Source organism: Nesoenas mayeri (assembly GCF_963082525.1).
Source record: "Nesoenas mayeri genome assembly, chromosome: 5".
NCBI lineage: Eukaryota > Metazoa > Chordata > Aves > Columbiformes > Columbidae > Nesoenas > Nesoenas mayeri.
In genome coordinates, this window is record NC_137548.1 from 59,975,222 (window position 1) to 60,047,310 (window position 72,089).

Genomic DNA, 72,089 nt, shown 5'->3' on the forward strand with positions numbered 1-72,089 from the left:
GGGAAAAAAAATAAAGTTTGTTTCCTTGGGAACCTGAAGACCTGGTAGCTCTGCTTTAAGAGTCAAGTCTGTTGGAGATTGCAGCAACATTGTAGCAATATTACAGCTGCAATTAGAACTTAAAGCATGGACCATAATTTCAAGTGTCTTGAAAAGAACTAATTTCATGGCAGCAAGTGCTACAACAGTCCATTTGGTGGAGTTTAATTCTACTGTGTTGCCAAGAATATAATCTTACAGTCTAATATGGCTCATGTTAAGGTGAAGATTAAGCAGCACTCTAGTAACATACTAGAGTCCTAACTGACTGTAAGTTATCTGAACAAAGCATTTTTGCATGTTAAAATTCATACCGTTCATTGCTTGATGAGAAATCCATATTGACAGAGGTGTCTTAGCATCAGCAGCATCTTGCAACTGTGCGTCATAAACTCAGATTACATTGCTCAACAGCTGCAAATCTGCTCAGTTGGTATTGGTGAAGACACTGACTGCCAAACGGAGCCAATATTGTATTTTCTCAATGTTACCATAAGTATGGCTAGTTGCTAACATTTATGGAAACAGAGTGTAAGAAACAAAGGCAGGGTGTTGCTCTGCTTAATGTTCAACTTCTGTCTTCCAGTGCTCCCCATATGTCATAAACAAATCATCAGGAACCTGCATATGACATTGTGGTGATGGCTTTAAAATATTATGTTAAAATCACAGTATCATCTTAAACCATATATGGTCCCTGCTGTGTACAACTGATGGCATAAAGTAAAATTCAGACAAAAAAACATGTCACAAATGAGTTAAAATTTGCTTAATCATGGTGTAGTTTCCTAAGGCAGGATTTGCATTTGTCCATGCTTTCATGTTTGTTACAACCCGGTATCTTCAGCAGTGATCTTGTTTTCATTCATCTGTTGAAGCTGTAATTTGCCATGAGTCTGAGGCTGTTCTCATGGGCTATTTGTATTATGCCAACCTGAAAACCTCGATGAAGAACAACAAAACTTTGCTCAGTAGCATAAGTACATCACAAGTGTACTGACAGTGCAGCTGACAGTCATCTATTTTTCCTCATCCCATTCAAGGATTCATACATGCAAGCTAATTTGTGACAGAGGTGTGGACACAGCTCCGGAGAGGTTCTAATCCCTATAGTTTAAATGAAATACTAATTATAATATTTATTCCCATCTGCAGTTCTGTTGTGTTACAACTATGCAATATTTCATCATCACATTACTGGATAATGTGGCTCAGGTGGGCGTATTAATTACATGAGAGAAGCTGTGAAGGGCGGGAGAAAATGTGTGATTTAAAGCATAGTAAAGAGGGCAAGTGGACTCTTAAGTTTTTTAATTGGCTTATTGAGACATACATAACAGAAGTGCAAGAGAGTAGCTTGTAGTAAAAAAGTATGGAAAAAGATAAATTTTCAGAACAGATCTGTAAACACCTGTATTGTTGGTTGTGCTTTTGTCTGATGGCCTGGTGGCTTTTCTAAACACTTTTCTTTACCTCCACTGTCTGAAAAGTCAACAGCACATCACAAATCCATTCAAGATTCAAGTGTCATGTCAACAACTCAATTTCCTGTTGATAGCCAGACTTCACCTCTTCCTCATCCATCTACACATCTCCATGTTTGAAATCCTTTTCATGCCTTACTTTATGTTGTCATTCTCCCTTGCTGGTGGCCTTCTTTCTTTTATTACTTTTCTTTTTTGCTCTTCAATAGAACTATTCTGCCAGCATGCTCTGGGTATTAGATTCCTAATCCCTCAATCACGAACCTCATCTATATGTTGCATCCCTTCCTTGCTGGCCTGAGGTGTCATGGACTCACGAATCTAGAAATAACTCACCCATATGTTGTCAGTCCAGATCCACCTGGGCCACTTGAATCTCGGCATCCTGACCCTCTTGCTGATTGTTTGGATGTTCGTCAGTGGCCCGACTCTGGGGTACGTGGGCATGTTTGTGACGTACTCTTACAACCAGGTTCTCGACTCAAACAGCAATATCTTGCTGCAATGCGGCAGCTCAGATGTGTTTGCCTCTGCTCTGCCAGTTGCTCTTCTTCCATTGCTGTAACCATCCCCACAGGGCATTTGCCACCATCCATGAGTCAGTAGTACTGGCTACTTCTCTCATTCAGTATCTAAAGCCATCTGGATGGCTTTCACTTCTGAAAATTGGCTCAATTCACCTTCTCCTTCAGCAGTTTCTACAACTTGTCATATTGGACTCCTCCATACATCAGCCTTTCACCTCTGTTGCCTTCTTACAATGCAACAGGACTCATCAGAGGACAGGGCATACCATTTTCTGGTAGTTTTTTATATGGTGGTGCCTCTTCAGCACACATCACCTTCTCCTCTGGCGATATTCCTAAATCTTTGCCTTCTGGCCAGTCCGTAATCACTTCCAAGATTCCTGGGAAATAGAGGTTTCCCATTTGAGCACACTGTCATCACTGTGACCCACTTAGTCCATATAGCATCAGTTGCATGATGTGAAGAGGGGACCCTCCCTTTGGACACCCAGCCCAGCACCAGGAGTCGGGGTGCCAAGAGAAGTTGTGCTTCAGTACCAACCACTTCGGAAGCAGCTCAAACCCCTTCGTGTGCTGCCAATATCTCTTTCACCTGGACCGTAGTGGGCCCTGGAGCCTCTGTATCCCCATCTCCAAAACCCTAAGGGGCAACCTGAAGTCTCCCCTGGTGCTTTCTGCAAGAGACTCCAGGTAGAGCCATTCTTCCTGGTTGTACTGTAGAGCACATTTTTAACATCTTGTTCAGACTGGCCCAAGGGTTACTGCATGAACAATCTCCCATTTAATTTGTCCAAAGGCTTCTTGTTGCTCAGGGCCCCACTTGAAATCCTTCTCCCAGGTGACTTGAGAGATCTTACACTCAAACCGTAATTTGGAATATGCGTTCTCCAAAATCCCACTATGCCTAAGAAAGCTTGTGTTTCCTCTTGATAGCTGATTGAGCCATAGCTGCTATTTTGTTGACCACATCCAGTGTGATCTGACAATATGCACCTTGCCCTTTTATTCTTAAAAACTGGGTCTCTTGTGCAGGTCCTTTGACCTCGCTTTGTTTTATGGCAAAAGCAGCTTTCAAATGGATTTGGGTTATTTTCTTCCCTTTCTCAAAAACTTATTCTGCTATGTCGCCCCATACAATGATGTTGTCAATGTACTGCAGGTGTTCTGGAGCTTTGCCCTGTTCCAGTGCAGCCTGGATCAGTCCATGGCAAATGGTGGAGCTGTGTTTCCACCCCTGGGGCGGTTGATTCCAAGCATGCTGGATGCCTCTCCAAGTGCAAGGAAACTGTGGCCTGCACTCTGCTGCCAAAGGGATTGAGAAAGACCCATTAGTGGTATCAGTTGTGGCATACCACTTGGCTTCCTTTGACTCCAGTTCATATTGAAGTTCTAGCATGTCTGGCATGTCAGCATTAAGTGGCAGCGTAACCATTCAGGCCCCATGATAGCTTATGGTTAGGCTCCGCTCTCCTTACGCCTTCACACTGGCCATAACGGATTCTTAAAGAGTGAGATAGTCTTGCTGATCACTCTTTGGCTCTCCACTTGACGAATCAGCTTATGGATGGGAATCAGGGAGTCTCCATTGGTGCGATATTGCACCCAGTGCACTGTTGGCAGAGCAATTGGTACCTGTTGCTCTTTGGCCCTCAGCAATCTCACAACAGAAGGGTCCTCTGAGAGACCAGGCAAGGTGGACAGCTGTTTAATTTTGTCTGTCTCCAAGGCCGCCATACCAAAAGCCCACCAGTACCCTTTTGGATCCTTGAAATACCTCTCCTGAGGCGGCCTACGCCAAGGATGCACAGAGCCTCTGGGCCAGTCATAACAGGGTGCTTTTGCCACTCATTCCCAGTTAGGTTCACTTCACCCCAGTACAGTTAGCTGTTGGGATCCCCCTGCCACTCCAGGAATACGGATGGGTTCTGCCCCTCTCTAGCTTGATGACATTAGGGTACACTGTGCACTGGTGACCACCGCAGCCTTATACTCACGTGGGTCTAACATGCCAGGCCACCGAATCCACACAATCCAGTGCCGGAGGCAGGGCCTTTCTTGTCCTGGTCATGGTATTCATTACTCACTTCTTTTAAATATGAATCAGAAATCCCTTTTTTAAGATTGCAAGTAAGATTAGCCCTTCTACTCTGCCTGGGGAATTGCCAGCTAGAAACTGGAGCCACAGTTTTCCTGGAAGAACTCCCTTTTGTGATTGTTTTTCCTTGCAACTCATCTACCCGTGCCTCTAGGGTCAAGGTGGATTTTCCATCCCACTTTCCCATGTCCTCTCTGTGGTCATGCACGTAAAACCACAGTGTGGGCTGTGGTATGTACCCACTATATCCTTCCTCTTGAGCAGAGGAATGCCTGCTCCTAATAGCTGAGATACTGTTTTGTACAGATGGGGAGTAGGACACGTCCACTTTGAGATGCTGGAACTCCTGGGACAGTTTCTCCACAGCTGAGATGCAGGTCTGTAGGGAGGCAGATAGAGTTTCTTCATATTGCCAGAGTTGCCCAGCCAATTCCTCCAGTGTTTGTCCCTTTCCATCTTTCCAGGCCTTTACTGCCAATAAGCTGGTACATGACGATGGTGCACTCTGTATAAGCTTCCACCACATGGATCATGTACTCTTGACTTCATGTGGATCTGTGGATAACTGCTTATTGTCCAGGTCATCATAAATGACCTCCATCATCTCTAACTCCCTCAGGTACTGGATACCCCTCTGCAAGGTGGTCCACTTGCCTGGGTAACATATAACATCTTCCTTGAAGGGAAACATTTCCTTCACACCTGACAGAAGCTGCCTCCAGTAGCTGAAGGCCTGTGCCTCTTCTCCAATCACTTTGTCAATGCCCCCTTCCCTAGAAAGGGATCCCAGCTTCCCTACCCTCTAACTGCAGGCTATTGGCCCGATTATGCCAGCATTGGAGCAGCCAGGTGACAACGTGCTCACCTGGGCGATGGCTGAAATCTCTTCACATATCTTGCAGCTCACTCATGGATAGGGATTATGTGGTTACTGCCTCAGTTATGAGTTCTGCCTCTTCCTCCTGCTGTTCTCATTATGACCCTGCTTCTTGCCTCACTAAATGAGGAGACATTCACATCCAGTATGTCTTCTTGTGTATAGGGGTGACTGATACTGGCACAGGTTTGTGCTCTGGTTCATCTGCAGTGCTTGTCACAAGGGCTGGCATAGCTGCAGTGCCTGTTGGAGGGGCTGGAGTGGCCACAGTGCCTGTTGCTGGGGTCAGAGTCGCTGCAGTGCCTGTTGTTTTGTCATCAGACTCGGGCACCTTCTCCTCCCCTTGAGGGTACTGAATAGTGCTGAACAGGGCTCAGTGGGCATGGGACAGGCCTCAGCATGTCGCAGTGATTAGTGTCTCTCTGGAACTGCCGGGGTGACAGCATGACTTTTCCATATCTTTTACTAGTCTTTAAGGATTCTTCACTTGTTCGGGGGTGAAGTTCCAAAACGCTGCTGTACTGTCCTGCATACTTACCCATATTATCCCATACACCCTGCCACTCGTAACTGTCCAGCCTCAGGGCTGATCTCTGGGTGGTATTCTCAAATAGTTGTTCAACATTAAACAAGACCTGAAACGCATTTGGGAGACATAGCAATAGGAACGTACTGGTTTGAACATCCCAGGTGGTTCCCAAAGTACGCAGATGACGGCAATGCTGAGTACAAATACCAGATTAGTCTCACGATCATTTTGTCATGTCATAAGCCAATGTTACACAAAAGTGATAACCATGACCCAGTTCCAAGAGGTGATAAACAGCCCAGCAGGGAACATATACAATAGGTAAGGTGTTACCTAACACAACTCTGACAACAAGCACAACTTTGACAGCAAAGGAATCAACATGGTGACGAGTGACTATTAAAATAATGGAATGCAAGATAATAACATATTTGATTTAACACACTGTAGTCAGACCTGTCGTTATCTCAACCCTTTCAGCCCCACATTGGGCCCCAAAGAGGACTGTTGAGGTTTAACCCAGCAGGCAGCTGAACAGCACGTGGCCGTTCGCTCGCTTCCTGCCAGTGGGATGGGAAAGAGAATTGGAAAAAAGGTAAAGCTCATGAGTTGAGATAATGACAGTTTAATAGGACAGAAAAGGAAGAGAAAATAATGATAATGATAATAATAATAATAAAAATACTCAAAGCAAGTGATACACAATGCAGCTGCTGACCACCTGCTGACCAATGCCCAGCCAGTACCTGAGCAATGGCCGCCACCCCCCAGCCAACTCACCCGTTTTTTGTTCTGTGTGACATCAAATGGTGTGGAACACCCCTTTTGTCATTTTGGGTCAGCTGTCCTGGCTGCATCCCCTCCCAGCTTCTCAGCCCACTCCCTGGCAGGGCAGTATGGGAAGCTGAAATGTCTTTGACCAAGTGTAAGCACTGCTCAGCACCAACTAAAGCATCAGTGTGTTATCTAACATTAGTCTCAGCCTAAATCCCAAACACAGCACTATACCAGCAACTAGGAAGAAAATTAACTCTATACCAGATGAAACCAGGACAGCAGGCTGCAAAAAATAAGAGATCCCAACCCTCTGCTGTCTTTCTCTCCCTTTGCAGATTCCTCCTACCATTCTGCATTGTTCTGCTGCAGACATCCACAGGAGACTTCACAGGAGACACAGTCTCTTAGGTGACCATGCTGGCAGTGACATCGAGGTAACCGATCACTACTAGGTGGATCATCATCTTCAGAACTTGACTTCACCCATCCCTCTCATCAGATAGTCAAGGCAGAAATTGCCCTGTCCCATTTCTTCCAATATTGAAACCTGCTCTTGAGAACCTGGGTGCTGTGGGGACAGAGACCATGGGCAACAGAGCAGTGCCCTGTATTTGACAGGCTGGCTTCTCTCACCTCTGCACGTTCCTTTTGTGAAGAGGGGCCTTGGCACTGATTGCTTTAGTCTTCTGCGCCATCATGCCAAGTTGCAATGAATACAATGCAACATATCCACCAAGGATTAAAGATCCAATAAACACCAACAAACTGCAAACTTCTGAAACATTGATTATATGACTGAGAAAGAGATACTATTTTATTTCACAGCTGAAAGAATGAAATGGCTTATTTTGAACAGAGTGAACATAGGAAATATATTAATTATTTTGAACCTACAAAATCAGAAGCATCATGCTAAAAAGAAATCGCTTTGGAGAAAATACCATTGAGGCAGGATGTTCTGCTTATGTGAAAGGATATTATTAAACTGCTCAATAGAACAACAGCAAAAATCATGATGTAACCATTGTACGCAATAAGACAAGAACTTGTATAGTTTATGTAATTATATGGAGAGACAAATGACTATTCTTGTTTATATGAGCTAGATGTTGGTTGTGTGTAATCAGTCCTTGAGGGTAAATTACGATGCTTATGCAAGAAAAGAGTAACTAAAAACAGAAACAGAAGGAGAACTGACCATGAATTCAAAGGTATCAAATCTCAGGGCATGTTATGCAATTACTAAGCAAAAGAAGTAAGCAGATTTCAATGCTTTGATATGGAAAACTAATAAATAAGATACAGAGGAAAACTAAAGCATGAAATGAGCTGACACAAAAGGAAATACCTACAAGCAATGTTGACATGTGGATACACGCTAATGAAATTCACTGAATAATGACAAAACATCATCAACACAAATAATTAATGATCACCAAATAGAATTAATTCTAAAAGAGCCTATAGCCTAAACTAATAGAAATGAGAGTAAATTTATATTTATATAGAAATGTGTTTATGGAACAAGTGACAGCACTATGTGCTAAAACCTCAACAGTTTTACATGACAGAAGATGAAACCAAAATATATTCACCAAAGTTACACTTTTTATGAACTTCTGACCTGAGGCAGTTATGAGAAATACAAATATAAGCTCAAGCTGCCATCAAGAGCTGTGTTTTCAGTAGAGGGATGAAAATACTTTTGCTGTCTAAGATCTTGGTGAAATTTCATCTGGAGTATTATATCCAATTATGAATTGAATCTGAAAAATATGTGAAGATCGGCTCCTGGAATGATAAAGAAAGAGATTCTGTACACAAGAGAAAGCTTACACAGCCTGGCTATTCTAGCCCAATAAAATGAAAGCTGAAATGGGCTAAGATTGCTCTCTACAAATGTATCATTATGGAAATGGATTATTGGATAAAAAGGCAAGTGCTGGCAGAAAAACAAAGTTGTATACTGGTAAATGCATTTAGACTGCAAATTAAAGGATCATTAAAAGAAGGTTAGAAGAAGCAAAGTACAACTGTGTTAAAGATGGAACACAATCATTTTACAAAGGGACTTCTGTGACCCAGTGCCTGTGACATCTGGCCACCAGAACCATGAGCCCATTAGGCTCCCTTTAATCTTATATTCATAACAGGGCTACCTGTCTTATAACTTTTTTTCAGCCAATCTGCTGTTCATAATTTAGCTACAACTGTCACATCTTTAATACCTGGTTCCTTTCAACAAGTCTATTCTGTAAAAAATGTTTTCTTTACCAAGTTGTTTTATTTTAGTCATATGATCCAGCCAGCCACAGCTCTTAACTGATGCAATGAGCTAAGCCTCACACAATTTAGTTGTAACTAAGCCTTCATCCTTTGTCTTAAAGGATTGCTTCACCCTACAGCAGTCCTCACAGACATCAACCATTCCTAGCAACTGTTCCTACCACCCGCAGGTTTGTCAGTACAAGTAATATACTAAAATGCAGTTAAATGTATTGATATGCCAAAATGCAATTACATTAGAAAATTTCAATAACAAAGAAGAGAGAAAATAGCAAACAGAAATATCACTAATATCGAGCTGACAAGACTCAGCATGGGGGCCAGTAAAGAGGTGTTTTAATTGGTCTTTTCAAAATAAGGAGTATGAAATTAAGTTTCATACTTTCAGTCTCACGATGGGTATTTCTGATGCTGTTAAGTGACGCAGCAAGAATGCAAAAGGAGAAACGATGTTTTTGTGTAGTCATGCAGCAAAAGATAAGAATCAGCTGACAGGAACCTTGTGAAGTTAAACAAAGGGAAATGCAAATCTCTGCACTGGGGAGGAATAACCCAATGTTGAGGGAGCTGATCTTCCCTTCTGCTCAGCACTGCTCAGACAGTCCTGGGGTCCCAGCACAACTGAAGTGAGTCCAGCGAAGGGTCATGAAGGTGGTTGAGTGACTGAAGCATCTGTCATGCAAGGACAGGCTGAGAGAGCTGGGACTGCGCAGCCTGGAGAAGAGAAGGCTCTGGAGGATGTTATCAGTGTATATAAGTACCTGGTTGGGGGAGTGAAAAAGATGGACCAGATACTTCTCAGTGGTGTCCAGTATTAAGACAAGAGGCTACAAAGAGAAATAAAGGAAATTTCATTTAAACAGAAGAAAATATACCTTTTTTTTTCAATTGTGAAGGTGGTCAAACAGTGGCACGGATAGCCCAGAGAGGGTGTGGAGGATATTCAAAACCCAACTGGACACAGCCCAAATGAACCTGACCTAGGTGGTCCCGCTTTGAGCAGAGCGGGTGGGCTAAACAATCTCTAGCGGTCACTTCCATTCTGTGATTTAGTGAACTAGTAAACTTCACTCAATATACATTGCAATCCTAGCAGTTGCTACCAAAACCCAAAGAATTAGCGCATTAGCATGGCAATTGTACAGAAGGTACCAGAATGCATTCAATTGCAAACAATACATTCGGTACCCATCCAGTTTGTACACCAATACATAGTAAGTGTTCAATATATTCAGGATTAAATTTAAACAACACCCAGAATGCTAAATAAGTATGTTCAATTGGTTAATTAATTAGTAAAAGACAAAAGTGGCACTTGACCAAAACCAGTATTACTTCTTTGTTAAAGTTGTATGTTTCTTCTCACGAGGTGTTTGCTCTGTTTCAAATCCAAAGACATCTTTGAATTTTCTGACTCGCTTTAATAAAGAGCTGAAAATAAGTTCTCGGACTTTTCCTAAACTGGTTTAATGCATTTTGATCAGACCCTTCTCTTGAACCACAGTGCCTCAAATTAGAAAACAAATAGTTTTATCTGTATAAGTTGCTGCTCATACAAAGCCCCAGTTTGAAGCTCCTGTAGAACTGCATCTTCCACATCACATCACATACAAAAGTAAGTTTGCAAATACCAGACTGTATTACTGTGACTGGAAGGCACTGTAGCTCGAGGATAAGAGCTATTAATGCTGATAACATCGTAAATACACCCTTTATAAGCCCCTTCTATAGGCATGGCTGTTAACTCCGATCAGGGTGAGCTGAAGTGAAATAGGATGAGAGTGTAAGTTTGCTGAACAGAAACTTCCTGTGCACATACTTGTGCATAGACAGTGGGTTTTTAGTTGACTAATCACGTTTATCAAGAAATAGAAGTGATCATCCATATATGATAACCCTCACCAGCAGCTAGCTTGTGGCAGATACATGCCTTAGTTTATACAAATAACCACGCTCTTCATAATACGTCCACAGCCTCACTGAAATAAAGATATATGATTATTGTTTCCATAAAACCAGTTCTGTTCAAGGTATCCAGTGACAGTTTCTGCATGAATCCTGTGTTCTTGTAGCATGGCTATGATTTCTAGTGATACTTCATGGTTGTGGTTTGGCACTTGTCCTCTCTCACTTTTCCAGTGACACCTTTTTCAGTTTCCAAAGCAGGAAGAGCAGGGAACCTGCTCCAGGCAGTGGATGCAAAATTAAAGATTTCCATGAGATGGCCAATAAAAGGCACAAAGTTCTTATAACTCTTAGCCTTGCTTAAAATTGGAGAGATGCAATGAATCTCTGGATAATTCCTGTGAATGAAATAATGTGCTAGTATTGCTTAGAAACATGAACCAATTTAACTGGATTTTTTTTTTTTTATTATTGTATGTAGGCATTTGTTTCATACTCTCACAGATAACAAACCAAGATTTTGGCCTCGCAGGCACTTGTAGTTATTTACTTACAGATTTCTATAACCTTGTGACACATTACCTCTTTGTGTTGGGTAACACTTTCAAATATTTGATTTGTTTTGTTTTGTTTTATTTTTAATATTAGCTAATACAAGTCTATGTTGGTTTCTTTTTTCATAATTTCTACAGTGTTCCCAGACTACAGCATGTTTGTGTTGATAACTTCTCAGTTTTTCCTGTGATGAAAAATTCACAATGCTACCTTGAATAACCAGTTTGGTAGGTTCTTTGGGAAGCAACCGTATGTTACTACATTAAAATGCAAATGCATCATGATACTATGTCACTGTAATGTTTTCCTGCTGCTAAGTAATTTAGGAGGGATAAATTAATTGAACTTTGAAAGAATAATCTGGAAAAAATCAGATCCTTATGTCTCATAGTATCCCCACAATTTCTGAGGCTCTTGGGATCCTGAAGAAGTTTTCCAGCACTGTGAACTCACGCTGTATCCTTGTGATAATCTGCTTTATCAAGATACTTTGTCCTAGTGCTGTCTAAGACTGATTCAGACAGATAACACTACATTGCAACGTGTTGACATTTTGAGCCCACTGAATAGAACTGTATACTGCACTGACCATCAACACCAAGTGACAACACTGTGCTCTGAATATGCCATTAAGCCAGCTTGTGGTAATGCACATATTTGATGTATGATGATGGCACGGTAATCTCTACATCAGAGGTCAGAGAACCTATAAAAATGAAGAAAATCTGTGACTTTCATGCTGCACTTTGCCACTCTTACAGACCACACTGATGAGCAATTTTCAGCCTACAGAATGCGTGCTTGATAACTTCTACCACTATTTTTCTGGTTTTCCCCCAGTCTGCCAAGATATTTGGTTAAAAATTCTGATACTAAAATGTCTTTATTATTATTATAAACAACAATTTATACTGGCTGCATCTGTTAATGCACTGTCACTGTATTACAACTTATTAAGGAAGTATGACAATCATCAGATGGTATGGTATTTATTATGGACAAGGTTTAAAGCCTCACCATTTTCTAGCTGTTTTCAGAAATGAGACTGGACAAAATACACTGCTGTGCCCACATTGAAATACTATCAGTATCTTCCCTATTACTTCCATTTGGTGTCAGAGACATTTTAAAAAGTGACTTCTGAAAAATGCACCCAAATTTAACTTTTGTAATAATTTGAGAAACTATAATTTGCGTATAAACAGTGGATATTTTTTTTAAAATAAATTTTCTGAGGAGTTTATGTGTAATGACTGCAACCTACACCTGCATCTCTCTACTGCAATGGATTCTTCTGTTCTGGGGAGGCTGAAATGAAAGAGCTGCATTCCTACAGTCAGTAAGTAAAGCTGCCCACCCTGAGTCAGGATTTTGCTAGAAAAAAGGGCACACTGGTGCCATGACAGCGGACAGCAAAGTGGTAAAACCTTTTGGCAGGAATGTGGGAGATCTGGACTCCAATCTTCGCATTGCCCGAGCTGGTTTTCCTCTATGGCAGATGATCAGATAATGCTTCAGCTTCAATGAGCACATATTTTCCCAAGAATAGTGTCTTTGAAAAACTGACCACTAACAATTACAATAACGAGTTTAGAGTAATGCGATTCTAAGTACTCTGTGGAGAAGTACTTAGGTACTGGGTTTAACCAGCATGGACAAGATAAATCCTCAGAGTACACACCTGACACTGAGGATAAAATCATTATTGGACCGCTGCACATTATGTGATCACAGGTCCCATTCTCATCACCTGGATCAGGCAGAGACCACTTTGAAAATTAGCATGTAGTTGCATAAGCGAAGACTGTATTTACAAGAATTCTCATATAATACTTCATGTGCACTGTGATCTGAATTAATGTGGGTTGTGCAAGCTTACGTAGGGTGTCTCTTAACTTTTGAATGCTTGATTTTTTTTAATCTGATGCCTATCTATCTGTGCAATATTTAGTTGTGAAACAAACGGCACATGGAGACAAAGCGTGGCATAATGGCATGTTGCTTTGTCGCCTAGCAGTATTTGGTAACGAACAGTGAGGTAAGATAAGTCCAATAATTTCTGTAGCACAGATACAATGTGTATCAATAATACGTTGATAATGTTGACATTACCCGTGTAAGGTTGCACAAGGCCCTCAGGCATCTCCTCACAGGATCAAGCTGCTAAAACCTCCCCAGTGTGGCTGCTGCGGCAATGGCAGCGCAGCCAGAGCCAGCCGCCTCTGCCCAGAGTTTCCAGCTCCCCAGCACCGGGGTTTGCTCTCGTGGAGGCTGTGGTTGTGTTCCAAAGCCTCCGGTGGTTTTAGACCTTCTGGCTGATTTCAACTGAAATTGACTAAGTATCTCAATATCCAAAGTTTTAGAAATGTAGCAGTCACACACGTCACTGTAACCAGCGATGAGTCGCTGGGTGTCTCAGCTGTCAGTGCACGAAGCAGCCACAAACACACGTGTGCGTGAGTGTCACGAGCCCATGTTTCGCTCACGGCGGATGCAGCGCTGGCAGAGCCCCAGGCAGGCAGGGTGCGCTTCTCCCGCGGGGCACAGCGAGCAGCCACCGCGCTGCCATACGCGCAGGCCTGGGCACAGCAGGGCCACAGTTCCACAGGCTGGAAGCCACCATGAGGCCATTTGCCGCTGACCCCACCACCCCCACAGCAACAAGGCCGCTCTGCCGTGCCAGGGCAGCCGCCATAGCGGACGCAGTGGTCGGCGGGGGCGCAGGGAACATGCTCGGGCTGCCTCGAGGCGGCTGCGCATAACCGCAGGTGCTCCCGCCACCATCCCAACTATAAGTATGTAAAGGGTGAGTGTCAGGAGGATGGAGCCAGGCTCTTCTCGGTGACAACCAATGATAGGACAAGGGGCAACGGATACACACTGGAACACAGGAGGTTCCACTTAAATTTGGGAAGAAACTTCTTCTCAGTGAGGGTGACAGACACTGGAACAGGCTGCCCAGGGGGGTTGTGGAGTCTCCTCTGGACACATTCAAAACCCGCCTGGACACCTTCCTGTGTAACCTCATCTGGGTGTTCCTGCTCCATGGGGGGATTGGGCTGGATGAGCTTTCGAGGTCCCTTCCAACCCCCGACACTCTGATTCTGTGCGGTTCTGCGGGCCCCTCCCGCCCCGCCGCGGCGCAGGGTGGGGCTCCTGGCAGCCGCCAACCCCCGTCGTCCTCGTCCCTCCGAGCGGCGGAGCGAGGAGCCAATCGGCGGGCGGGCAGCGTGTGCGCAGCGGCCAACGGGAGCGGCTCTTTTAGGACCGCTGTCCGAGCCTCTCAGAGCGGAGCGGGCCGGCGCCGGCAGCGGGGCAGTGAGGCGCGGCGGGGGACGCCGCCCGGAGCAGGTAGCGGCCGCCCGGGCTGCGGCGGGGGGTCGGGGTGCGCCGGCGCGGTTGGGGGCCGCAGGCCGAGCCGCTCCATCCTCCCCCGCGGTGTGTGAGGGGGCGCGCAGGGGGCCGGCCGCCGTAGCGCGTTTCCGGGAGGCTGCCGGGGAGCGAGGGGGGGCGAGGGGAGGCATCTGGGGACGGGGAGCTCCGGGGGGCGTCGCGGTGGCGGGCAGGCCTGAGGCGCGCTGCAGGAGGAGCCCCGTCACTGGGATCGATGCTTAGAGAAAAGCGAGAACCCCAAACGCCTCTCCGGGCGGCGGTCTCGGCGTGGGCGAGGCCGAGAGCCCCAGAGCCCGCGGCAGCTCCGCTCCACCTGCCGCCGGGCCCGCGGGTACCACCCGTCTCCGCCCGGGGGCCTGTTCCGAGCGGCGGCGTGTCGGCTGTTTCCTCCGGCTTCCCCCGGCCCTTCGCCACAGCAGTTCCCCTTTCGCACAGCACGGGTGGTTGCGGCCAGCGCAAAGAATAAAGGGCACAAGTGAGTCCCAGTTCCATGGGTCCTGCATCAGAAAACAGCAGCTGGAGAGCTGTGGTAGCTCTCGGTGTGTGCAGCAGCCCCTGGCTCTGGGTAGCGCCTTGGAGTCCTGATGGGGGTGCCGCCTGGGTCTGCAAAATGACTTTTGGAGTGAAGTTTGAAATGTGGCTAATTGCAGAGAGATACTGATTGGTAGCAAATTTGTAATTGAAACCAGCTTGAGTCCCATGGAAATAGAAAACCTTAATTTCATTTAACCTAATTCACAACTTTAGCAGTTGAAAATTTTTGGTATTTTAATAACTGTTTCAATAATAATTAAACCAGAAGTGGAGCATGGAGGAGTTTTACTATCTGTGACATCTATCTGTACTGTAGCAGGCTAGAATTTCCTGAGCTGCAGCTTCCCCAATTTGTGTATTATGTCTGTGCTTCGTAACTGAGGTACCATTATTTTGGCAATTTGGAGATTATGTATTAGGTATATATTTCTAGGATCTCTTCAGCTTTTCTACCCTGTTTTTGTACCATCCCCTCAAATACAGATTATTTTCTAATCAGCACTTTCCACACTCAAAACCTCCCACAACTGGATATGAAAGACTGACTTCGCATTTTTTTTTTGCTCTTAGCTGGTTCAGAACTATAAAGTAATATGCAAATCTAGATCTGTGACTTTCTACTGCACGTACGTAATCGTTATTAATTTACCTTATGCTGGAGTGCAGGTCTAATGAAGCTTTATTAGAGACAATAATTTTAACAGTAAAAGCACATTGGGGAAGTTGTTTTCCATTACGTGTGACTGTCTAATGTAGAGTTATGTTTTACATGTAAATATATTTATTTCCTATATTTACAAAAAACCTCAACCTATTGACATCTTAATCATCCTAAGCAGCTGATACTTGTCAGTAAAAATTTAGCATTGAAGTAAAATTGTAACTTTTACAAGAACAAAGGATTTCTCCTTATTTGTTATTTGGTATTCTTAAGACTTTGAAAACTTGTACAGGATATCTACTACCTGGATGTGAGCAGAGAGCATCACGTCAGTTTTATAGTGAAACTCCTAACAGTATTGCCCTGAATCTGCTTAAAAGAGTCATCCTTGCAGGCTGGAGTACGGGATGTCTTGAAATACCTGTACTAACATTTCTTGTGCAAATGGAGAATCAGGCCATCCATAGAACCTCTTGGTTTCTGAGAGGCCAAACTGAAGCTCATCCAGACCACTATAAAGCAAAGGGTCCTTTGTCAAGTTCCTGAGTTATAGCTCTTAGAGAAGCTCACAGTTCCTCACAAACACTGTGCTTCTAGTGCTTAGAAGGGATGTATAGTAAACTGAAATACAGCAATTTTGAAAGTTTAAGCCAGTGCTAGAAAACATACCAGATGTTGCTGAAGATATGGCAGTATGACTGCGGTGACTTCAGGTTAGTTTTTCCAGCTGGAAATTCTGTGTTGTTTGGTTTGTTTTATTTTTGTATCACAAAATATTCAGTGGCTGGGGAGGGTCTCTCTTCTGTACAGTGTGCCTGTTACTTGTCTGCAGGAAGCAGAGCTGCTGAGTAACAAGAGCAAAACAACTAACCACCTCTGAAAAGGAACCAATATAATCAAAACTGGCACTTGGTTAGTTTGGTACTCTCACTGTAGGTGAAGGACTTACCTTATGTAGTGCTTTAATGGCTGGGCATGATTTGTGCCTTCACCTACTTCCATAGTGTTTCTCCCCGTTGCTAATTCTGAGCCTTGCAGTAATGCAGTGCTCCAGCTAGGCTTTATTTAGCCTCAGCATTTTTAAAGTCTGTGAGCTGCAAACAGTCCTAAAAAATACCGTCTCTCTGAATAGAGTAGGTATTCCTATTTGCTTTTTCTTCAGAGTGGCTTGAGCCAAGGTTTTCTAGTGAGGCCCTTCTTATAAAACGGTTCTTCTTTGTATTTGTTAATCTTTTTTGCAAACTTTCTTAAGAATGTGTGACTCCATTGATGTACACTATTACTTCCTTCCTTTGGGTGTGGTTAGAAAAACTACGTGTAGTAGATCTTGCTAAACTGCCGTTTGGTGTTGATAGCTATGTGTTTACTACATCATACCAACCTTTCTGTACCATTGTTCAGCTTGTTGTTTTTAAATTTGTAAGGCTCCTTGTGCAATAGACATAATTGGTAGATCCATTGGAGTCCTTAGCATGTATATGATCAGTATTGGAGTGAAATAAATACCTCTGTTCTTCTGAGAAGGAAAAGAGGCATCATGCATCCTGTTTAATTGACATTCATTTTTATTTGTTCTGTTTGTAGGACAGGTTGGCAATCTGTTAGTAGAACTCGCTTTAACTATGTATTTAAGCTGTTTTAAAATACAAGTAGTGAAAATGGGCTTTTAACTTTTTGATGGAGCTTTGTTCTATGTGTATTGGAAAAAAGGAAAGGGAAACTTGTGTGGTGTGTGTTTTTTTTTTTATTTTAAGAAGCTGATTAGGCTTCAAATACAACTTTAATAGAGCAGTTGTCAGATAAAGGAGTTATTTTTAGGTTTCAAAAGAATTATTGGGAATTTCTGCAAGATCGTAATGGGGGACAAAGTATCTTTATTGGTAAGCCATTGAATTTTGCACCCTTTTAAGATGTTCTATCATTTGGCTATGGTTTTGCATGAAGAATTTTGAAATGGCTCACCTGAACTTTAAAGAATTAAGTTATTGGTTACAGTGAACCGTTAACACCCCCCACAGCCCCTCCCAGCAAAATTATAGTTTCACAGTAACAAGTGGAGCAATAATCCTGCTGCTGCTGCTGAGGCTTTTCCCAGAGATAACGTGGACTAGATATCAACAGACTGATATGAAGGCTAAACTGATGCTTTTGGCTTGTTTTCTTAGTGCAGTGAATAAGAATTCAATGATCTTGTAGCTTCAGCATTTTCTATAGTAGTCAGCTCTGCGTGTTACTCTGTTCTTTTTGTTGTAGGGTCTTCAGAAAAGTTTTGTTTTCTACTTTCAAGGTTAAGTCGAGTTGTGATTTATGCAAAGTAAAAGCCATGATTTATGCAACCACCTTGATAAACAGTGAGGCTTTATCTTGTAAACCCTTTGTAACCAAACACACAAATGAGATTTCTGATTAACTTGGATAAAATGACCTGGAACTATGATTCTGTTCAGGGAATCATCGGTCTCTTATCCTAAAACTTGTTTGAAAGCTCTCTGGATATAAGAGTTAAACATGTTTCCACGTGAACTGGAGATGGAGTATAGTAAGTGTTCTTATGTGGTAGGTGCTTTACTGTAATAGCTTAATTTCTGGACTCATCTGTGCCTTCTGTGGAACTTGGAGAAATGAGGTTAATTATACTAATTATACCAAGTTGTGTTTTGTTTTTTTTTTTATGTACAGGGTACACTTAAAGACTAAGCTCAAACAGTAAAACATCAACTTATAACGTTATTCTAGAGGGATAGTAAAGGAGAAGAATTGGTTTTTAAAGCATGTCTACTTTATTTGTGGACATAAGACTATACACTTAGTTATGTAAACTTTGACCTAACTATTAGTTACTCTAACTGGTGTTGTATTTCAATAGAGAAATGATTTGAAGTAGACAAATCTCCTCATAGGTAGTAGGTTCAAATCTCTCTTAACATATTGGAGATTGAAGAGTATAACTAGTTTGAAGTGTCTGTTTTTCAGACATTCTCTAATATACTGAGTGTCAGCCACAGGTTTCGTATTTCACATACAGCTTTGGTTTTCCTGGTAGCATTTGTACTGCAATTGTGATGTTTTAGGTATAATTGTTCAGATTGATTTAGTTTTGTTGTGTTTCACTTGTTTGTGGAGATCATCAATAAAATAATGCTTGCTATATGTGGGAGAAGTTACTATTACCTTGAATCCACTCCAAGTACTTGTTTGGAAAGTGTGTAGTGAGGCAGTTACTGTCTGACACACTACCAGGTGTGAGGCAAAGACCGTCTTGCTAATATTAAATTAGGGGAACAATTTTGATAATTCTTGAAAGCATAGTTGTTCTAATTAGCTTCCAAACACGGTGATGTGATTTCCAGCTCCAGGAGATGTGTTAAATTTTCTTGGCAGGTTTATCCTGCAGGGGACTGTGGGTTACAGCCAGTAAAGAAAATGACCTTGCAGAGAATAGATAAGAATGTTGATGAAGTCCAAAATGTGGATAAGCTTGTCTTTTCTGGTAGCTGTGGGAAGAGCCCCAGATCTTCCACGTGGTTGTGAAGTTTGGAATAGGTGCTTTAAGGTTGACTTGCACCAATAGCAGCTTACAACAGGAAATACTCAGTTACATCACTTCAGGCTCTACTCATCTTCTAAAACAGTATCTTTCAGAGATAAGGTTTCTCAATGGATATAACCTTGGATTGTAAAGGCAAACAAACTGGCGTCCTTTGGTGATATGCTGGGTAACTATTGTCCAGATAGGTCAGATCATTGACCCTTGTGCTTGTGAAAATGTGGACATTCTGCTGATAGCATTCATTGATTTACTTTTGTGGAAACAAGGCACCAAATGAAATGAGACATGATATCATGATATGACCCATATGACCCAGCCTTGTCTTTCTAGCAGTAACCTTGTTTAGATGAGTTAAATATTACTACTTTTGCCTGAAACTCTCCAGTTCTAGATTGTTTTCCCACTTGCTATATTGTCTTTGCAATGTAACAATTGAAGCTCTTTATGAGAGACTTCTGTAATGATTTTTGTCTGTTGTGGATGCTTGTGTGTATGGTACTTTCAGATTTGATGTCTAGATGGACTTCATATCATGAATACATGTAAATAAAATGTTTCTCCCACCTTTTAGACCTTTTTCTGTTGTACTGCTGCTAATACTAGGTTCAAGCTGTTAGGGGGGAAGAGGGAAGTGAGTTTGTCAGGCTGTATTTTTTGCAGAACTTTGTGGCTTGTTGCTGATGCTTGAGAGGTGGGGAAATGCGTGTTTCCTGTGAGTGATAATCTAAATATGATTGAATCTGGAGGGAGCATGTTGTTGACCTAATGTTTGTCTGTGATAACAGAAATAACTAGAAAACAGTCCATTTAATCTCTAACAAGGACATCCATGCACACTCGTTCTAGTTGCTGGATTTAGCCCTTTAAAGCGTTCAGTGGAACTGCAGCAGGCCTTCCTGGTGCTTGGAAAGCAAATCTTTAAGCATCTTGATTTGTGTTTGAACAAATCTGCGAATTGATCTTTTTTGCTGTGCAGAACAGGATTGTCCTTGTTTGGAGAGTCATGGAGACCTCTGTTTGAAGCAGCGAGTTAAATATTGCTGCAGTAGCTCTGAAGGCAAACAGAGCTGCTGTTGTTTACTCCTTAATAGCACTTGCTCAGCCTTGGACACTAGAATTTTTTACAAGACGGGGAATGTTGGCTAGGATCCTAGAGTGTGGTTTTTTTTTGTTTTTCTGAAGTGCATAGGAGCTTTTGATATCTCAAAGGACAGTACCCTTCAAATAAGCAGTGTTTTCAAAGTGTCACTGTTGGCTTAGCCCTGAACCTGGGAATTCAGAAGCATCCTAGCATCAGTTTCTCTGTAGCAGTTTAACAGAAGCTTCTTCTACTAAGGGCTATTTATCCCTACAAGTCTTCTGGTAATTTTGATCATCCCTGTTCTAGAACAAGAATCCTTTACAGAACTTTTACTACTAATCCTTTCAACTGTCATATTTCTTTTTTTCTTTTTATTAGTATTATTACTTACTAGCTAAAAAAAAAGTGGCTATGATACAGGAATTCAGATACTCCAAAGTGCATTGGACAGTTCTGTGTTTGACAGGAGTTACCAATCTGTGTGCTTGAAGAGGTCGCTGCTAAGAAGTCATTGGATAATGGGTAAAAAAAAATATGTATTGCTAGTTAATAGCTACAATTCAGCTGTTGCAAACATGCAACAAGTTGCACTCTAAAGCTGCATAAAACGATTGCTGATGCTTAAATGTCAACCTTAAAATGCAAAATTTGATGTTGCTGTGTTGTGCGAGGTAGATACATTTTTCTGGACCTCCTCTAGCCTGTTATGTGTTGGAGGTCAAACTAAATTTTCACTGAGAACTACATCTATTTCTTAACTGGTTTTGGTTTTTTGGTTTGGATTTTTTGTTTGTTTGCTCGTTTTTTAACCCCACAATGATGTAGTTCTTCAGTAATTTGCTGCCATAAAGAACCTTAAAAGGTAACACAGGAAATATATTCTACTTGTGAGCTACGTCCCCTCTGAGCTTGAGTTGAGGAGTTATGGCAGTGCTATGCTACCTGGCACATGGAGGTGCATTCTTGGAGGAGGCAGGGAAAGGCAGATGGAGAAGGGGAACATTCTTTCCCTTCCCTGCGGTTGAGAACCTTTCTTTCTAGTAGGGCCAAACAAGGGCTGCTTATTTCAGGTTTTCTTTGTTCACACCTAGATTCCGTGCATGGTTTTTAACCTTAGCTCAGATTTGGTGCTTCTAGGCAGTTCCCTCACAACTCCAGTATTTATTGCTGTAACTTTGGCAGCAGTTGTACTTCTGAAAAGGTCACAAATTTTGTGTTTTAGCTGGAATCTTCTAGAGGAATGGAAGTAGAAAACAAACTTGATGTGGAAAATTGCTGTGAATAAAGTCTACCAAAGGCCAGGTGTCAAAGAGCACAGTACAGGAAATGTATTGAGAGTTTTGCAAGGGAAACAATTCTGTCAGTCCTTAAAAAAAAGTGTTGCTGCCTCTCAAGTGTGAATGTGTTTGTATATGTTTGTGGGGTTCTTCTGCGTGAACCTGTGTCATCATTATAGATAATCAGAGTTTTGGACCTGGGCGTTTTGTAGGTCTAGTATTCTTTAAGGGTTTCAGAAGAAAAATAATGTTATCTACTATCAGCCTCATACTCCTTTGGGTATGGTCAGAAATAACTGAGGCATGAAACTTTCTGTTCTATTCTAGTTTCTGTTGTATGATCCTAAATGTTGTCAAATTTTTTCAGTTAGCTAAAAAGCTGGACCATAGCAACACTGGCAGCATAACTTTCTTCCTTGTTTTAGCTTTTAGAAAGAGATGTTGGACTGTAGCCCATATACTGGCTGTTGTAGTGAGGTTCCTGTGTTAACGTAACCGAAAACTATCTCTGCCCATGTGAACAGGTTTGCAGAGTGAAGATAAGGCTTTATGTCAGAAATAGTATTAAGCCTTCTGTTGAGGAAGGGCAAACTGAACTGATGGTATTAAAGTACTGCCATGGAGTCTTAAGGGGTGAAAGATATGAATTATGGCTAGGCAAGTAAATTAGTAAGATGATTATGGAGGAACATAACAAAACTGAATCTTAGTGACAAAATGGGTATAGTAATGGTTGCATGAGTTCTCTCTTCCCTCTTTGAGGGAGCAGATGTCTTATCCTATACGTGGGAGCAAGCATGTGGATTTTTAGGAGGAAATGGAGTTGAATGGTGTATGCAAAGACCAGGAAAATGAAAGTTATGGGGAGGACCTACTTGAATAGCAGAGAGAAGACAGTATCTTACGTTGAGCAGGAAAAAATTACTCATAAGCATGCTGTATCTTGCTGCCCATGCCTTATTGAGGGAAGTGTGCTTTGAAATTTGCATTAAAATTTCTTAAGTATGTGGCAAACATGGTTTAATGTAAATAGCTTTTTCCCCTCTGTCTCTTTCAGTCTCACCAACCTTCAAAGAAACAATTTTGGCTGATGTACTGTGGCCAAAGGAAATAGTAGTGTTTGTTCTGTTCTAAACTTGCTACTGTATCCCATCAGGTTTTTTACATGCTTCACTGATAAATGCAGGAGCTAACCTTGGCAAATAAGGGAGTAAAATTAACATTTTGAGTGTTGGACAATGAAACGTAAGACTTTGTACCCAGACTGCTGAAACTAGGGCTTGTGCAGGTGATAACTCATTTCTAGCAAGTAACCATGCAGAGTTTGTTCAGAGGCTTTATTGTGACACGAACACAAGAAAATTAGAGCAGTGTTGCTTTAATGTGACAGGTACCTGAGATGTTGACAAGTTTTCCAAAACAATTACTTACTTTCCAGGCAAAAGGTGCAAATTAAGACTGTAGTTGTTCACTCTGAATCTACAACATCTCGTGGATTCCCTGATAAGTTCCTGCTTGCAGTAGCCTGCTGTTTCAAAAGAACTAAGCATATTTGGAAGTTGCATTCCTTTACTCTTGGGTGGTAGGTGACAAGAGGCTCTCATCTCTGTTGGTATTTGATGTTGTAACTCTTACTTAAGGAATGCTTTTTTTTTAAGGAGACTCATTTTTCTTGGGTTTTTAGTACCATGGTTTTATGGAATTTGTCCCATTTGGTGGTGTTTTGGTTGTAATGGTTTCTGTGTGGGTCTGCTATAGGAGACTACAACTAGACTTTTACTACATTGGCTTGTTATTTTAAGTCGTCCTAGAAAGATAGGTACAACATGGTGGATGTGCATCCATATGTTACAGTCTTCTACAATAAAAATAAGCCGTTTAAGGGTTACAGTAAAGATGTTGGTATATCAGACTTAACAGAATGTGTGCCTGAGGTGTAGGTTGAGTGCTAAAGGTCACAAAGGTTGTGGTCTGAAGACTACATTAATGCAAAAAAAAAAAATAGCCCTATGAGTGTCTGAGTTTCCAGTATCATAATTGGACATAATATCCATGTAGTTGATAAAGAGATGGGAAAGTAATAAAATTCTCATCGTTAACTTCCTAACCAAAACAAAACATACAACACTTTTGAGCTTTATGCTAGGTTTGAGTAATCATCTCTTGCCTTTCTTTTCATTAGGAGGCATATTTGTGGTTAATTCAAATCTGTAGTTTGTGTGGGAATTCTAGTAACTTTTTTTTTGGGGAAAAAAAACTTAATTATGAAAAGGTTAGAAAGCTGTATCACCTGTCAAACAGTGTATTTTATAACTGATGTAAAACCAGCAGGTCTCATACCAAGAAACTAACTATACCTTCTCCCTGGCCTAGCAATGTTTGTAGGAAGGCTCAACCTAAAACTGACAGGGGACTTTGCTGACACAGGCAAAATACCAGGGCCGACAATTGGCAGATGCCTGGCTCCCTGTCTTCTGTCAACATATTTGAAGTATCTACTTGTGATTATATTTTAATGATATGACCTTTAATATATATGGAACAGACACTTAAAGTGGTAAAGGACCATGCACATAGAGATAAAAATAGACTAAAGTTGAACCGTTTTCCTAGACTGAGTGGGTGTCTAATTCCTTAAGACACTGTTAACAGGGGCAGTTTTAAGAAGATATTAAATGACTATAGTGATGCTGTGGGTCTCTTGGAATGTGGTGGAAAAAATGAATCTTTAAGTACTGGGGGCGGGGAAAAAGGCTGATATGCATTTATTTCAGGTATGAGGTTGTATGTTTGCATCTGTACTGTTAATTTATATCTTCTGCAAATCTGAACTCCTAGAAGTTCTTTAATATACTCTTGTGTTTAACTTTTGTTAAGGTCATAATGGTTTCCATCCCTGAATACTATGAAGGAAAGAACGTCCTCCTGACAGGAGCTACGGGCTTCATGGGGAAAGTGCTTCTGGAAAAACTGCTCAGATCTTGTCCTAAAGTGAAAGCAGTGTATGCATTGGTAAGATGCAAAGCAGGACAGACACCTGAAGAACGAATAGAAGAAATTACCAGCTGTAAGGTATGTGTCATGTTTACAAAATACATTTTTGTTCTTCTTTATAATGTTCCCATTTCATTGGAGAACAGCTTTGGTTTGTCTAATGCAAAATATTGCTGTGAAGTGTTTTTCATTCTAACAGAAATATGAAATCCATGATCTGGCAGTGCTTTTATGATTGGTTTTCAAGCTGTGAGTCTGTAGCAAAGCCAGTAGTGAAAGATTATCCTGTAGTTAATTCAGGAAGAATGTTCAGCTGTATTGCAGAATTGAGGACTAAAACACCCAAGTTAAAACTTGTTAAGAGAATGTATAGTCAAGTGCAGGAGGTGGTGTGGACTGGAAGTAGTAAGATAGGATTGAGTCCCTTTAGATCTCAAACAAGTCACTTTCTCTCCTTGTGCCGCCTTTTCTTTTCCATAAGATGAAGCTTAGTACTTCCTTTTTCTTAATGTGCTATTGGATCTACCAGTGAGAATATGTGATCTGACAGGTTGTTTAAATAGCTTAGGTTTGTAAACAGAACAGGAAAGTTTGTCTTAATAGATTCTGTTATGGATTTCTGTTAGTCATACAGATGAGTATAAACCTGTGTCAACAAAGGAAAGGTACTGAAATTCTGTGCCGTGGAATTAGAATAGTGGTTATCTTAAATGTTCTGTGCAAGCTTCTCTGCTTTCTTCCTGAAAAGACTCATTACCTTAATATTCTGGTGAGCTAGTCTGAGCGGTCTTATTGCATACAGAGCCATCCAGCAGTGTTGCTCATTTCCCTAACACAGAGTATCCCATTTATTATGAGAAGGATGAACAGAAAGAGATTCCTTGCACGAACACTGCTAGAGCAGAGTTTATTTCTATGCAGGTCTTTCTCTTATGGGACGTGGGAGTAGGCATTTTATTTTTTCAGGCTTGGGCAATACGTTGAAGATGCAGTGTAGTCTCTACAAAGTGTGTGCTTAGAAGGTGCGTAAAGGGAGTCAATAAGAAAGTATGAATGCACTTAAGCTAGGAGGGGTAAGTTGTTTAAAGTAACGCAATGAATTTTTACAACTGACCAATTAAGGTTACAGCAGACAAGAGGATGTCTGTGTTCCTAGTAAATGGTTTTCTGTAACCATGTTGAAACCTGTATGTAGCTCATTGCTCAAAAGCATTTGCTTATAGTCCTGTGCAATGTCATAGAATGCAGCAGAATGAGTTACAGTGGGATTCTGTCTTAAAATTGAGTTGCAAATTCTCCCTCAGTTGAAACAAGGAAAAGATCTCCAGACCAAGCTCTGAGATGAGAAAGGAAAAGTTTCTGAATACTGATTTTGTATACACTGTTACCCGAAGAAAAGTGGGGAATATTTGCACAGGGAGGAGAGAAGCAGTAGTGTGGGCTAACTTAAACTTCAGTGGGACTTAGGCCTCAGTATAGCTTTTGGGAAACTCTTGTGTTTTAAAAGGCTTTTGAATCAGAGTCCAAATCTTCTGCTTGTAGTCTGTTATCTCTGCAGGAGGTGGTATAACTTAATGTTTCTTATGAGTCTTGGTGAGTGCTTTTTTTGGTGGAACAGGTTCACAACAGAAGTCCTGGTAAGCAGGACTGCTGCTTGAGGTGATCCTGCATGTAAGTCGCTAGAGTGAGAGCATGAAGGGATGGTATTGCACATCTATGCAGAGATGTAGATAGGGCCAGATATTTGTTCTGTCTTTGTCACACAATGAGACATCAGATTGAAAGTGTATTGTTTAACTGGTGTTAAGGTAATCAAGATTCCTCTGAAAGACTATGAAAATTTTTAATAGAATATGTTGTCTTAAATTGTCCAGTTGTAAAGGCCCTGCCAGTAAATTTTCACAATTTGGATGTGCTCACTAAGTGTTCTACAGATGCTTGGACATTCGGTTTCTTGAAGAATTTAAAATATAAATGGGTGAATGTGCAGAAAATACTGAGGTTTCTACTTCCTTTGGACTTCAGATATTTAATTTCTCTGTTAATTTGCCATACATATTGTACGTGTTCTAGGTGTTTGTTCTTGTCCTCTTTGTGCTAGTATGAGGTATGTAGGAATAATGCATAGCTATAGATGTGAAAAGGGGCAGAACAGATACAGTGTACAGACAAAAAGTACCAAACTAGTTCTTTGTTTAACTGGTTATCCATGAGACTGCTTTTCAATTGTAATGCATGCCACGCATTAATATGTTTGAAAGGTGGTTGCTTCAGTTCCCTGGAGGCAGGTACTATCTTTCCAACTCAAAACATAGCAGGGTTATTTTCAAAAATTCCTGTCCTTAGGTGAGCACTGTTTGCTGTACTGTGTAAACTATGAATTGCAGAGGTTTTAAAAGCTGTCTTGGCAGCCTTGTCCTTTAAGGTGAAGATTCATGTCTGAGAAATCAACTCAAGTCCTCTATCACTGGAAATGTCCCATATTCTTACTATAGTGTTATATTACTGATCCTACTTTGGGTGGCCACACAGTAAGCTAGAAAGGTATCTACAAAAACCCCCTTTCTTCATTTGGACCGGAAAGCTCATATAGTCACACAGCCATGGCACTACTTGCTACTTGCCAGTGCAGGAGAAGCAACACAGAAATGAAGTTAGAAGAGGGACCAGTCTGTTTGGTAGCAGCACAAACTTGTACAAACTTATGTTGCCTTAGGAGACATGAAACTGCACAGTTAGGTGACGTAATTTATAGCTGAAAATGAATTGACTTCGTTCTGTAAAGAAATGTCCTTTAACTATTTGCATTCAGGATAGTTGCATGCTTGGAGGAGGGGGAAAAAAGTACTGCTGTGATTTTTAATACATTTTAATCAACTTGTGATAAAGCAGTTGCTAAGATATCGACCCTGTACAATTAAGAAGAGGGGTATGCTCTTGTGAAGCTTTCAAGTGTGTTTTATTCCCACAGTACTATTATTTTGCTCAGGAAAACTTGCATACTAATGAGTGAAAATAAGATGAGGCAGGAATTTTTATCTATGTGAATTAAGCCACATCGTTAGCACCCAGTTAATTATAAGAACAGTATCTGATGGAATATAATACAAGTGAGGTGTTTTCAGTGGGAATAGTCGAACACCAGTTTGATAAGACTTAATCAGATGTTCTAACATGGTACACAGGCTTTAACCCTGCCTTTTCTTTTAACTACTCAGAAATACAGTTTTTTTTAAAATCTGGAAGTTCCCCAAAACTGGTGTAATTCCAGGGTAGCATTTCTTGAATCACTGGAAATTTTCAAAGCTTTCTGAAAGCTTTCTAAGCCTGCAAACCAGCATAACTCATGCAAGTCTACAAGAATTTGAATAGTTATTATCAAGCTTGGAAAGTGGGCAGACTTTTCCCTTTCCTTCTGCTGAAAGAAATTACAGTATTTAGACTGCTACTTGAAATTTCTTTGAGTCCTGGTGTCTGATAGACTATTCATTCTTCTGATATTGGTAGAGATCTGTTTTGAAGGATAGAGATGAATATATATATAAAAACAAAATGCAAATTGAAGTCTTACCTTCTGTACAACTTATGCAATACTGCTTTCACCATATGGGATAAAGGGTGCACAACTTAATTGCTGAATATGTTTATGGGAAGTTGGTAACATATTGTAATATTCCTAGCACACATTTTTAACTTACTGATGATCTTGAAGTAAGGAGGTGTAATTCTGCATAGGAAGAACATGTAGAGTTTTTTTGTCACTTAAATGAAACATGTATCTATGATCTTCAATGACTATTAGTTTCAATTTTTAGTCTTTTTTTTTTTGACAGCTCTTTGACAGGTTGAGAGATGAGCAGCCAGACTTCAAGGAAAAAATAATAGTAATTACGAGTGAACTTACGCAGCCTGAACTGGACCTTAGTCAACCAATCAAGGAAAAACTTATAGAATGCGTTAATATTATATTTCATTGTGCTGCTACAGTCAGATTCAATGAAACGCTAAGGTAAGTCTAAAATTCTGTATTCTCTGGTCTGGTAAACCAATGGTACTCATAGGGAGAGGGTAAATCAGGTGTCTGCACAGTCCTGCAAATATTCAGCCTGCCAGGCTGCTTCATGCACTCTGTGTGCTTGGTCAGTTTGGTGATGCTCCTTAAGGTAATGATCTTTTCCCCAGACTTATCTTAAGTTGCTGGGCTTTCATTTGCTCTTCTTAGAAAGACAGAAGAACATTATTTAGACCTACTTGCCAGAGGTTAGAGTTACGCTATTCAACATGGAAAAGTTTGTATCTTTTTAAAACTTTAGGCAAAAAGACAAAGCCTTTATTAGTGCTTAGAAACTAAATAAATATTTTTGTACTTTCATTATAGGCCCCTCAGGTTTTCTGTGTTTGTTATGTGGGTTTTTTTTGTGGTGTGTTTTTTTTTTTTTTTTTTGTTTTTTAACTAAAACCCTGTATTTTTGAAGGGAAGCTGTTAAAGAAGCTAAGGAACATTTTGCTATTCTGAGTCTTCCTAACATCATGTGTTGTGCTGATCTCTGGGATGGTAGAAAGGATACGAATAAGCTGTAGCCATATGTACTGTGCTAACTAGTAATGTAAGAGTGGGGGGGGGGTGCATTCTGGTGTGTGGAAGGGAATACAAGTTAATCATTTATTTGTCTTTGTTAGAAGGGGAATGCACATTTTCAGAGGATGACTTTTTGGTGAAACTATATGTGGGGAATGTTGTAGCACTTGCTCTCTACCTGATGAACAAACAGGAGATTAGACATTGCTCAGCTTTTTCAATCTCTCCAGAAAGTCCTTGATTAAGAAGAGTAGAAGTTTGCATTGGAGGTAGTCGGTAGGGAGAAGTAGATGCACAGGCAAAAAGGTGAAAACTAAAAGCTGAAAACTTGCCCATTGTACAGAAAATCTATTAAGAAAATACTAGAGAAAGTACCAGAAGCAAGAGAAGATTATATTTGCCTCTGGCAAAAACAAGTATTTGATGAAGTGTTGAAACACTTGAACATATATACCAATTTGGGTGAATGACTTTGAGGAGTAACTCCCATTTTTATGGACAGGGCTGGGGTGGGAAGGAAAGCAACTTTGACATAAAACACTTCTCAACTCAGATTTTCTTTGAGTTGTTATGAAGTTTGGAACTACCTCTCTGAGAATGCTACACTGTGTGCTGAAATGCCATAAGGTGGCTCATGGTTACTGCTGCTTCATGGTCTTGAAATGTTGAGCTGCCAACCTGACAAAACCACAGAGGGACTTTAAAACAATTTGGAAGACTGGTGGAATGGGATCTTGGTACAAAAAGCTTCTGGCAGTTTCCACATTCATGGTGGACTAAGTATGTTGTTCAGTGAAATAGAAAATGTGAGCATTTCTTAGGTGCTCCAGCCTCAACTCTCTCCTAACAGAGATGCTGGAGTGGCTGGAGGAGCCCTACAAATCTGAAGACAACCTAGACCAGCCTTCATCAGATATTTAGCAGGAATAACTGATGAGTTCAAAATACTTGACTTGGGGCCAGTGGTAGGAATAAAGTCAAGAAAGCAAAATACTTGAGCTTGTTGTGGAACTTTTTTCCTAATTTTTATTTGCCCTACGCTTCTGTGTCTTAAAATGGCATGTACAGCTTTGATTATGAACTGCTTCCTTTGACTTCTTTAAATAAGCAGTGAAGACTGAAATAATACTTTCATCTAAAAAAAAAAAAGTAATTTATTGGGAAGTAACATTTTCTGTTGATCATAATTGCTTTGGGATAGTGGCCCTTCCCTCTTCTGTCACCCCAACCCTTCAGTAATAATGTGTGATAAAGCATTCTTAAACTTAGTGCTTATTTTGAAGCGCCAAGGTTCTGTTTTTGCTAATAGAACACTTTATTGTGAAGACTTTGATAAAGCTGTATTCTTTAAACTGAACTGATGAGCACACTGTGTACAAGAAAACTAGTGCCCATAGTAAGTCTGATAGGCTGGAGATAATATCTAAACTGTATAAAATAATCATAGTAGTTGGTCAGCAAGCTATGTTCTGGTGGGAACTGTAGAGCTATACCTACTCTCTTTCAGTGTCCTTAAGGACTCTATTTTAATGAGAAGCAGTGAAGTTGGAGAATGAAATTGTGGTTCTTAGTGGTTTTCCTTTTTTTCAATTCCCCTCCTTTCCTTCCTGTAACACTGTTTTGCTATGAGTCTTGTGCTATCCTACAAGAAGATGCCAGTCCCCACCTCACTAGCCCTCTGAGCCTTCCTTCTGAGGTGTTGACCTTATTCAACTTGGAAGTTCAGAGATGCCATTAAAATTGACACACGTCTCATGTGGCAGCTAGGTGTTGGGTTATGTCCTTCATGTTTTGTTGAAAATGTAGGATTAGCATTTAGCTTGAAGAGATCAAAGATAGGCTGACTTTCTCACTCTAGTAATGGAGCTTGAAGATGATAATAAAAACAGGATAAAACTTTGGAAAATTATTCTGAACATTGTGAGATGTTCTAGATTAAGACTGTAGCATATTGTTCTAAGCAGCAAGTTAAGACACTGTCTATGATGTTTTCTGGTGGAAGGTGAGGTCTTTAGGAGTACTTTATATACCCATCACTGAGGCATCTAGGAGTGAACAGAGTAGTTATTTGATTTTGCTTGTTTTTGTCTTGCTTTCTGCTAATCAAGTTTCTGTTTAATCAACAGAGATGCTGTTCAGTTAAACGTGACTGCCACACAACAGCTCCTCTTCTTGGCACAGCGAATGAAGAATTTGGAAGTATTCATGCACGTATCGACTGCCTATGCATATTGCAATCGAAAACAGATTGAAGAAATAGTTTATCCACCTCCTGTTGATCCCAAGAAACTGATAGATGCTCTCGAGTACGTGTTATGTTTCATGAAGTAATCTATCACCACTTGCTTGCTAGCAATGAAATACTAAAAAATGATTAGGAACCTGAAAGATGAAGAAATTGGCTTATGGTGTCTTGTAAGTCAGACAGTATGGCTGATGCTTCTCAGTAAAAGGGAAGGACTAAGGTTTTCCAGGCACTTTCAGCTGAGCTAGGTGTGGAGTAGTACTGAAGGAGGGGGATGATCATATCTGTGATGCCTCCTATATGCTGAGAGAGGCAGTTTTTCAGCTTTATAATGAGCTGAATCAGGAGCTATTACAAACAAAAAAGCTGTGCTGTTACAAGTATGCCACACAGGCATTGTGAAGGAAAGGGATGAAAACAGGACAGTCCCCTTTAACAGCAGCCTCCACTATACCCACTTAAAAGCCATAACAAGATCAGTCTGAGATAATGAAATAATATTACTTAGCTGCTCAGAAACACTACTGTAGAAGCAGTTCTGTTAGTTATTCAGAGAAGACAAAACATTAAAAATAAGTCTCTGTAGGTTTTTAGTCTTGAATTGTGCAGTACTGGGGGAAAAAATTACTCATTCTATATTTCTATATATTAGCTGTCCTGAGGTCTTATTTAGTAGCTGTTAAACCCTAACTGAAACAGGTGGCAAATATGAGATAAGAGTAATGTAATAAATAATAATCTAATTTTAAATCAGTCTCTCACTTCCCTGTCATACAAAATATTGTTCCTTGTAAGAGACTTACGAAACTGAAGATAACTAAAAAGTAAAGTGTTGTCTTTAACTTGGTATTATAAATGGAAGAGCACTAACATTAAATGAGTACTTACAATGCACATTGAGCCAACCTTTTTTTGTAATGTTGACTTTACACTTTCAAATGAGAGATTCTGAAATAGTCATAATTTTGTCTACATTTTCTTTTCACAAGGAGGATAAATGTAACTTAAATGGCTTGGTTTGGGCTTGCACAGCTCTATATTTTAGAACTCATGGCAATGAGGCAAGGCTTTTGTAATCTTATACAAGAATGATCTCTCTTGCCAGCAGCTGACTGAGTCACAAAACCAGATTTGTGTCTCTTTCTGTGCTTTTTCTACTCCTCTTCCTACCTCAATTCAAATCATGAAGGCAGTTTGATGCATGTCAGCTTTGATTGTAACAGAGCATTGGTGACTAAGAATAACAGTGGTGGTGAAATTCCATTTATATGGCTTACATGGTGGCTGGCTGAGGAAAATAAAATCCAAGTTCTTTTTAGAAGTGCAGAACACCCAAGTAGTTCAAGAGGCACACCTTTGTGCTTGTGTGCTGTGACTGGAGGTTATTACAGTTTTAAATACAAACTGCTGAATGAATTGGGAAGCAAGATGAAACTGCAAGGCTTAACTAAATTAAGGGGAGAAACATGCTGACCTGGCTTGCTATGAAGGTTTGGGATTGCTCCACAAAGGTGGAGGCGATGCAAGGAGCCCCAGCTGCACTACGAGCAATGGCATCGCTTTCTAGATCATTTAATGCTCACTGAGGTGCAGAGTGCTTGTGTCCCAAAGGCTCACTTGCTGTCTGCACTGTTGGAGAATGTAGTTGACACAGTTAGGGTTATTGTAAAGGAATATACTACTTGCTCTGTGGTTGGTGTGTAATAAGTGAATTACTTGGGGGGGAAAAAAAAAATAGCAGTTTGCTTCTTTCAGTGGACATTGAACATGCGACTCTCCTCTCTTTTACTGAGAAAATTGTTTTCATTGTAGTCTATCTTTTTTCCTCTTTAAAGGAGAAAAAAGTTCATCGTAACCTTAATAAGAAAAGGAAAAAAAAGTATATTTAATGACGTTCATAAATGTACTTCCTTTCTACAGTACACCATATGAAATAGTTGTGAAACACTTTTGGAACTGAGCACATGTTCTGGTGAAAGAGTATTTTTCTTTGTTCTTGGCATTTACTCTTAAATGTTTAGATTTTATGGTTTAATTGGAAACAATGATCATGAAGTCCGTGTAAACAGTCTTCTGTAAGTTGGTAGTAATGTCCTTAAACAAACCAGCCTAACTATATTGCTGCCATAAGATATCAAATAGAACATTCTTCCTTGAGATCCTTTTTCAGAAGGGTTTTACGTGTGCAGTTGCCACATTATTTAAATAGTAGTGTGTAATCAAAATGAGTAATAGGCTCTATTGAGCCTGATTTTTTTGGCCTCTGGGATTGACCTTTGTTTTAAAACCATGTAGCCTCCTAAAATACTACTCACCAAAATATGGGAGTTAGGTGTTTTTGCTTATTTAAAGATAAGCACAGTATAAGCTGTCAGCAGATACTTCTTGTTTGATATACAAATGCTTATGGAAATGTTTTAAGCTTTCAGCTGCTTGAAGTAGAAAGAAGTGTGTGACATGCTAACTTCAGTTGGAGTTGGTCCTAATTTCTGACAATCAAGCTGAGATTAAAAGTGTGCTAGTTTAGTGTTAGGTACTGGAGTTGTTGCAGAAACCTGAAATACAGAACTGAGTTTTTAATTATTGCCTAAATTCCTCCACAGAGTTTCTTGTTTCTCTGTGCTTATGCAGCTTCTAGGGGAATGCTAATGCTTCTGTGGTTTTGGTCTGGGTTTTTTGTTGGTTGGTTGGTTTATCTTCGGTGGTATTTTGAAGAGATTGAATTTTAATTGTTTTTCTGCAGTATTTTTGATTTCTCTAGTTATCTTTCTACATATTGCTTTGCCCCTTTCCCCCTGTACCTCTACCCAGTGAAACAGCATGCAGTCATTTATACTTGCCTCTTATTTTGTTTCTTTAGGTGGATGGATGATGGCCTAGTGAATGATATTACTCCTAAACTGATAGGCGACAGACCTAATACTTACACATATACAAAAGCCTTAGCTGAATACCTAGTACAACAAGAAGGTGCAAAATTAAACACAGCCATTATAAGGCCGTCTATTGTTGGTGCTAGCTGGAAGGAGCCTTTTCCTGTAAGTCACTGAGTTTTCACTTTGCCTGTAAACTGTAGTTCATACTCGACAGCCTGTTTATCTAGTGACTTCTGTAGAGGAAAAATCTTGTAGACTACAAAGGTGGGACTTGGTTGCTTCTAGATAGCAACTCTGATACAAAAGCTGCCCAATAGAGTATTCTTATGAGGGGAAATTTAGGGGTAAATTACTTCTAATTGTAGAACAATACATTTCAATCACAATGGGAGATAACATTTCGCAGACAAAATAAGTGGTCAGCTTTTTACTTCACGATTTTGTGTATCTTCATCTGTTTCTCCCTCTTCAAGATGCTTTGCTATGTCAGTAGCTGCAAAGGATGACTAAAAAAACTGGGGACTGCAGGACATAAAAGATATTTTGGCTCTACTTCTTTTAGTCATACCTGTAAGCTTTGCAGGAGATGGCATAAGTTATGTGCTATATACTTTATCAATATATACCGTATATGCTTTGTGGGAGATTTGTGTTGCAATACCTTCTTCGGTTCAAGACTGAATGTCTTTCAAGCCCTTAAAATCCTTATAATTGACTTGGCATACCATTTTGAGTATGTACAATGTACATGTCAAACCAGTAAATATATAGTATCTAAATACTGGCACTAAAGGTGAGCTGGAATGTCTTCTGTTTGAAAAATACTGATAATAGATAGCAAAACTGCTTATCTGTTCTCTCTGAGTTGCTAAAAGTTAATCTAAAAACTCTTGTAAACTTGGAATACTTGCAACATAAACATATTTATAGAGACAATACTCTGCATTTTATTCAGTAAGAAATAAGCTAATATCTCTTTAAAGGGCCAGTGAATCTACAAGTAAATCTCTTGTCTGAGTCATAGCAACCCCTTACACTTGTAGCAACTTCTCAGATTTTCACTTGAAACTGCCAACTTGAGTGTACTCTAACCAAATCCTTTCCCTCCCCCCTGTTCATAATAGGGATGGATTGATAACTTCAATGGACCTAGCGGTCTCTTCATTGCTGTAAGTAATGAATATACTTATTTTTCCTTCTTTGGGAAGGCAGCAAAGCTTCATATGTTTTACTGGTGGATCTTCTGTTTCTTTTTTTTTTGTTGTTTTTTATTTTTTGTTCTTGTTGTTTTGTTCTTCAAGGCAGGAAAAGGAATTCTTCGAACAATGAGAGCTTCCAACAGCGCAGTAGCAGATCTTGTTCCAGTAGATGTTGTTGTCAATACGACACTGGCTGCAGCCTGGTATTCTGGAGTCAATAGGTATAATGGCTGACAATAGAGAGTACTAAGCATTTTGAAATGATGTTGTATATTTTAATAAATCAGTCTTCTATTGAACTTCTAATCAGTGTCCTGCTGTTCCCCTGGGACAAAAGAATCTAAGGTTCTAACAGTGTTAGTCCCTCAAAGTGTCACTTCCTTATGCCAAAGAGGAAGGCATCACCTACTGATACCTGTTGTACAAGTTTGCATGAAAATTACTTCCTGGGCCTTGTTGTAGTCAATACAATCTACAGTAATGTAGGTGACGCCTTCTCTGAAAGAAAATAAATATGATAAAGAAGGAGAAAAATATTGAAAGTTGATAAAGGAAGCAAAAAAATCTAACATAGGACTGAGGCTTTTTCCTTACGTAAATGGTGGTGTTGAGGGAAAGGATAACTTTGAGTATGTCTCTTTAAAAAGTTATGTATATAAGTTTGTCTTCTAACTTGCTCTTTTGTATTTTTCCCCCCAGACCAAGAAATGTTATGGTGTATAACTGTACAACAGGTGGCACCAATCCTTTCCACTGGGGTGAAGTTGGTATGCCATGTTTTTTTTTGTTAATGAGCTTTAACAGAAAAATAAGGTTAAATAATAAAAACACAGGCTATAATCAGTAGCTCATATTGCATTTTTATTGTTGAAACTAGTATAATGGCCATACCTCTCAATTTTACAGCGTATTGTGCTTTTTCATTATCTTCCATTGTTAATTCTCTCCCCTTGTAGTATTATTGCTGTTTCATTTTGTTCTTTTCATTCTGTCAAACTATGAGAGATCTGATTTTTCTGTTTGCTGCCATGTTCAGAGTGTGGGGAGTGTACAGAGAGAAGCAGCGCTCAGAGGAGCAGTAGTGATGTTGAGTTTAATGCCAACTTTATTAAATATGTACAGATAAACAGCCCACAATTAGATGGTTTTGTATAGCTGCATAATTGAGAGGTATGATTATAGTTTTGCACTTGTGTAGCTCTGTTTGCCTTAAGTTAATTGTTGATTGAGGTGGCTTTTTTAATCTTCAGATAGCTACATGAGGCTTCAACTATTCATGTCCAGGGAAAAGTAATCTTTAAGAAAATATGGCTGCCTATTTTTCACATATTAGATATCCTGAGTAGAATGTAACTGGCATGCCAAAAGCTTTGTCATACTTTTTCTAATAAATAGCAATACAAGCTGACCGGCATGGTAAAGCTATTCATTAGCTTTTGATGTTTTAGAAACAGTTCAACTTGTTTGTGTATTTTGTTTTGTTTTTTCTTTCAGTTAACTTAAATGCTTAAATCTGTTTTGTTTCTCTTGACTACTTTCTTTATGCTTTTTTACTTACTTTTGCCCATTCTATTATGTATGTATTTATGAACATTATTGCTTCAGCCAAACTGGGAAAATTGTTGACTTCATTTATATCCCGATTTGAATTGGGGTATTTAAACATCGTCTATAAAACTGGCATAAAGCTACAAGAAATGGTTACAAACATGAGGTGACTTTCAGTGTAAGGTTTTAAGACGCTGAGCCTGCTTATGTGTCATGTACGGAATTTTCATGTGTCAGCAGAGTTTTCTCATGGAGTCCCATCCTAATTGGTTTTTTTCTTAATACTTAAATATGGATAAGTCATTAAAAATGTCATTTGAAAAGCACCTCAGATGCTTGTGAAGTCCTCAGCGTGTTTTTAAATTATTCTTCTCACAAGAGATTAGAATAGCCTTCTTCATAAAACATAAACTACTATTTAAATAGCTTTACATGCTATATAAACGGATTTCTGTGAATTTTTGAAATTGACCATTTCTAAGATAGGGAAGAGGAACAGTAAGAGAGAAGCTACAATAAAATATGATACTGAAGATGAAGACATAAGACCTCTTGATTATAATAAGAACCAGTTGAACAGTATTTTAGGTTAAAAGCTTATGACTTTGGTTTTGTTCCTGTGGATTGTTGAAGAGTTAGCGTGGCTATTTAAACAGCATACCGAAGTAATAAATATTGTACACTGTAATGTACTTTGAAAACCACTAAATTTTACATGGTGATCATCATAGCTGTTACGCAACTTCTCTTTCTCAGAATACCATGTAATTTCTACTTTCAAGAGGAATCCTCTCGAACAGGCCTTCAGACGGCCCAATGTAAATCTAACTTCCAATCACCTTTTATATCATTACTGGATTGCTGTAAGCCATAAGGCCCCAGCATTCCTGTATGATATCTACCTCAGGATTACTGGAAGAAGCCCAAGGTAATGGTGACTAGCTCTGTCTTGTCTGTTCCTCTTGACTTTTAAACAAAGCTATGCTTACACTATGATGTATATTGATTATTTTTAATTTTTTTTTCTTCCCCTGAATGCTTTGTGACTAAAACTCACCCTTTTTTTTTTCCTGAGAACAGGTCCTTGAATTCAAAGTGACTTTGAACTTTCTAGCAAAAATGAGGGTGTTTTTGTTGGATAGTTTGGGGGTTTGAGTAGTCAAGGTAAACAGAATTACGAGATCGAGCAAGTGATGTTTGTTCTTGAATAATAAATATCCAAAATATGTTGATCCTTATTTTTTCCTACAGGATACCACATTAATTTGAATTTCAAGATAAATCCATTAGAAGGGGCAGTAAGGCACCCTAACGTAAATGTACAATCCAATCCCCTCTTGTGTCAATATTGGACTGCAGTCAGCCATACAATGCCTGCATTTTTTCACGATCTTTTGCTCAGATTGACAGGTCAGAAGCCATGGTAAGAAGGACAGGGCTAAAAATACCTCGCTAGTAAGGTGGTGGCGACTTGTGAAGAGGACATGGCATGGACACTACCTAGATTTACTAACTATGAGCAATAACAATCCAGTGGCCATGTGTCTTAAGAGATTAACGACTGGCTCAACAAAGTTGTCCAAGGTGTGTCTTGGATCAGAATCCTCGTCAGTCATTAAACTCTAGCAAGTGGCTTACGTTAAGATTGTTGTTGCTATTATAAACTGAAAATGGAACGGGAGACGGAGTTAATAATTGTGGGTTATTCCTGTAAATAATACAACTTGATCTGGTATGTTGTATCATCTCAACATTCCATTCAGTTTATAATATTTATACTAGTATCTGGCTAACTTCCTAAGTGGTGAAAGTGGCATAGCTATGCTAAATAGGCTAAACTAAAATATGTAGAAGGAATATAAGATGTTGCTTCAATTTGTTTCAGATTTGCCAAGCCAAATGATCTTAGCTCATTGCATATGTTATGTTTTCAAAAGTATTTGTCTTCAGATTCTATAAAATCTCCACTGTGGTGACAGTGTATTAAAACAAGTGAGTATTCATTCATTGTCCTGCAGTCTAGGTCTGTCTTACAAGGAGAGGAAAAGTTATGGAACAGACTCAGCACTGGATCAGTAGAAGGAAAATGTCTTGAGGTTTCTAAACCGCCTTGGGTTCTGTTGTTCCAAGCCTACTCAATAGTGTAATAGAGCAACAGTCGTAGCAGGAGCCTGTGCTTGTATAGTACTCTTCCACATTAAAAAATCGTACACTCTTCAGATCAAAGTAAGTTATTGAATGTACAAGTTCCTAGCTTTTAGGTCCTTTTCAAATTTGAAGTTATTTGTAATAAAATCTGATAGAACTTCCCTGACAGATGTGAAGACTTTATCACTCACTTAAAATAGTCATGCTATAAATGCCAACCTACTGTCTTTCAGATGGTTGGGAAGTAGTACTGCCAGAATCTTGTCAGCCTTTAAAAGGTGTCTAGTCTTCTAAGTATTTGACCAGTGAGAGTAAAACAAGGCTGTGAATAATCATGTCATTTAAAACACTCTTAAAAGTTTTATTTTGTGACACTTGGAAAGTTGGACCTCTGTGGTGCTTTTCCCAGAATTCTTTACTTGATATCCAAAGATAGAATTTAGAACTTCAGTCAGTACTAGTACAACTGCTGACATTAAATATATATTTTTCTAGCTTGTGAAGTATTACCGATGTGAGTATTCCAAATTAGTTTAACATACAGTGGGTAGACGAGTTTCCTCTCATGCATAAGATTTCTAGTGTTGAGGAAAGATGGGAGATTCAGAATAAGCTATTTTTCAGTCACTAAGGTTACTCAAACGCACTTGAAGGAAAAGCTTTTTAGCTTGATAAACCAGCCCAGTTCCAGGAATGCAACTCTCATATGGCACCCTTTTCTTTAAAACATTTAAAAAATGGGAGCCTACAAAAGGAGCAGTAGAAGCAAATAAATCCAAGTGCAAGCAAGACATGCAGTGTTAAATCCTAATGGGCTCCATGTGTTGTTTAATAATAGAATAAATTTGGGACGGATCTGTGCAGCTTTTTTCCTTGTCTTCTGCCTCAAAATACTTCAAAAGCTGCCTTAACTGATGGGCTGGAGACAGTCGTGGTGTAGGGATGTACTAACATTTTTGTGGTTGTTCTGTCCAGTTGACAGAATGGTTTATAATTACCAGATAGCATGTACTAGGAAACTCTAAAAGCCTTGGAAACATTATTGGAGATTCTTCAACTCAATATAACACTGTTTTAATTGAGGAAGGGCTGGCTTAATCTAAAATGTAACCTTTTTCCACCACAATTTAACAGAAAAACTTAAGCAGTAAAGTAAAAAAATGTAGTAAAATTGGCACAAGAAAATTCAAATACTGTGCCAACTTGACGTGGTCGGTAGCCTGCCCTCTCAGTGCTGGCTCTCAATACACTTCTGAGGTCTTTATTCCATACAGTATATGAGAAACTCAAAGGAATGAAAAGATTCTGTAGGTTTAACTGTACTGTTGTCTTGCTGTCAGAATATTGTACTGCAACTGAATGAGAAATTCATAGTGAAATTTATAGTGGAAGAAATAGATCAGGCCTATGACCCTTCAGAACGAAAGGATTATGTTAATAATAATAATCCCTTCCTGTTCAGGGGTTTTCGAAAACTTACCTGTTGAAATCTTTCTGTAATACAAAATCATTCTTCTATAGCTCACTTGTGGAAGCTGTTTTTAGTGAGGTGGAAATATTTTTGCTTTTACATCTAGTTGAAGATTCTAGAATTCAATGGTTCTCTGATAATATAAATAGTTAAGGAAAGGAAGAAATAACGCATGTAATGCTTCTAATTTTATAGAAAAAACATGTACAATACGGTTTGGCATAATGAAGATTTAATATCTTATACTAAATACTTAAGACTTACAGCATTGTGCAATTACATAAATAGTGGTGATAATCCTTAGCGTCCAAGTTTAAGGGTAGTGTTGTCAGTAGTCTGCCGTATACACTTAGTTGCATAGCAAAGCTTATTAATTGTCTAATTAACTTTAATATAAGGCATAGTTCTCCCTTGTAACTTTGCTTAGTGCTTAGCACAACAGAACCATATGTTATTTAAAAATAATGTACTGTATTGGGAATATTAAAGCCTCTCTCCAGCAGATATTTCCAGTTACTTTCCACATGGCATGAAATATTTAAAGTTGTAATTCAGGGATATCTCCAGCAATTAATTTTCTGTTATTGTCTTACAAAGCTGAATGGAAGGTGCGGTTGATGTATGTAGGGAGGTGTAAAGGACATAATTTCATACCTGTCATTTCAGTTTATAGCCTCTTAAAACTTAACATGAAGTACCTTTCACATTGTTTCTGTCTTACAAACCAGAAATGAGTAGAGAATACACTTTTATTGAGTAGGTTAATAGTGTGTTTTCCTCTTGGAAGCATTTTTAAGTTGTGTGCTTAGAGGAACCCCAGAGCTTCTGGCAAGATAAGAATTCCAATAGTGTATCTTGCACCTCAAAATTTAGAGCCAAATGAAAATCAGAACAAACCTGAAGTTTATTTTATGTATTTTAGAGGAATCCTTTTAAAAAAGCGAACAAAACTATCGTTTCTAGTGCTCATGCAGAGACTTGCAGATCGGTAATCTGTAGATCCCCTGAAGGATGAGTCTGTATTTCACATCAGAACTGTTTTTAGCCTGGAGACAACAGGTTGTGTGTAAGACTTCTTCAAAATACAGTCACAGCCGTAAGCCAGCTTGCTTTCAATTGTCTGGTATGGAAACATGCCCACCTAATTTATGGATAATTGAATTAATTATTGATTAAAACTCTTCCCGTGATGTGCTTCTCAAACTGTTATAATGTATTTTGTGTTAATGGTAGTAAGGTCTGCCAAGTAGAGGCAAAATTCTGCTTAGTATGTAGGTGAAAGTCTTGCTTGCTGTCACACTGATGACTGACTGCTGCTAATGTCCAGTTCATTATGATCATCCAGCAGGTTGACTTTTTCTGTCTTCAGCATATGAAGGAGGTGTGATGCTTGATGTTATACTGATTGGTTATATATTGCTTTGGTATTTATGAGTTCTATTCAATGACTATCTCTGGAACAACCTGTGAAGTGTATATTTCAAAAGTTCAGGTTGAGAGATAAAGTTCCATTATGAGTATTCATGCTCTTTTTTGAGTTGTGTATATTCTCATTTGCAGGAGGAATATGGTGCTATTGAAGTTAAAAGAACTTAGTTTGCTAGAGCTACGCAAGTGTCCACTAAATGACACTCATTGCTGACATCTCTGGATATGAGAGGCTGCTGCCATGCTCTTTTTCTTCTCAAAATAGTGTAGTTTCATGTTAATTTAGTGCAAACTAACAAACTGTCATCAAGAAAGTTGGGCTTCTTCTGCCAACTTTATAATTGATCTAGCAGTTGAGAGAATGTGGAGATGATGGATTCTTTTAACTGATACATCAAGAAACTAACCCCACAAAGAAAAAAAGAAAACAATCAAACAAAACAAACACAAAAAAAACCCACAGACAAATACAACAACAAAAAAACAAACAACACAAAGCTCCCAAACCAAAACAGCAACAAAACCCAAACAAAGGCAAACAGGAACTCGAACAAAAGCCATGACAAAGAACCCCTCCCACCACCACACACATTTCCCCATTGATGAATGGAATCAGCTTGGTTCTGTGGCCTGTCACTAAATCCTGTGTGAGATGGAGGGAGGGGAAAAAATCTGCAGCTGAGGTAGAACTCTTTTTAGCTACTTGATTTTGTTGTTGTTGTTGTTTTAAGACTGTCAGCAGACAGACCTGTGCAAAAAGTCTAAGCACTTAACCACAGTCTCCTGTTCAGCACTCTTGTCATCCAGGCCTTTTTGCTATGAGGTCTTGGTGGCTTATCTGACCAGTGGATCTGTACTTTCTAGGTATTGAATTATCTTATTTTTTGACTTGATATTTATACTTTTTTTGTTCAGTTCACTCTTGATAACACATAATGTTTTAGACATTTTGAATTAGAAGAGCTCTTGTTCAACTCAGTTCCCAATGTTGCCACCTTGCCCAAATGGTTAAACTATAAACAAGTGCTTGAGAGCGTCTAGAAACATCTACTAATAAAATTAGCTGGTGGTGTAAAATCTAAATACAACTCTTAAATGTAATGCTATAGATGGGTTCCTATGGGGATTTGTGTTACTCCATTTTGCAAGAAGCAGCAGAGGCAATTTTGATATTCCCTTAGATACCAAGATGCCAGCCATTAGTGACAGTAGGGGACACTAATGTGATGCAAAATAATTTCTTTAGAAGAGTTTCTGGGACAATGTGCTATATCCTTTCATACAAATACGAATGCATCAAGGCAGCTTTCAGAGAAAGATCAGTGGTTTTTATTGCTTCTCTGAACTTTGTTGATCAAAACTTCAGAAAGCCATTTCCTTTTAGTGCTGGGTTGTTCTGCTTTCTTTGGCTTCCCCTTATTCTGCTTCAAATGATCACAGTGTCCTGCTATAAGGATCAAATTGGAAGCAGTTCTCTGAGATGGAAATGCCTTAAGCACTCAAAGCAGGAATGTAATAGCATTAGGTTATGTTAGTACTAAGTAAAATTGAGTGACCATCTCTAGCACTGTAACACTTCCCACATTTATGACAAGAAAACTGTTTCAACTTTCTATCTGTAAGACTGGATGACTCCCATTATTTTGGATCTGCTCCAGATAGTCCGATCAAAGAGAAACTTGCCCAAATTGATCCTTGTAACATAATTTCTCTGTACTCCAAGTGATGGTTTTGTAGAGTTACTTCCTCTGCATAATAAGGGATGATGGAAGGTATTTCTGCATATTTTGAAGTGGCATAGAAATGACCACCTAACTAGCATGGCCTCTTATGGTCGATCTGTACCCTTAAGTATGTTTCTGATGGTTGATCTCTTAGTGACTCTAATAAACCAATTTTGGTTTGTTGCAGAGAATCTGGTCTTGCACAGTATGCAGGAAGATCAGGGAAACTTCCTCCCTCGCCTAAAAGTGTCATGTGCATGCGTTCAGTGCTGTGCTGTTTGATTCTTTCATCAAGTTGAATCATTCAGTACAGCTAGATATTCCAGCATGCTGAAGTGAAAAATAAGAGTAACCAACACAAGACAACTTGTACCTTTTTTTTTTTTTAAGAAACTTATTGTTGCACCTATAATTTTTGATTCTATACAACCATTGGACAACACAACCAAACTCCACTTTATTAATATGCAGAAACATCCTATTGATCTAATATGCTTTGGGTGCAGAGCAAGATGGGATGTGTTAACATAGGGCTGTGGGGCTGGAGGGTAAAAAGTTTGCAATCTTACTGTGTTTTTCTTGAACTAATCTTTACAACTGTAACCTGTACATTTTATGCCTTGGACTGTAGGATGATGAAAACAATAACACGTCTTCATAAGGCCATGATGTTATTAGAGTACTTTACAAGCAATTCTTGGATCTGGAATACTGAAAATATGACTATGCTAATGAACCAGCTAAACCCCCAGGACAAAAAGGCAAGTAGCTGCGTGACATGGGCATGGGAACTGAAAGCGAAATGTAAGCTGATTGATTTAAGATTGGATAAGGATATGAACTGGTAATGCTGCTTACTGTAACATAGAGCTAACTCTAGAACTAACTCAGCGCTGGAAACTCCTGTCCCGTCCTTTCAGTTGTGCCAGGGCTGTGTTATGTACTACCCTGTTTCCCTGAAAATAAGGCAGGGTCTTATTAATTTTTGCTCCAAAAGATGCTTACTTTTTTACATGTATAGCTGCCTGGACACTATTTAAATTGATTTTTTTTTTTAATGAACTGTAACTAGGGCTCATTTTTGGAGTAGGGCTTATATTTCAAGCATCCTCAAAAATCATGAAAAATCATGCTAGGGCTTTTTTTTCTTTATTATATATAACAGGTGGATATTTTTCAGGCAATTAACAGTGAAAGCTTTTATTTTATGCAGACATTTAATTTTGATGTTCGACAACTACATTGGGCAGAATACATGGAAAATTACTGCATGGGAACAAAGAAATACGTGCTGAATGAAGAAATGTCTGGCCTCCCTGCAGCTAGGAAACACTTGAATAAGTATGAACTTTTATTCTTCTGTTTATATTTTTCTCTGTTTTTCTGCCTTTGTCAAGTTTTGCTTAATTGCTTCTTAGCTGCTGTTTAGGTCCTCCAGAATTCTTCTGTTCCCATCTAGTGGTCTGGAAAGCATTTTCTGAAGAAATCAGATGTCATCTTGTTTTTTTTTGTTGCTCCTGAGTTGCTCTCAGTATTAATAGTTAAGTGTTGGGGCCCTGATCACTAGTGTATGCTGTAATCCAGGTTTCTGATTTTACTCAATTATCTTTTGGAAGGTAAGAAAGGTACACAGTAACACAAGGTCAAGAATGGCTAGTTGAGTTGAGGAGGTTTAATAGAACAATAGCTGTTCCTTCTGAGAATGTGCTCTTTTGAAGCAGGTAAGTAAACAGGCATGGACTCTCCACCTCAGAGCAGGAAACTTTGATGTTGGTGCTCTAAGATGATTCTTGGCCTGTTGTCTGCTGCTTAACTCTTCCAGTTTGAATGGATTGTTGCTGTCTGGAATTTTACTGGTGTAGTTGCTCTTGTTTTGTTCTTGGCTGATTCATAATGACCTTTTGATTGTCTCTTTTAAAGAGCAAACTAAAAGTGATTGATCTTGTTCTGCAATACTACTTAACATCTGCTGTCCTGATAGCACAGAGAGAAGTGGTCTAGGTCATTATTGTCCTTCTAAAAACAAGGGTTTGCAGTTGTAGAGTGGATATGTTACAATCTCAAGATGGTAATCTTTGATCATAGTGAGGATAGCTGAAAAGGTGTCTCCTGTTTTTTTTCTTTTAATTTAGATGCTGTTAAAAATAACAGGAGTTATCATACAGTTGCCATTCTTTGTACAGAGGATCCTACCAAAAAATAACAAGAGAAATAGTCTTGTATTGCAACAGCATCTAGTTGTCCCCAGCTCTCTGTTTATAAGTGGATTATTTTGCAAGAGGTTTATATTCTAACATATTTGCTCTTAAGGTAACAGAAGAGACTAACTTAATACCATCTAGTTCTTTAATCTGAAATTGAGGAGTCCATTGCTTCAATATCAACCAGATGTAGCAGCCTAGGGTACCAGGCGTCTGGGAAACTACTGAGTACATTTTTTCCTCAAATAGAGAAGTGGGCTTTACTTTTGTAATATGAAAATTCACACTTCTTGTTTTCTACAAATAAGGTATGTAGAGGAAGATCTGGCTATAATAACACCCAGCCTACCTGTAAAACAAGATAAGGTCAGTGAAGGGCAGTGAATCTTTTCTTGAAGAGAGCTCCCTTTAAAATACAACTTGCTATGATCTACTGAACCAAAGAGACTGCTCTAAGAAACCTGAGCAAATTCTGGTTGCTGTTTGTCTTGAAGCTTCCATCTTTACGTGTGAGAAGATTGCCCTAAAAGTATGTTCAGTATTCCCTAGTCTTTAAATATAGTTCTCTGAGAAGGAATGAGTTTAAAATTGTAGTGATGACTCTAGGCTCTGTGGCTGGAAAAACCTGTGATGGTGTTTTGTTCTCTTCTTGTCAGCAGCTGTTGGAGTTACTTCTACATATTTATGAAGTTATAAATATGTGGAGAGGAGGGAGTTGATGGTGTTAAATACTTCCTCATTTTTGAGGCGGATGGCAGCCTTCTGTTGCTCAGTTGCTGTGTGTGACCTTTGCTTCAGGAGGTTTTTTGTCAAGCAGCTATAAAGCAGAAGTATTTGTGGTTAGCTACAGGGCTGGCTCTATTCCTTGGTTTTCATGTGTTCCACTTATCAGCAGTGAACTATGGAAAAACCTCTGGTCCTTCACTTATCAGCTTACTTCTGTCATTCACTTAATACCACTCATAATGTATCTTGAGATGAAGAGATTTAAATTCTACACTAAAGTTAATTTTTAGTGTTCTTTTTTCCTGCAAGTCTTGGTACCTCCACTTTTAATGATTTCTTTTGTTTTTCCTTAGGTTAAGGAATATACGCTATGGCTTCAATACAGTTCTTGTGATCCTGATCTGGCGCATCTTTATTGCAAGATCACAAATGGCAAGAAATATCTGGTACTTTGTGGTTAGTCTGTGTTACAAGTTCCTCTCCTACTTCAGAGCCTCCAGTACTATGAGATAACTGAAGAAGAGAATTTAGCATTAGGACATCTATGCATATGGTGGTCTAACTGCACAGAGCCTGTAACATGTAGTCATCTCACATTTTGTAAAAGCATAATTTCATCTTAAATTGGAGTGCGAAATATACGGTATGGTATATGTAATGTTAGTTGTGTATCTTCCTGGAAACAGAGAAAATAAAATGGCCGAGTGCCAGGTTGAATTGGCATTAGGCAAACATTTAAATAACATTAACTTTTTGACCTGGGGAAAACATTATAGACCACTGACCAACGTAACTGTGCAATTTGGAACGTGTTTGATTGAATCTGCCTTAATATGATTTTTTTCTCTTAAGTGTTACTCCACATTGAGCAAGGTAAATATTGACTTAGTAGTTGCTAGTTGCTGTAGACCTATTTATTTGAAATTCTTCTAAATTACAAAGGGTTTTACAAGTTGCAAAAGTGTATAAATGATGGTGGATGTCCTGAAAAAATTTGAGGACTTTTGTAATTTGTCTTTATTTTTTGCCACTTCTTCCCTTCTCAAAGTAGGGTTGCAACAATGGTGCCTACTTTGCTTTAAAAGAAAAAAGGAAAAAGAAATATCAAACCAACCTTCCTTAATTACTGAAAGGCCTTTTGTCTGAGCTGGTCTTCAAAATGCACTTGGTGATTCAGTTCTGTGCTGGACACTGACTGCATCCAGTTTGCGTTTATGTCAGCATGAACAATGTATTTCCCTGAAAGCAGAATTGGTCCTATCATTGAGCAGATAAAAGGAAACATAACCCTGAGGGGGGCAAAAATGAAGTCATTGACTGTCCTCTTTTTTTAAAAATGATTTTTATTGAGAACACAGAGCCAGCACTTGATTGTTACACTTCTGACTTCAAAAGGTAAATGTATTTGAAAGGAATTTATTATGCTTATTTGCTATTTATATTACTGGTGATAGTAGTTGAGCAAACCATAGGCTTTCATTAAGAGATATGCCTCTTTTAAAATTGTAAGAAATAATAGCAAATACTTCATGAATTATTGTTTTTTTAAGTCTCTGAGCTATGAAACTTGATGCATGGACAACAGCAATGCATCAGCACGCTTCCTCATCCCTGCCCCACATCAAACCTCTCGCTTCACTGGGCAAGCAGAGCAACATCCACCTTGCTGCAAAATGGAAGTATGTTAACAGTTCTTCCACCTGTCTCAAATTATTAGGTTTAAACCTCAAGAAATGTGTTTTTCCTGCATGTTGCTTTGTTTCAGTAGGGAAAACATTTGTAAAAATAGCAAATTGTAAGAAACGATTGAATCCCTGTTTAAGGCAATACATGAAGATCCCTTTAAATTCTGGTTGCACAGAACTCTACCTGAGAACACTGTAATGTTCATCTAGTTGATGCACTGACCAGCACCCTTGCCCAGTGCATGTTCATTAAAATGAGTTTATACTGATGAATAATGTTCTTGAATCTTCTTGGAAAGGCAAATAATTACTTAATTACACAGTACCTATTATACATCAAACTTACCCTTGGTAGTTTTTTGTCCTATTTGAATTGAGTATGTAGAGAACTTATTTGGTCTTCTTGTGAAAACTCTAAAGAGAACACTTTTCATGCAGGTATATATCTCATTTTGAAAAGATAATGGCTTCCTTGCTGAAGCTAAATATTCTGTAGTAAGTAGTTAAGCTGTAATTCCTCTTTAAAATTACCTGTGTATATATAAAACTAGTGATGAAAAGCCTAAATGGTCTAGGACCACACCTTGTGTGAGAGACCTCTGACTGTGGCTGAAAATAAATTATGGCTTCTGTGACTGGAGATGTTCCACTTTAACTAATACATTAGGTGTATTACATTTTTAGTTGCCTCCTCAAGTATCTTACTAGACCTGAAAGTATGCTTAAGCATTCCTGCGTTGTAGACTTTTTTCAGAGGTGCCTACTATCCAATGACCCCCCTCTTGTCCCATGTTGGCATGTGGCTGAAGTTTGCAAAAGGCAAATAGATCATATTCTGAAAATGATCCTGGTAAGCAATTCACTTATGAATTTTGGTTGTTTGTAACCATTATACATGGTACTTTTGATGTTGATTTGTTAACACTGAGAACTATGAAGCCAATGAACTGATTATTTCTGGTCCAAAACACTGCTTAGAAATCTGTTCTTTTGAATAAATAACAAAGAAAAGGGTTACTTTAAACATAAGGCTGTTTAACTGCTACTTTTTAAGCATTTGCCAATGTAGAAACCCAACTTTTTTCCCTCTTTGGAGACCATGGTTCTGTGCACTGTTGGTATCTTACACAAATTCCTCAGTCATCCTGTTTAACTGATGATAAATTCAGTGTCACATTTGTTACACAAGTTTTGTCACTTCCTGTGGTCAGTCTGTGAAATTCTATCAGAAACTGCAGATTTTTTCTTTCCATATCAGAACCCTGTTCTCTTGCAGTTCTTCATACGAGTGTTTTCACATAACGGATGCTGATCAAAAATATACTGGAACTATATTTCGATACAGCAAGCTAGACTCACTGTACTGATTAGAAAGTTACAGGAGGTATTCCGGTTGGTTAAATAGGAAGAAGAGTGGTCTGAAACAACATGATCACTTAGCAGTTACTGGTATTTAGATTTGGGACCAGGAAAAAAGAAATGTTTTCCTGTAATGTGTTTCTCTGCTGTAGGAGCAGATGTTTGGAAATAAATGCTAAATCCGTGAGCTTTTATAAGACATAAACAGAAATATTGGGTGCCTTTGTTTGTAAACCAAAAATAAACAAATCCCTTGAAAGTGTTGTTAGTGTTTATTGTGTTTTTGCATGGGTTTAGTGTAATTCGTGGAAAATAACTGGATAGTGTAAATGCCATGAACGTGTTCTTTCCTTTGTGAGAAACTTCGTGGTATTAGTAATTAACTTTTCATTGTAAAGAAAAAAGAAGTGGGGGGGGAAGCAACAACCAAACCCCCCCACAATCTAAACCTTCATGGAGTGTTATCAACACATGTGGTGAGGTCATGGTGACTTCTTTGTGTGTTGGCTCATTTTCCCCTTGCTGTCATTGCCTCTTCATTTGTAGTATTTAGTTTCCAATTTATTTACATAGCTGGGTGCTTTTTCACATGGTTTAAAAGGGTACTGTGGTTTTGCAGTAGCTTTTGGATTAACATTTTAAGGAACTGCAAGCAACTAAAGCCATCTGTAGCATCTACATTTTGTGGTGAGAGGGGAAAAGGTCTGTCACCAAAATGGATTGTGCGAGTTTATTTTGTTTGGTTGGCTTTTAACCTTAATTTCTTGGAATCATGAGATTTCATAGATTCCTGCTCCTTTTATCAGTAGCACAGTTCTAGAGACTGGGTATGATCTGTAAGCTGTGGTTTGGGGTCTACCAGCTTTAAAGCATAACCTCCTTTGCTTGACTTTAAGACGTAATCTACCAGAGATGGGGTTTTTTGGTTCAGAATTGGAAGCAAGGAACAAAAAAAGTTGCAAGATATTATCTCTTATGTGTCTTCTACTGTTAAACATTTTGCCATTTCCTTGTAGTACAGTGTTACATCATAATTTGATCAAAAACAAAGAACAGGTTTATAGAGGTAACCTGGATCTGAGAAATACCCTGCACAGAGTTGTAAAGTATAACTTTTCATAGTATTGTTATGTATTTCACAACCTGCTGAGCAAACTTTTAAACAGCAATGAGGAAAAGTCACCAAAGAATGGCTGCTCTGGAGAAATGTAAGTTTATTGTTTTAAAATGTATTCTTGCTGTTTGTCAATCTTTTTGTGCCGAAGTATGTGCAGTTTGTATTGCCCAGCCTGGTGATATTCACTGTGTGTGTTGAGTAGATATCTAGAAGCTGTAAAACAGTTCCAGCGGAGCTGATATGAATTGTCTGCTCTTTTAATATGTGCTATACCATCAGAAGTTTAGAAGTGAAGGTTGACAGGCCTCATCACTTTACAATCTAGGTTTGGTTGCTCTCCTCGAGTATTTTTCAGTTTCTTCAGGCAAGTCTGTCCTTCTTTCTGTGTGCAGATGACTGCAAGTTAAAGGTTATTTAACCAAACTGTGAGCTGCTTCTCTGCCATCGCAAACTAAATTTAACCCTGCTTCCATTTTCAAGATATTTATAAATGTTTCCTCCTTAATGTTATCTTAGTACTTTTCTTCAGTGTGGAGATGGCACTCACTTTGGCTTCCCCTGCTCTGCAACAAATATGACTCACTGATAGATAGTTATTATGCAACGGTCTCTTCTGGACTATGGAACAATGACAGCTTTGAGCAGCTTTTTTTCCCTTCTATGAGAAGAAGGAGAAACCGTGACTAATTGGTGACAGCAGAAGTTCCAACATGTTAATGCGCTGAATAAGACTGGAATGCTTAGAGCTAAGGGCTCTAGATAGGGTGAATGGGGCTCTTTTGATTCAGTTGTATCCATTAACTGCAAGAGTAGCTATTGCTACCAGAAGCCTTTAATGTTATTCTAATTGAATTGTTTTATCTTTCAGGATGGTAATTCTGTAGCCACTATAAGTTCTGAAAAATGAATATCCTGACATGTAGAAGCATGGCCTCTCACTACTTTATAAGCATATGAAAAAAGTAAAGCATGGACTTACCATAAGATTCTTTGAAATGAAAAAATTAAAACCACTTGGTTAAAATTTTCTGGGATGTAGAGTGAATACTAAGTCTTAAACTGCTTTTGCCTCGCATGGTAGGAGTTTCTGCTACATGCTCTGTGTATGCCCTATCTCTGTGGTCTACCACCAGGAGTGTCGGGAAGTAGTTGTTGTATTATTGTTTAATCAACGAACATCTGATTTACCACCTAAGTGAAAGTGATTCAATACTTAACCACTCTTGATTTCTATGTATCATGTCAGCACACTAATCCAGACTGAAGACAGCATCTTATAGTTGAATATTTGTATCCTTATGAAACTCAGGATCTCATCCTTCATTCCTGATTGAAGGTATCCCAGAACTGAATGTCTAGGGACACAAATAGATAGTGGTTTAAGCACTTAACTTGGATGGAATTCAAAAATCTAAAGTTAGTAGGCTTGATTTCCTCTGTTATACAGTTTTTCTCAGTGTGATTCAGAATCATGAGGCAAATACTTAAAATAAGCAGGGACTTCTCAAAAGCAGTCACATTGTGGAGTGGGGAGAGAAAGAACTGTGGATGTGAAAGGGAATGGTTAAATTATGGGAGCATGCTGAATGTTGTTAATATCTCTCCCTATGTTAGTATGTATGTGGAATTGAGACTGTATAGACACTGTCATGTGCCTCATTGTGTGTAAAGCTTGTGGTCCAAACAGATAAATGAGACAAGAAGTTAAGTCAGCAAGCTTGTCATCTGGCACTTCTTACTCAATATACTCTCCTATGGCAGTGCTTATTCAACTTAGATGCCGTTTGGAGAGAGACAGCATCTAAAGAGATGCTTGGAATATTGCTGACAGTGTATGAAAGTTTGTACAGAGTCTAGATAAGGTTTTTGTTGCCATTTAGAGGATAGAAATCTGCTTGTGAGTTATTTACATGGCATAGAGCAGTGTTCCACTGATATGTTAGTCACTCCCATGAACAGACTCCCAGTCTGTTCAAACAGGCTTTAAAAAAATTCTTATACTTCAAGGAGGTAATTAATTTTGAACAATTTGCATAGTTTAGAACTAGAGGACTTGACAGCTTCCATAAGTCTATAGCAGGAAGAATGGAAACTTCCTGATCCACTTGCTGCGCTGTACAATTCCTTGCTTAGTGTTCCTTCAAAGAATATTTGATACACTTATTTTTTGAGTTGTACTTAATAGTTTAGCTTCACACAACTGGAGAATTATACTTGTTGTTTTTTGTTTGCCTATGTTTCAAATCTCTATTACCTTTCCTGTTTCATAAAGGATCTCCCAATTTAGGTCAGACACCTGCTATTTGTTGCATAAAGCACACAGCACATGCTCTCAGATTCTTTTCCCCAGTAACTAGGCTAAGGATTCGAGTCGACTTCAGGACAGAGCAGCACAATCCTCCTGAAGCTGTTGAGCTTTCACCAAGTTGCTGTGAATTAAGAACATACACTGTTCTGACTGTTAATGTGACCTGATGCAAGCCTGCAAGTGAAGGAGCTCTCTTCCAAATACAGCAATGGAGGACCAATAAGCTGATTTTTTTCCCCTGCAATCTGTTTGTATGTTGGCAGAGCACTTGTCTATAATCAGCTACTTAACACAGTCTAATGTGGGACTTGGAACATTCACCTTTTTCTTCTGTATTGTATTGCAAGAGTGACAATCCAGTGGACTGCTTCCGTGGGTGGGTTTTAGGTTTAATCTCCCCTCGCTGAAGGGGCTTTTTTAAAAGGAAAACCAGAGCTCTGGATTTAACTATGCTTCCCTAAGATCTGGTATATTTGGAGTATTTCATGGGGGGTTAGTTTGCATGGAGCAAACTGCCCTTAAAAACTGTTGGCTACTTTGCTTTCCTCCCCGCGCTGGTGCTACCATTGGTTCCTCTGCTCTTGCCACCCACTCAGCTGACTGTGGTTCTAGTGCCAGGCCTCTTGAGATGAACAGATTGCACACTTTTAGTTGCACACGTCTTATCAATGCCAGCCACTGTAATATTCTTTAAAAAAAGTGGCCATTTCACTAATATTTAAATTCTGATTCTTGGAAACAAATGAAAGGCTTCTGAGGCCTCTCATTCTCCTGTGACAAGAAGTATCAATCTAAATTATGCACTTGTACTGAGCAGAGCATGTGTCTCTACTTTTCAATCCATGTGTGTGGTTTTAAGCCACGATGAATCTTTCCTTGTCAGTGACACCTGTGGTTTTCCTCTGTTAAATATTTGATTTGGAAAGAAAAACATGCAAGGTAACTTCCACTCTTTGTGACTCTAATTTAAAACCAAGTCTATCCATTTTTAATAGGAATGTGCAGCACTTAGCCTAGTAAGTCACCTTCTGGATGAATGGCTTCTGCATTGCAGAACCAGGAGGTGCTTAGCACCTCTGTGTGAGTTCAAAGAGCATGAAATGTGACTTGAAATTCTACAGAACATAGGTGGCCAAAGATGTTTTAGGGACTTAGCCTTCACAGAATACTAGTGGAGTGTTTCCCATAGAAATCCTCTCTGGTTAGGGACAGAACAGTTCCTTTTTTATTAAATGTTAAGTGACCTCACTGTTATATCAGTCTCCACCGTTACTGGAGAGCAAGAGGGAAGTGCTGATGAGAGTTAAATCACTGGTAGGAAACAGTAGCTATGTCTGAATTAATGAGCTAAAATATCTTTAATCAGACTTGATAGAGAAGTACTAGAAAAGCTCAGAGCTACAGAATATAGAAGCTGCTGGTGCTTTTCTTTTAAAGGTTGTGCGAGCGCCTATCAAATAGCTTTGCTTCTAATTAGAATTATACTGAGCATTTTTTGCTTAGAAAAGTTAAAGACAAGGAAGCAAATGCAAAAAAAGTCAGCCAGTTCTTCTCTGCATTTCTTTGTTTTAGAATTAAATGCAATCTTGTCACTTTAGTCATTCTGTTGGAAACTCGTGGGTTTTGTGCTTCTTGTTTGTCTATTGTTGCAATGTCAGGAATTACTGCCCCGGGTGCCAGCAGTGGTGAGTGTAGCTGGCATAGAAGGTGAATGAGGAATCTGGAAACAGATGCTCCCTTCACTCATGGTGGGTTTACAGGTGCTTGGCAGGCAGGTTTAGTAATTAACCTTTTCACGTCAGGCATCTTTTAGGGCAAGCTGGATATGTGGTGGCACAGTACGATAGCTTGCCTGAAAGAGCCACCTCTTCAGGCGAGAAAAACTATACTAAATGGGAAGCTCATGTCACCTGTATACATTGAACTAACACCCTTTCTAAATCCTGAGGCATTGTCACCATATCAGAATGTTTTTTTTCAGTTTTCTGTTAGAAAGCTATTAATGTGACAGGTGAAAATGATGACTTGCATTTTGATGAATGATAATGATCTTTAAAGCATGAAATCTGCTTACAGGTCATCTTTCTTTTAATTCTTCTTCTCACCTGTGAAACACGGGGTGGCTTCTATTTTAAGATCACCTTAAAAAGCCCAGGTGGGAGAGTTTAGAGCAGGGAGTTGTTAGCATGTGGTGCTGCACAAAGACACAGGTGCTGCACATCAACTGCCTGGGGCTTTGGAGCAGGAGAAGAACAAGCTCACCTGGGCCTCCTGTGGTGACTGAGTGTGCTGCCACCACCTTTAACTGAGAGCACCTGCTGTTTGTCTTCCTGCCCAATGTGCTTCCTGTTCTTTCATGGGATCTTCAGGGTTGATGGCTGCTGCATCTTTTCCATTCTTTTTCTAGAAGCTTTTGCTTGTTGTCTTCATCAGCAGCAGTTTCATAGGATTCCTTAGGAATTTGGACAGGAGATGAACACAGATATCAGGTAAGACAAAAGCACAGATGAGCAGCGTCCATAAGGAGAGGGCAGAAAAGTCTCAGGGGTTCCTCTGAATAGCGGCTTGTTTGAACTGACCCACAGTGAACTTGCTGCTCTACTTGTTCATCTTGTTTGCATCATCCGTGTGCCTCTCCGTGCTGACTTGCTAACGCTTGCTTCCAGAGGGACTGCGTGCTGCTGCGCTTCACTGCCTTCAGTTAAAGCCTTTGTCCCCAACCGCAGGCCTTTTGCACACAGTTCTTTTCATCTCAAGCAGCATTTATTTCCCTACTGGAGTGTATATAGTGTGTTAGGTGGCATTCAAATATGCTTTATGGCTTCTGGGTTTTTAAGACCTTTTTGAATGTGCTACTAAATACCCTGCAAAAGGCTTCCCTTGTGTAGTGCTTTGTCTTCACAGCATTTTAATATCATGAGCTTGGGTAGCTTGGAGGGGTTAGTGCAAACTTTGTAGATATAGCCAGGAAAACATTGATGTGATTTCATGTGCACATAGTCAGCACTCCAACTTGTAAAAGAGTGATTAATGTGAAATGTGTGGAGTGAAAAACCGTCTTTTCCTTCTAGCTATCTGTAATATTAATCTGTCTATTAATTATTGGATTTTATAGGACTTCTCAAGCTATCTGTACAGTGCATGTGTCTTCTGTCATCCAGCCTTCTGGCTTTATCTTCCCTGGAAATAGAATTCGGTTAAAAAAGGTATATCCAAAGGAGATTTGAGTCCTCATGTTCCTTTAAAGTATTACTTGGTTGCATTGATCACATTATGAACATACATAGTAATTTGCAAGCATCATATAAAAATTTGAAAAAATTCCAAAGTGTTTAATACATCCATGTCTCATAATCTCCATAAACATGTGCATATGTATAAAGAGCAATACATATTGCCAGTTTTTCCTCTTCTGGTTTTGTTCATGATTTCTGATTTGCTGTCCTGTCTGTGGCTGCTTTGGAACTGAGGGAGGAAGCACTTAACCAGTACTGTTTTCAAAACATATCTGCTTTACCAGAAGACTAAGTATAGAATGTCTGTGCCAACTTGTGCTGTCTGTTGGGTGCTTGGCTTGCATCAAAACCGCACTGATCTAGTGTCTTCCAAAGCCCTTTTGCTGTGTTGATGCTGTGATGTTCGTGCTGGCTTTACAGAAGAGAGCAGTTTGGTCTGAGGAGAAGACACGAAGCTCATCTGGATACAGCATTACTTGAAATTCCATGGGGCTGCTGGTGGTTGCTGTGCTGTAGTATTAAATACTCTAAAGCTTGTGTCCACTGGTGAGCTTCTGAAGGAGCCTTTTGAAGTACACACCAATGATAGGTCTAAAATATTAATAGATTTGATGAGCCTGTGATTTATTGGGCACCAGAACTGTAGTGGAGGAGGGTGGGTTGTTGTCAGTGTCTTGACACAAATGTGGAAGATGGGAAGAAACATTTCATCCTTATTGCAGAAATTCCTTCTTGAGACTGGTCTAAAGCTTTCTGCCCTGCTGCCTTTTGAAAGCACGAGTATGTGTATGTAAAAAAAACAAAATGGGAAAGTGGTAATAAAAGTGGCAAATTTTATACAACTGGATTAAATAAAACTTATATAGCTTGTGGTAATATTTGCACTTCTCTGAAAGAGAAGTGGAAAATCGAAGTTAAAATAGAAGGCATATAATGAGTTGCTGCTCTTAAAAGATTTCTGCTGTTGTCCTTGAGGGCAGAAAGCATAACTGCTTTAGAGATTGTGTTTTGAAAATAAACACGCTTACTAAGTTATTGCAAACACTGATTTTTTTTTTTTTTTAATTTTATTTTTTTCCCCCAGCAGGAATTAATTATTGATAAAGTTGCTGTAGAATGATGTTTCTCTCAGCCTGTTTAATTCTGTTCTGCCAAAATGAACTATCTGAGGAAAGATAAAAGGTACAAAGGCTGTATCTGAAACGTTGATTGCATTGCATGTTTTGAACAACAGGATCCTGGCCACTGGTGGGGATGTCTTGGAGCTGAAGTAATTTGCATATGTGTGATGTTAATTGGTAAGCTCAGCTTAGGTTAAACTGCACTATCAATTGTGTGCATTAGTAAGCTTACTAGAAAAGCAATATTCAGTGTTTTTAAGACATGACACACTCTATGTGCTGAGGCAGTAACATCACAGCAGACTTTCTGACATTCCTTTCACCTCTTTTTCTTTAGAAAAGAATGAAGATTAGTTGTTTGTTGGAAACTAAGAAACACAGAGCCCAGATCTCTCTTACCTGGCAATTAACTTGTTAGGAAAAGGCTTGCCTCAGGAGACTCTTTGTAAGTGCTGTGTGTCTACCAGTATAGCATTTTAAACAGTGTTGAAGTAAGTAATACATATAGCCAAACTTTTAAAATAAATGATGTTTAATACTGTGCAGACAATGCCTGCTATATTCTGATATTTAGACAGACAGTTCTAATTTTAATAGAATTAAACCTTTTCCATGTTACTATTGAGTAGAAGATTAAAATACTATTATAGCTCCAAAGTGTCTCCAAATAAAAATAATTCCATAAATTACACAATTTGCTTATTTTTGGTGTGAGATGTACAAGCATATGTGTGCATATGCACGCCTATGTACCCATGCGTGTGAATGGCTTTTCAATATCAGTCTTTGTAGCGAAGGTTTAAACGCTTATGGTGCAAGGTATATGGGGGGGTATTTTCACCTCTTTACAGAATAAAAGGTTCATCATCTCCATTTCATCACTATGGCTGCGTTAAATGCAGTTTGCAGCCTGATAACTCTATTTTTGTTAAGTTAGTCACTGCACATAGAGAAACCGGTGCATGTGTTGTCGGTAAGTTCTGCTCCAGAACGAATGAGTTTGGAATAGAAAGGATTAACAGAGTGAAAAATTAAAAACTAAGTCATAAGAACTATTTTCTATGACTGCATTAAGATGTGTAGGCTCTAGTTTGTTTACTGGTGGGTTTCAAAGCTTGAACTTGCAGACAGATGGTATCGGAGTCTTAAAATCGCTCTTCTGTACGTGCTTGAGCAGGTAGCAGTAAATGGAAGGGTGAATGAAGAGAGGCAAGTTCAGTTGCATTCCATGAAAGGCACTTTCCTCCTGGCAGTTAATGAGAACAAACCTGGGAACTTGTAACTGCACATATTTGAGGGGAAAAAAGAATTTACTTCTTCTGCAGCTCTGTAGGAGCTGTATTGTGTGGTTAATTTTTAGAGCAAACTTGAACGCACAGCTTAGCAGCGGTTGAGTGAAAGTGCTGATACACCATTAATAACAAAATTGCGGATGCTGTTGCTTCAGTGTGTTTATGGACTGACAATTCACTTGAATAGAGACAGCAAGCCAAAAGAGGAGGTTTTAAAACAGATCATACAATGGAGTGTTTGTTGCACATGGACTGTTAGGTAAGCAGTGGTAAATAGATAGTGTGTGTTGATGGCAATTATTGTGTGCTCTATTTTGAAAACTCAATTGTGCCTTCTGACAAATATGGTGTTACTAATTTAGGGGCTGCTGCAAGCCTGTTGTCTAACTTGTGCAATAGAACTGTGGTTAGATGCCTTGAGACAGATAATTAACCTTTCATTTTGTACACCTATTTGTCTCTCGTTACATGGTAACATTGGATGCTGTCACCGCTGGTGCTGCTCTGGATGCTCTGCCTGCCGAGATAGGAAATATGGGGAATTCCGGTGACCAGCTCAGAGTTGCTGATGCTTTGCAGCTTCACTCAGAGCCGCTGTTGTAAGGAGACTGTCAGTGTTTCCACAGTAAACTCTGGATCTGCAGCCCCTTTAGGCTGGAACTTGGCAAGCAGGCCAGGCCTGGTTTTTGTTGCCATTGATCTCAACTGCAGCATCACAAAGTGGAAGAGCAAAGTCAGTTTTCTGGGGGGTTTGAAATGGATATTGCATCGAGGATACTTTGCATGGCAAAAGCAACTCTTTCCAAGGGTTCTTGTGCACACACACTCTTAATGTTTTGTTGGGGAAGAGGATTGTTCCGATTAAAGAGAATTTTTGTAAGAGGGTAAAGTGACTAAACAGGCAAACAACCCAGTTCAGATGCTGTTTAAGTTGGCTTCTTAAAGCTGTGCTGCGGATGATTTGATACCCAACAAACTTTAATTCTAAAAGCAGCATTTTTGACGTCAAGAATTGTCAGCCCTCTATAGTAGAGAGCTTTAATCTAGAAAAGACTGCAGTGCTTGTTGCACGTTATGGTGCCAACAGCAATCCAGCTGTGGCAAAATGGAGCTTTCTCTGGGCTCTATTCTGCCAAGAAATCAGAATTATTAGCCTCAGTGAACTCAATGAGTTTCAGATATCAAAGCTTTTGGGTGTCCAAATGGTCGGAAACACGTGTGAAGTGTTCAACAGAAGGGTGGCATTACAGACGCTGGGAACTGGGTTTGTGTGGTTGGTTTTGTTTCTTTTTCTTCTAAGTTAATTTAGCCATTCTGCTCTTCTGACCTTCGCAGTGGCCACTCATGCAAAGCTAATTCAGAGATGAAATTCTGGTTTTGTTTATATTATTCTATCAATATTAGGATTTTGTACAGCAAACTGGGCGTTCCAGAGTGAGGAATGAAGGTAACTAAAATAAAAAGGCGCACACACAAAACAAAACCACCCCCCTCACAACCAAAACCCACAAAACAACAAGTGAAACATGCAACAAAAACTAAGAAGAATTTCAATTTTAAGAAGTTCTAAGCCAAAGCCTGCCCCAGTTCTGTTGTTGAGGGTTTTCCACGTTTATGGAGCCTACACAGTTTTATCCATGTCAACTTTATTTTTAACTTATTCTAGGAATTAGGAGAAACTTGGCTAAACACAGCTCAGAAGTGATAAAGGCTGTGAAAGCGCAGGGAATCAGAATGTAACCAGAAGCTTCTTGTGTTCAGCGTGTTGAATGCAGGTCCAGAGGACAGGTTTTTTGGCACCGCAGTGTTAAACTCTAATTTATCTGGTGTTTGAAAATGACTCACAGTGAACACACCTATTAAGTAACTTCTTGTTTCTTGCATGATTCTTTCCTGCCTGTAACAGTGAAAATATTGCAGACTACTTGAATTAACTCTTCATAGTCCTAAACCTGCCATCCTTCCTGCCAGTAGATTACTCTGGAGATTAGGATGTCTCTCACTGGAATTTGCTCTATTTGAGTTGCAGATTTATCTGTCCTACCTCATTTCCTTTCATCCAAGCACACACATACCCCTCAATCTTTGTATGCTGGGGATTTTTTTGCATGAAAAGATATCAACAGCTCCAGTTTATCCCGACCTCTGCTCTAGAGAAGGTAGAGGGTTCTGAAATCATGAATTAGTGATGCAACCCCATGCATATTGCATTAGGGCAAGGAACAGTGCAGCAGGTGATGTGTGCTAATTCAGTACAGACTAGTACGGAGTGGCACAAAACTACAGTATTCTGCAGTATTTGTGAACTGCAGTGCTCTGAGGGCTTGACATGGCACTTTCCTACATAGAAAGGGTTGCATTGTGCGCAAAGATGTGAAAGAAATGCTGCCATTCAGTGTGGTTCAGCTGTTTGTCTGTAGGGAGCTGGTATTTGCTGTCTAGTTTGGTTTTTGTTTTGGGGTGGTCGTGGGTTTTTTTGGTTTTATTTCTTTTTTAGAACTGGCTGAGATTGTGCATCATCAGCGCGGTGCTGCTGCTCACAAATACCTGGCTGAACCCCCATGGCAATGAAATCTTAAGTGTGTACAAAACTTGTAGGTGGTTTAGTTCTATCTCCTGCTTATCTCAACTTACAAGTAAAACCTGTTCATTTTAATTTAAAACTGTGTTGGCTGAATTCATATGTCTTTTCGGGCCACAAATAAATGTACTGACCAGTCTGCTAGTACTGTGTACCACTCTCTTAGGAATAACTGTGTCTTGAAGAAAGAACTAGTCTTAAAACTTCCCTGCTTAGCTTAGATGGACTGTACTGCAGTCTGAGTGGGAAGAGTTTAGCAGCTTCAACTACTGCTGATTGTGCGGAATATCGTGCATCTGCTGACGAAAGGCGAAAGCCGCTTCCTGTCTTTGAGCATGATGTGATTTTTTTTGTTTGCCTGGGTTTTTTTTTAGTGATCTGTGATGTTTATTAAAGGCCTCCAGTTTTTGACTGTATTGCTGCAAGAGAATTGTCCAGTGGCATAGTTCAGTTTTCTGCCTACTGAAGTTTCACAGCGGCCCTGGAACTCCTTTAAAATTCATTTATTTTTAAGCTATTAAGACTACCATCATGATTTTGTTGCCACGTGCTCCTTGGATCTTGCTCTGGCCTGTCATTGCAGATGTGATAGTGATAACTTAAACCCTCAAAATCTGGCAGCTTTGTCAAATCTTGCTCAGGCAGTTGAAACATATCCCTCTCAAACAGAGGTGTGAGGGAATGGCTGTACATCCATGGCTCTTCTTTGCAGTCTGCATGATCATGTTACTCATGTATAACAATGTTTTAGTAGCTCCATTACTTAGCTTTTTTGCTTTGGCTGCTTTTTGCCTCTTTTCCTTGCTGCTGTTAAAGAGGCTTCAGTTGTGCTTGCACTGAAAATTTTGTAAGGTGATCTTCTCATTTCCTACTCGGTATTTAGAATCACATCTACCATTGCAGAGACAAGGAATCCCCTTGGTTTCAATAGAAAAGCTTTCTACCTTCCCTCTCATCCTACTAGGTGGTATTTGCTGTAGCAAAACATATATTGCATCTTTCCCTAAGGGAGAGAAGCTTCATTGCTGGCTGGTAATACCTGAGCGGTGAGTCCCCTGTGGCAGAAAATATTGCGGGTGATTGCACTGATACTAAGCTGCTTGTTAATTCTTTGCTACTTGGAAGTAGGAGGTTAGTTAGGAGAGTGAGAAAATAAGCATGTTAATTCAGCTTGAGAATTCTAAGGCAGCTAAAGCTTAAACCCAGATGATTATTTTTTTTAATCAGTGCATATACCTGTAATAGGATGAATCCTACTTAGCTTTGCTATGGGGCAGAAAGGTTTTGCAAATTACTGTCATTTGTATGCTCAACACTGAGAAGAGATACAAAAATCATGCAAGATCTGTGCTGACTGGGTGTCACTGTGTGGAAAAGGTGATTCCTTGTTGTGATTAGATAATAGAACAGATATCTTGGTTTTCCTTAAGCCTTCTCTACAGTTATGATAACAGTTTTAAATCTACGTCTGCAAAGTCTATTAAGAGGATTATGAACTAGACTTTCTGATATGACTTTAGATACCTCCCTGGATTTGAATGAGGTTTGTCTTGCAGTATGGAGGCGAAACAATTGATTTTTTTTGTTTCTACAGCAACTTGCACGAGTATGTGTTTTCTATACCAGGCACTGTGCAGCTGTCATATGTAGATCCACTACCTCCACTACAGAACTGGTGTTGCACTGCCATCTTATGGCAGAGCTCGAAACAGAACACAATGCTGCCTACTTCAGTTTCGGCGGAAGTTACTTAATCCATATTAATGTGGGGCAAGTAGAAGAATAAATATGAGTGCAGCTGATTCTGCTATTTGCTGTGTTTTAATTGTAAATAAAGGAAATGTCCCATCATTATTCAGTAATCCTGTTTGGCGTAGCTTTTCCCATCTCTCTGAAATTGCTTTCTCTTTGGGCTTGGGCTGACTTGGCTTGTGCTTTCCACACTTATACTATCAGAGTAATATAAGAAGTAGGCAGAAGACTTAAGTTCTAGGTTTAACTTTGTTACTGATGTCTTCTCTGCCTCTCTTTTTCCATATTTAAAGGAGGGCACTCTGAATGTTATATCTTTTATAAGGAAACCCAAGCCCCATTACCCAGATTTCAGTCTGGAAAGTACTCAGAAAGAATTTTAAATCCACCTTTCTACAGTTCTGGCACAATATAAATAGTGTTATGAGCAGACTAATTTGTCACTATTCTCTTTTCTGGCTTGACCAGTAGCTGAGGGCTGTGAACCTGCTCTCTGATTCTCTCTGTGCTGATTACATTTTCCCCTGGATTGTAAAAACAAATTATTTACCCATGGAGACAAAGCCTGGCCAAGAGCAAATGGACCATAGTTATGTGCCAGATTTCTGTAACAGTGGAAGCTGGTCTCTGTTGACTGATCAAGAGCAAATACATGGATTACTTCTGGGCTTCCTTCTCCTGGGCTTTTGTTACCATTTAACCCTGTGTGGTGGCTAAACAGTGAAGAAAGCCACTTGCTCTCTTGCCTTTTCTTCCCTGGGGAAAGAGAAAGGGGGAAAAACTTGTGGGTTCAAATGGAAGCAGATTTAATAGAACAATAATACAAGAAGGCTGATATAAAGCAATGCTTGGCTGCTGGGCCACTTGCACTCCGAGCACTGAGTGCTGGAGGGTGGACACGGTGAGCACAGTGACTCCAGTAAAACGTGGAGATCCCAAATGGGTGTAGGGAAGTCATGGAGCAGGCAGCAGGACCCCTTAGAGGTGGTGGCCATCAAAGAAGCGCCATCCCCAGCAACTTTCTGCTTAAATATGGAGCATGATGTTCACGGTATGGAATACTTCAGCTGTCTTGGATCTGCTCCTCCCCACATCACACACCCACTTACCTGCAAAACAAGGGAAACTGAGGAACATCCTTGGTTTCCCTAGAAATGAGCATCAATATCAATTTCACCAGAATTTTCCTCATAGCAAAAGCTGAAGCAATGGCAGTTGTGGAGAAGAATCAGTTCTGTCCCAGCTAAGCAAAACATCACCTAAGTAACAACTGTAAATAAACAGGCATTATCATTAAAAAATGCCATAGTTACCTAGAAGAAAATCAACCACTCTGGCCAAAACCAGGACAACTTTTAAGCCAGTTTGACAAATCGTTTGTGTCTAATCGTCTACCATTTGGATTAATTTCCATCTCCCTGTGAGGCTGTGATGCCCTCCATGAAATAGGCTGTGCAATGATGCCAGGAGTGCTGAACTTAGCAGGCACCTGAGTGCTGTCCTTTTATGTCCTGCTCTTGATGTGATGTGACATACAGATGCTGTACTGACAGCACAGCCCGACGAATATAGTACATTTTTATCTCCAGTATGTTTCTGAAAAAGCATGCAAGAAATCATCTCACTGCTGTTTGCCTGAGCTGGAATGTTTATGCATTTTGAGCATATTTCTTAAGCACTATAATACTGTGGTTTTTTTCCTTGTTGAAATCAGACATTAAAATGTATTCACCGTGCTCTCCAGAAATCAAGTAATTTATTGTTTTTGTTTTGGGCTGTGTGTCTGTTATGCATCAACTTAATAGGAGATCTGCAGTGGATTAGATGTTGTTATTATGGATGTCCTATATATAGCAGACACATTCTTTTTTTATACCTTGATGTGTTATGATGGTTTGAACCTTGCTGGAAGATAGTATATAATCAGAGCTTGCTGGCAAATGTGTATCTGGGGCAAGAGTACCTCAAATCAGGTAGGGGAGACAAGTTAAGACTTTAGTCTCACTCCTATTTGTTTTATACCAATAACAGGGAAGAGGTTATATGGCCGCCTCTTCTACCCCATGTTAGTGTTGCATCTGTCATTTACCATTATATACCTCATTTATAGTGTCAGGTAGAAAGAAAATGCAGTCATCAAAAGGCTGTACAAAAGGTGGTTCTTGTGTTCAGCTTTTGTGTACAGGAGTTGTTTGTGTTTCACAAGACAGTGCTAAAGCCATCACAGAAATGCTTAATCAGAATGGGCATTTAGATGCTGAAAAAATCTCATGTGTCCGCTTATAATTTCCTAATATCATGCCCTGAGATGAGAGAAGCAGTAAGCAAAGCGTGAGCTGATACTTGTGTAGGTGAGCTGGAGATAAATTCCAATGAGACCATCAATATAAACATGTCAGAATAATTCTTATCAAGTGGATGGTGGAGGAACAAATAATAATTATTAATAGGTGTATATATATTTTTTGAGGTGCCTTATCCTAGTTATACTAGAAAGCATTCTATTCTTTATCATTGGCCATGCTGAGAGAAGAAATTACATTATTGGAAAAAAACATCTGTCTACTAATCTACAAAACCTGCTTGATGAATGTTTGTTCAGCCAAACCATGCCAGATTGCAGTAGCATCATTTCAGTTGTCCTCATCAAAGTGTGGTATGAAATAAAAATGTACTTGTTAACTGGAGTACTTGTCTTGCACCACTTGGCTGTATGAGGCATCCTTTGAGCTCTTCTCTGTGCACACAATGATGATGGCGGGGGGTATTGAGGAGGGATGGATGGATGGATGGACTTGTGCTCAAGGCAGTGCAGAGCAGCTAAGCGAGGGGTGGCTGTTTCTCCAGTGCTGTACATCTCACATCGTGGAATATTTTGAGAAAAATATTTGAGAAAAAACTTCTTCTCAGTGAGGGTGACAGACACTGGAACAGGCTGCCCAGGAGGTTGTGGCGTCTCCTTCTCTGGAGACATTCAAGACCCACCTGGACATGTTCCTGTGCGACCTCACCTAGGCGTTCCTGCTCCAGCAGGGGGATTGGACTGGATGATCTTTTGAGGTCCCTTCCAATCCCTTACATACTTACATACATCCTCAAGGTGCCTTCTGAGTGAGGAGAGCCAGGACCTCACACCCTTCGTGCTCATTGTCACTCCTCTGTGGTGCGATGCCTGGTGAGCTCAGGTTCATTGAATTTCATGCTTCGTTCTTCTGGATAGGAGAGGGTGCTAAATACATGGTCTAGATACCTGCAGAACAAAAGCAGATTGCTGGTATGTTACCTCAGCATAAAACAGTAGTTACGTGAAATTAGAACCTTGGTGTACCTCTTTTTTTTAATTGACATTTACATTGAGGAGCTGCCACTATGCTAAAGGTATTTCATTAGCAACAGAACATTTCTGAGGGGATGCTGGAAGTTTGGCAGCTAAGTGACCAGCATGCTTCTGGCTGTGGCTGATTTGCTTAATCCATATGCCAGATTTTCCTTAGCTGAAAAGCGTTAGTATTTTTGCATTTCTTGATATTGTTCGTGTTTGGTTTTGGTCTCTTTTACCTTGAAAGGTAAAATCTCTGTTTATGAAATGACAGCTACAAAAGGAAAATGTATGTCATAGCATTACTTATTGCAAATGTAAGTAGTTGAGCCTGTATATACAATTCTTATGTATCAGTGAGCTCTGGATTCAGGAAGTATGGAGCAGTTGTGAAAAGTGGGAAAAACACCAGCAGGTCTTGTTTCTTTTAGTTCTTGGTTACCAGTTGCTTTTGGCTAGTGTAGCAACTATTGTGCTTTGCTTTGCATAATGAAAAAGAACTTAGTGCACTTCTCTCTAAAGTTGCGCTTCTTTTTTGCACAGATCTTGATGAATATCCAAAGGCCTGAATTAGACACCAAATGTTCTGGGAAACAGTGTTTTGGGGGCTTTCTATGGGCTCTTATTCCACCAAGTGCTCTTTTGAACATTCCTGCTATTGTACACTTTGTTCTGTTCCCTGACAGGTCAGCTGAAGAATTTAAGAGGATGTAGCCAGTTGAAGTAAAAACATTATGGAAAGCCGACCTTTCTTGTTTTACTGTTCCTTCAAAGTCCTTACTTTAGTTAATTAGAAGCAATAAAACATAACTAAATGTCTCTCTGTGAGGCAAGAACACTGGCCCTTTCAGTTGTGCGGAGGGCTGTGACGGGAACGCCGTGGTAGTGGGGGTGGAAATGCAAAAAGCACCAAGGGAATCTGATGTATTAGGCTGACTAATACTTGAAAGGGTGTGGAATGGACCTAAGTTGTGCAGGGTTGATAGCAACTCTCCTTTTTGAACTATAGAGTCACTAGGTGACTGTATCTTTTAACTTCAGCTACGCTGCTAAAAGTCTATAAAGATACTTCGCCCTTTCAAGGATCTTCGCACCTTAAAAGGGACTTCATAATCCCCGGAGTGTGATAGTGGATACTTCAATATTGCAGAACGTTTAGCTGAGACATGTTCGCTAACCAGAACCAGACAGGAGGTTGTAACAAAGCTTGGAGCAGAACTGAAAACTCTGGGTCTGTTTATAGGACAAAACTGTGTCTAAAACCCAGCCTGGCTGAAGTTTCGCGATTGCTTTAGATATTTTAATTTGTAAGCGGAGGCTGCAGCCAAAAGGAATAGACCCATCTGTCTAGTGCATGCATTCATTCCTCCTCCTTTGCATTGGCACTAGCATTCAATTTTTGAGTAACAGCTTTGATCAAGAAGCCAATCCAGCTATAAAAGCAAACCCAGCTACATAAAAAAAGAAGGGTATTCAGCTTTCCACACAGCCTGGGCAGAACGGAGGCTGGCACGAGGGGAATGGAGGCAACAGGCGCCTTCATGCGAGACAGGGCACAACTGCCCTCTTGGTAGCAGCCTCAACTTGGGTTGGTTTACAGCTGTCATGAACCTAAAAGCACTTTGGAAACATATTGCAGTTTTTTGGATCACTTGTGAAGCATTTGCCTTATGCATTTTCAACAGTTGTTGTTGATCCTTGGTATGGTAGCAATCAATCGTGAAGCACTTTTTATTAATGGGTGGAAATTAGGTTCAAAATGGTACTGGCTTAAAACTTTTGTCTCTCACCTTTTTGTAGATATTTATTTCCTTAATTTTCAAGTAAACGTTTTGCTTCCCAAAAAATATCCCAGTGACTGAAAAATCATGAATGTGAATCTTTCCAGAAAATGGATTGATAGCACTGTGAGCATTATTACTGCAAAATTTTAGTTTGCAGACCTTTTTTGCAATGTTCACCCAAACCGAGCTATAATCCCAAATTATGAAACTAGTTTAACTAGGATTTATGTGGGAATATGGAGGTGAAATTCTGTGGTTTGTCTTTTGCAGGAGGCCAAGTGAATTTATCAATGACCTTTATCAGTCTAAAAAAGCGTGTAAAGCGCAGTGTAAGATGGCAGAAGAGCTTGGTTCTGCTCTGCAATGAGGTTGTATTTGCAGAGAGGGAAAAACATGCTTGTGAGTTGAAGTCATTTAGTGTTTTCATTCTAGGAATGGAGAACTGCAAGGGGGTAATTCCCTCAGCTTTTCAATACATTGATCTTTGAAGTAACACAAAGGTTTTGACTGAAAAACGTGAATGAAAAGTTAAGTTCTCTTGATGTTGATGGGTGGGTAGGTGGTGTGGGTTTAAAGCGTATTAAAATTGGAGTGAGTTTTGTGTTGGTGCTATTTCAGGTCTTTTATATGCATCTGAATATATTCTTTCACTTCAGTAGGCAATAATGGGCCTATCTTGAGAATTAAAGTTGTTTTTCCTGTTATGTCAAATTCAGGTGTAATTTGGATCAAGGCATTGGAATTACAGTAAACTAAAACTGGTGAAAAATCAGTTTGGAAAAATCAAAATTTGTGCACAACTATCAAAACATAAATATGTTTAGTCCCTATTGAAACTAAATCTGCTTTCATTTAAAAACTACTGGTTTCATGAATGTAATACATTAATGATAAGATTTATGAAATTTAATGTTTCAAGACGTTCTGTCTTGTTTGAAATATAAAACTGTTGGTTTTATTGAGCTAATAGGGTTTCCAGTTTTCCAACAGTGACCTTGCAAATGATTCAGATGTGATCAGTGACCCTTGAAAACACATATATATTTTTTTTAAGAAAAAAAACAAAACCAACTCACAACCAAAGCCAACAAAACCCCCTCCAATTTAGATGTGTGTTTTCTGTTGATCTTCTAACATCATTTGCTGCTTGTTTTACCCTTTCCACCCTCTGTCCTTCACTCCTTGTTCCCCCTTCTCTTACACTTCACGTTATCATCAGGTGAATACGTTTTCCCCATTCCATGTCAGACAAGAGGAGCAACACGAAGCAGCTTTTCCAACAAGAATAAAATGTGGTTTTATACATGGTGCAGTGTGGCCATCTCTGGTCCACTAACCTTTACTGGAAAGCAGCCTACGTTCCTTCTCACCAGCCCCCCGACCCCTTTTATCAAACAGAAGGACATTGCAACCATTCTGGAAGGTTCTGATGATAAATATTATCTATATTCTTTGCTTTCTCTTGGTCTTAAGCTTCTTTGTATGTGTGCATGTTTATTTTTTTAATAACTTCATAGGAAGGAGCAGCTATGTATATTTCTACAGCATCAAGCACACTTGGGTTTACAAGCATTTTATTCTCCACATGCGCAGCAAAAGAAGGGACAGGCCAGACTTAGGGGCATTGATCAGCACCAGTATTTTTGGGTGAGGGACTGGCACTACTGCTAAAATGATTAAGGGAGTGGAGCACCTCCCTTATGAAGAAAGGCTGAGGGAGCTGGGTCTCTTTAGTTTGGAGAAGAGGAGACTAAGGGGGGACCTTATTAATGTTTATAAATATATAAAGGGTGAGTGCCATGAGGATGGAGCCAGGCTCTTCTTGGTGACAACCAATAATAGGACAAGGGGTAATGGGATCAAGCTGGAACACAAGAGGTTCCACTTAAATTTGAGAAAAAACTTCTTCTCAGTGAGGGTGACAGACACTGGAACAGGCTGCCCAGGGGGTTGTGGAGTCTCCTTCTCTGGAGACATTCAAGACCCGCCTGGACACCTTCCTGTGTAACCTCATCTGGGTGTTCCTGCTCCAGCAGGGGGATTGGACTAGATGATCTTTTGAGGTCCCTTCCAATCCCAAACATACTGTGATACTGTGGTACCGTGAAATACGCATCAGGCTGTTGTGGACAGTTAATGATTTAATGGCTTTGTTTTTCCTGCCACAAAGGCATGAGATGCTAACTGGGTGTGAAGCCAGCTCTGCATTGAGGCTGAGAGCACATGCGTGGATGGAGACTAAGTTGTAAGATCTGACCTTTCTCTGCCTTTTGAGGAGCGATGCTGGTGGGGCCGCCTGCCAAAGGGCGAGTTTTGGGAGCAGGAGCAGCTCCTTGGTGGGGAAAGCAGGTGAAGTCATTCGTGCCTCTGTGTGCACACAGGGGAAAGATAAATTGGTAGCAAAAAGAGGAGAACGAAGAATAGCAAGACAAGAAAGTCTGTTCTGCCACCCCAGACAAAGGAGCAGGTTGTACAGAACGTGCCCTTCTGTGCCTTTTCTTTCCGACCTCTCTGGCTGCTGCACAGTAAGTGTTCCCTCTCTGTCACAAATTTGGTTGTTTCTTCATTTGCCTGTGGGCTGGATGTTTCTGTTTCTCATCAGTAATGTGACAGATGTAGTTTGCACAGTGTCAGTTATAACTACAGTGATTGTTTAGTCTTGGTTTTATATCAACGTGTTCATGGCACCATTCCAAACGCTGTCACTGTGAGTGGTGATCAGAGAGCTCTACTGTACATGGAGCTGCTTTTAGGGGTTTGGGGCTTTTGTCTCATCCCCGCAAAATACAAATGAATTAACGAAGGAAAGCAGCCTTCGAAGTTTCTTGTTAGATCTGGAATGATATTGGTGACATAAGTTCAGAAGCTGCAGAATTGGGGATCTCCACAGGACCACGATGAAAACTGCAGTCTTCAGAAATTCTGTATATTTGTAACAGAAAAAGGCAAGTGCAACTCAAAGTTTCTAGAACAGGGTTTGTATTCAGTTGTTTGTTATGAAATTGCTGGTTCAGAGTAAAAACTGGTGTATTTTTAATCCTCTGACTGGCAGAGGAAAAGAGCAACAAAAACGTAGAACTGAGTAAATATATAAATGTTTGTTGGGATGTTGACTGATGGTGGATCGGGGGGGTATTGTGAGATCCTTGTCCAAATAATAGAATACTGGGGCTAATGGCTCAAGTGTAACATTGTTTTCTTCGGGAGCCTGAGCAGAATTAAAAAGTGTGAGTCATTTCCATTGTGATGGTAACCACAAAAAGAGAAACTCTTTAATTACCGTTGCTACTTATTTTAAAAGAATATGTGTTTTGCATTTGCCTGTTCACATTGTGAAAAAAAGTAAATTTGATAAATGATGACTATAAAGGTGTTCAAGACTGCAATTTGTATTAACAGGCCTATATTATTTGCCCTGTGTTTCTGTTTTCAAATTTGATGCATTTCCCATGTGAAAATTAGATATGGCTTTTGTGGGAATATTGAAGGTGAAAATATTGAATTGTTTATTACAAAGAGAGAGGAAACTGAGGATCTCAACAACTTAAGCGAAGAAAAAAAGCCCTTAAACAACCTACATTTTTCCCTGTCTTGTGTAAACATTTTTTTTATTCCTAGGAATAAGTGTCCCTTGCCTTTTCGCGTACAAATGAGACCTGTAGCTTCTGTCACCCAGAGTAGATCTATTGCTTCTCTTGATGACTCTAATGTCTTATTTGATGCTTTTTATATTTCCTATGAATTTAATATAGTTTGGATAGTATTTTAATTGTATTTACCACTTTGTTAATTCATTTCCAAGTTAGGCAACACTTGCTAAAACTGG

At 39.6% G+C, this 72,089-nt stretch overlaps 1 protein-coding gene across 2 annotated transcripts; it reads left to right on the forward strand.

The window, feature by feature from the left end:
* The first annotated feature begins 14,372 nt into the window (after positions 1-14,372).
* On the forward strand, positions 14,373-49,984 carry FAR1 (fatty acyl-CoA reductase 1). 2 transcript variants are annotated; one of them, XM_080344938.1, is made up of 12 exons: positions 14,373-14,425; positions 24,448-24,642; positions 28,398-28,573; positions 31,270-31,449; positions 34,249-34,426; positions 35,389-35,433; positions 35,566-35,684; positions 36,163-36,230; positions 37,768-37,939; positions 44,414-44,543; positions 44,996-45,123; positions 47,063-49,984. In XM_080344938.1, the coding sequence occupies exons 2-12, from the start codon at positions 24,454-24,456 to the stop codon at positions 47,220-47,222; spliced, it is 1,545 nt and encodes a 514-aa protein (XP_080201064.1). In that variant the 5' UTR covers positions 14,373-14,425; positions 24,448-24,453; the 3' UTR covers positions 47,223-49,984. The 2 variants fall into 2 exon arrangements, with proteins under 2 accessions (XP_080201064.1, XP_080201063.1); XM_080344937.1 differs by having other exon boundaries at positions 35,389-35,684.
* Positions 49,985-72,089: the final 22,105 nt, after the last annotated feature.

Coding starts and splice junctions, on each gene's coding strand:
- FAR1 (XM_080344937.1), top strand. CDS start 24,454: ATGGTTTCCATCCCTGAATACTATGAAGGAAAGAACGTCCTCCTGACA. Junction 24,643..28,397: donor AAGAAATTACCAGCTGTAAG/GTATGTGTCATG, acceptor TTTTTTTGACAG/CTCTTTGACAGGTTGAGAGA. Junction 36,231..37,767: donor TTTCCACTGGGGTGAAGTTG/GTATGCCATGTT, acceptor TCTCTTTCTCAG/AATACCATGTAATTTCTACT.